Here is a 72,089-nt window from a genome sequence, read left to right as displayed (position 1 = left end):
TCTGGCATATAGTAGGCATCAATCTACATTTGTGTCTACCTGCCCCTCGTGGATTCTGGGGAACCCAAACCATGGGAGTGTTGAGAAGGGAGAAGGTATTCTTACCCAAGTGATTCAGTATTTGAAGGGGCTGGGTGGCAGGGCTCATGCGAAAGGGGTGGGTAGCATGTAGGACTGCCAGATTTAGCAAATTAAAATATAGGATGCCCAGTTAAATTTTAATTTAATTTTAATTTCAGATGAACAACAGATAATTTATTAGGTAAGTATGTCCCAACTGGCACACCTATATTTTATATTGAAAAAAAAAAAAAAAGTGGGCTGCAAACCAGATTGGGACGGATAAACTGGTCTCCTAGAGCCAGCTGCTTGGTTTCGGGTGCCTAAGGTGGGATGCTGGAGGAACAGGGCAGGACCTGCAGGCCCCATCCCCTCAAGGTGCTGTGTTGGGCCTGAGGGCTTCACAAAAGAGTAATTGACTAGTAATTATCATCAGTTAGAAGCTCTGCTGCAGGCCTTTTTAGCATAGAAGTGATTCTAGTTCTTAAAAGGATTTGCAGACTTGAACAAATGCCTTCCCTAATCAGTACAAATTGTTCCTTTAAGCAGGAGAGAGCTGTGAGTCTGTACTTTCTCCTTCCAGTTAATGAGTAGTCAGCATCATTTCTGGGCATTTGGACTCTCGCTCTTCCCTCTGGGGTGCATGGTGATGGTGGAGAAGGTGGGGCTGGCATTAGGCTGGTTGAGAGGGCCTCTGGAGGGCCCTGGCCCATTGGTAGGCTCAGGACTAGAGGCAGCTGACTCCAGCAGAGGTCCTGCCTTTATAAACGGTGTGCCAAAGGACAAGTTCTTGATTCCTTTGGACACAACTTTCTCCCCTGTAAATGTGAATCATGATCAGTACTGCCCTACTTCACAGAACTGACCTGACTGTCCAAAAGGAGAATATGGGGATGCCTGGGTGGCTCGGTGGGTTAACGCCTCTGCTTTCAGTTCAAGTCATGATCCCAGGGTCCTGGGATGGAGCTCCGCATCGGGCTCTCTGCTCAGCGGGGAGCCTGCTTCCCTTCCTCTCTCTCGCTCTGTCTGCTCTCTGCCTACTTGTGATCTCTGTCTGTCAAATAAATAAATAAAATCTTTTTTTTTTTTTTTTAAAGGAGAATGTGTGTGATCATGGCCTCTCTGGTGGAGAAGCCGCCATCCTCGCCACAATCCTGAGTCCCCACTCCCTCATCGTCTTCATTCCCAGAACTTAGAGAAGCAGACTTGCACCCAGAATGGAACACCAACCCCCAACCAGCGAAAGCTGACCCAGCTGATCGTGTATTTACATTCTTCCTGCCCTTCCCCTGTGTTGTGCTCAAGTGTCCATGGCTCACTGGGGTTTGTCCCTTTGGGTCCCATCTCAGTATAGGGGCAGAAATACATGATAATTGTCTTGGAGCTGTTCTGACTTTCTCCAGTTTCCAGCTTTGTCATCAGGATGTGCTTTTCCATCCTTTTGCCCCAGGCCGAGCTCAGCCTTGCCCACTGCTTGCAGCCCCTCACTCCTGCCTGATTTCGGCCATGCCTTTTTTTTTTTTTAAATCTGCATCCCTTTACTTAGGCAAATGGCAGAGGCAAGGGAGGCTAAAGTTTCTGAAACAATCCTGAGCCTAAGAGGATCCCTTCTCATCGGAGAGGCTGGAATCCTTGCAACACTGATAGGCTTGCTTTGAAGCTTGCTGACCACGGTTGTTATGTTATGGGACCCCAGTGAGACTCCTGGGTGGCCCAGAGTGACAGCCAGTTCTCTTGGATCTGTTTCAGCAAAAAGGAGAAAGGGGAGGGTGTGCAGGAAGCTTCTGCATTAGGATAGATACCCTTGTTCTCTCAAAGAGAGAGGACATTTGACCAAGGACTTAAAGTTGTTCTGAATCTGATAGAGTGTAAATTACCGAGCATCCTAAGAAAATTCATAAATTAACTCCTTTAATTCCAGTTGAGAACAGGACAAAGGGAATTCCAGAAGGGGATGGCTGCTCGCTCCTGCAACTCAAGCACTGCTTCAGACCTATTCAGAGGTCTGTCCACCTACAGAGACGGCAAGTGAAGCAAAGGAGTCCAGGAGGCTAGCTTCACCTGGGCAGAGCCCTCCTGGTTCACACCCAGTGTTGTACCAGAGCCCTTGGCCAGATTATGATGCTAAGTATCCCTGTTTTCCAGATTTGGAAACCCAGGCCCCGGAGATCATTCGGTTAGTGAACAGCAGAGCTGGCTCCAGAACTGGGTGCTTACCCAACTACACCGAGGCTGCCTCCCCAGGATCCATTAATATCTTCAGGCTCTTCTTGATGCATGATCACTGGCTTGACTTCATTTTAAATAATAAGCTTTTACTGAAAAGAAGGCTTCCCCAGAGGCTCAGCAGGCCCCTGGGGTTATTGGGATGAAGAGTCAACTGAAAATTATCCAGTGCCTACGGAGCAAGGACACTGGGTAGGGCATTTTCACAAACATTTCATATTCGGTGTGGCTGTAGTTACTCCCACTTTACAGACGGGGTTTGGAGAGGCCAGGGAAACTTCTCTCAACGGTTGTGCGAAAGGTAAGTGACTAAGCCAGAACTCAGAGCTACTTTTTGTTCCCCCTTCTTCCCACCCAAGTAACTCTGAGTGCCAGAAAGCCAGACATTATCTTAAGAAATACTTACTTACCTATTAGAGGAACAACGAGATTTTGCACATCCAGAAAAATCTAAAATCTTATTGTGGCCCATGAGGCTCTGCTGTACCGTTCCAGATGCATCTCTCTCTCTCTTTTTTTTTTTTTTTTTTAAAGATTTTATTTATTTATTTGAGAGAGAGACAGTGAGAGAGAGCATGAGTGAGGAGAAGGTCAGAGAGCGAAGCAGACTCCCCATGGAGCTGGGAGCCCGATGCGGGACTCGATTCCGGGACTCCGGGATCATGACCCGAGCCGAAGGCAGTCGTCCAACCAACTGAGCCACCCAGGCGTCCCTCCAGGTGCATCTCTTATCCCCCCCCCCTTTTTTTTTTCTCATGCAGGATATTCTGGTGGCTCCAAATTTCTTCCTGTCCTCCCTTAAGTATTGGACACTTGCAATACAGGCTTTCCCTGGGATTCCCTTTCCCTGAAATATTTGTACGGGTGGCTCCTTCTCATAGTTGTCAATTCACATGACAGCTTCTGCAGGGAGTCGTCCCCCCCACCCCCCGCATCTATATTGGTGCACCTATCCTAAATTGTCACTTAGGCTATTACCCAGTCTTATTTTTTAATATTTTCTTATTATCTGAAATCATCTTACTAATTTTTCACTTGCTCACTGTGTGTCTCCCTTACTAGGATTTCCTTGTCTACCTTGACACCTGCTCTGTTCTGGCGCCTCAAATAGCACCTAACAGGCGGTAGGTGCCCGGAAACGATTTGTTGAAAAATGACTGAAGGCAAAGAGACTTTCTGTCTTGTAACAGTGTTATTCCTGATCTCCATCCTGACCAGTGCTATTCTTAGCGATGAAACTTTTTTTTTTTCTTTCTTAACAAATCTCATTAAAATCATCCCTACCTCCAAAGTAGCCATCGCTTTAAGAGGATGGTTTAAACAAGGCCAGAAGGTGAAGGTGCAGGGCAGCGTGGATTACCCACAATGCCGTCTTCCGCTGGCCTGGAAGCAGGGGGGAATGTGTACATAGGTGAGGGGGGGTAGGGGGAGCCTCAGCAAGATCCGTCCGGCTTTCCGCAATAATGTAAAAAGAAAACTTTCAAATACCACAATTTGCAAATGAAGACCTTTAAAATAATGGGACGGCAGCTCCGGAATGGGATTATTAGGATAATGCGATGTTTAAGTGGGCGCTTTCCCTCTCAAGGACCTGCCTGAATTCTGCTGAGCTCATTCCACGAGAGACCTCAGAGAGATCAGTTATGACTTTTATTAAAGTCAAACCAATACCTGTATTCGCAGCCGCCTGGAGGAAATTTCTTTCTGTAACTCTGATTGAAGTTTAATGGGAACTACACAAAGAAAATTTACTTAACCTCCTCACCCATCTCTTCCACGGTGGAAGTCTGTTCATCACGTGCTCTGCTCCCAGGAGACACTATCCAAGATAGCACTTCTCAATTTCATAATATTTTTCAGAGTAAAAGAGGGAAGACAGATGCAGACCCCAACTACGCCAGAGTACCATGTAGTCGACGTCTGATTTCACTTACAGGAACAATGCAAGGCGTTTTCTCAAGGGTTTGCTCATTCGTATTTTACAGATGACAGAATAAAAGGCATATGAACTACTAAGAAATTATGTAACATGCATCATGCATGTGGAAGTATATGGATATGGAGCTCTGGCTGATATGCTCCTGATTGGTTCATGCTGCTGGTCAACCTCTGCTCCAAGCACTTGGGGCAACACAGGCACCTGTTCTTACACTGGAAATAAAATCTGTGAGTGGCACCTATCATTCCAGAGAGACCCAGACATCATATTATTAACATCTGTGGGTCTGTAGCATTTTATAGATGGAAAGTACTGAAAAGCTCCCCTTTTCTTACGAAATTTACACATGTACAAAACACAGGTTTAAGTTTGTATAAAAACCTAAATGTTCAATTTGTATCAAATATTAAATAGTGAATTATCTATGTGAACATCATTTAAGTCAAGGGATAGGATGTTTTAAGCACCCAAAACCCACTATGAACCCATCCCTGGTCACTGTTGCTTCTTGCTTTCTGACTTTTAACATAATTGCCTATTTGCTTGATTTGACAGCATTTCTATAGATGATATAGTTAAGTTTTACCAAATCAAACATCATACAAGATGCACTCCTTTGCATCTGGTTTCTTTGGCTCAACATTTTGTTTTTAAGGTTTACTCATAAATCTTAAAAGAATGTTCTGTAGACAGAGATGATTTGACTTGCTGGCTTGGTATTCGACTGGTACATATACCACAATTAACTTTTTGAGTTTCCTGTTAATGGACATTTGGGTTTGGGTTCGTGTTGGTTCCGGTTTGGGGCTATTGCAAATAATAGGCAACAATATTCTTGTATCCACATTTTGGTGCACACCTGTATGAGTTTCTCTAGCGAGGTGTCAAGCTGTGATCCTTGGGCTAGTTCTGGCCTGTCACTTGTTTTTATAAAGCTTTATTGGAATACAGACATGCCCATTTGTCTACATACTGTCTATGGCTCTTTTTATGCTCTGAATGCAGAGTTGGGTAGTTACAGCACAGACCACAGGGCCTGCAGAGCTGATGGTATTTACTATCTGGCCCTTTTCAGAAAAACTTTGTAGACCCCTGCTCTAGGACATAGGCTTATGAGGAAATTGTATGATTATAGGGTTTGTCAGACTTTCAACCATACCAGATACTGCCAGGTTGTCTCCCCCACCCCCAGCAAACTTCTTTTTCTAATTTTTAGTATCTTATTATGAAAATAATATTTCAAAGTTTACTACTGCATATTCAAGATGCAGTATTACTGCACAGCTTCAGAGTTTTATCAAAAAGGATGAAAAACTTCTAATTATTCTAACTACACTCCGTGCTAAATCTCAAACATGGCTGAAGACTGAATGAAAAATAAGACTTATTTATGTAACCATTCATGGTCCACTGGTTGTTTCAAATCCTGCAGTAGAACGTCCTTATCATCTGACCCCTTGTTTGGAGGGACTGCAAACCCCTTTCTATTCTAGAGTACTTTCTGTATTTCAGATGACTGCTATTACATTTTGTCATGTCTTCGAGGGGCCTATATAAACTTATTTACAACTATGCAAGCCATTTGACCCAGCGGCCATCCAGTTTGAATGCACAAGTCTTCAGTTATAAAGGATTAAAGAAATACCATGTGTTTTTAGGATTTGAGTCAAAGAGCCTCCTTTGTTCACTGATCTTTTTCTGGCCATCTTTAGAAGTCTCTGCTTTGTCATCAATGGCAGCTTCTTCAGTCTGCTGGTATTCCAACACCTGTCACTTTCTACTTTTGTGAATTCTACCCCACCCATCTCTTCTCCTATAAATCAGTGAAGGAAGGCCTGGTGACCATCACAGGAAACTGCTCCCTATGAGTATTTTTTAAATTCATGAATAATGACGCTGTTACCCATAAGCATGAATGCCAGCTCAAGGCCCCAAGAAGGGATTTCTCACATGACCACTGATGCCACCTTGATGCTATTGGGTAACCATTCCACAAACTAGCTTCGTTCTTGTTCTATGTGATCAGCATCTGCTCTTCTACCTCTTCTGTGGACACAGGGCCCTGGAAGATAGTGATCACGGTGAGGCAGGCCTCATGTCTCTGCTCATGTGCTACTGACATATACTTAATGTGGAATATTTCCTGAGTGAATTCTGGCTCTGTGAGGGTCTGGTACTGCCAACTGCCTTTAGCTCTCAACAATGCAATGTTGGCATGAAGTGTTGGTCTTCTTTCATTAAAAGAAATGGAGAGGCAGGCAAGCTCAAGCTAGCATGGCAGCTTGATCATCATTAGGGACTCAGACCTCTTTCATCTTTCTGCTTCTCCATCCTCAGCCAAGGAATCCACCTTAAATTGGGGCTTTAGCCATCAACTGCACTCCAAGTGGCAGTTAAGGGTGTAGGGAGGGCGAACAAGAGTATCCTGGCTGCCTTCCCCCTTTTAAAGTGTTTTCTGGGAAGTTCTACCCCAAAACCTCCACTTACATCTCTTAGGTCAGGACTTAAGTTGAGGCTATTCCCACTGTAAAGGGAGGTGGGGAAATGTAGTCTCTTTGTTATGCATATTATGATATTGAATATGACCAAGAAGTGGGGAGCAGAGTTTGGATGGGAAGATCACAGTTTCCACCAAACGGAGGGATGTCTCAGCATCCAGGGCAAGAGCCCAGCTGGACCCACAGCTTGGATCACTGACGTTAGGAGTCTCCTCTCCAGGGGACACATAGTACTTGCTTTGTGCTCCTTTTCTACTCACCTGCTTTCTGTGATGCCTGTGGTTTCTGTTTGCTATAACTTCAGCATGCATGGTATATTTATTACATGTAGAACCAACTCTAAGTTCACCTGTTCATTTCAACTGGAGTTCCCACAACTGCAGACCAGGTGCTGACTCTTACTTAAATTCTGGAGTAAGATGGTTTAGTTGGCCCATGGCTGGCCTTGGGGCAAGGCCAGCTCTGGTCTAAATATGTGTTTGGGAAAGGGAAAGGAGAGAACATGCAGAACATGGAGCAGCTCTTTGGAGGTCAAGAGGACTCTCTCAAAGGGGCTTGGGGCAAGGCAAATGATGACACATTCTTGTTGTGTATGTTTGGTGGCAGTGATTGTTAGAGGTTTGATAGTATTCTGCCTGACTCCTCCACACAGTGGAGACACACAGTCATTTTAGGATCGCCAGCAGGAAGTTTACCTAGAGTTAATTTTAGATTTTAAAATTGGTGGGACTTGGAAACTTCCACTCGGAGGATCATGAAAATATCTGTTTCTAGAGGGGAACAAGAATTTTTTTTTTTGAGAAGACCCTTATTTCATACTGTAAAGAGCCAGTAAGGGCAATCCTTGCAGTCTATACTCAAAACCACAAAACCACCTTGCAGATGTAAGGTTAGTAGGTGTGCCCCACTGTTCTTAGGTAAGCTCAGAACCAGGGACATGGTCCAAAGGTACTCTGAGATGTTGACTGTTCCATATGGTGTTATAGATCAGCAGGTCTTTAGCAGGACCAGGCCCTTGTGGAGAGATCATTTCTTCTAGAAATAAATTTTAAAAGGACTACCCAGTTATGTCTTCACTCATTTCCTGGGAGATGTCTGTGTGTCTTTTTCAAATATATGTTTTGAAATTATATATGTTTGAGATTATAAGCCTATATTCAACAAGGGGGTATGCCTGATATTCTTTTCATCTCATACCAGAAGTGAAAGACTGTGAAGTAGAACTGGAGTGGATTTGGTGTAATCTTTGAGAAACATACTGTTGACTGTGTGATGGCCTGACATTGACCTGGGGATGGAGGTGGGGTATTTGGTCTGTAAGAGACAGATGTTCTCACTGTCAGTCTTCCAGGAAGGAAATGAAGTGTACCTTGGAATATGGTAAGAAGGACCTCATAGTCTTTCCAGGACTTGCTGTCCATGGAGAGGGACACAGTCAATAGGGCCTCTTCTCTGACCCAGCAACACGTGGTAGTTCTGAAGGGAGAAGCAAAGGTGGCCAGGAATGACCTCAGGGTAGAGCACAATGGATGGAATGTAGAAATAGATCTATCTGATATCCAGATCTTATTTCCTCTTTTCTTCTGTTAGCTTTATACACCCCCACATCTGCCTACTGCCACACCCCCTTACTGTGCAGAATGTTCTTTGGGGGAATGAATGGAAGATTTTGTAACCAGGCTTGGAGCAAAACAGTAACAAACAACCCAGAGCAGCATAGAGAAAGAGCTACAGAACAGAAAAGATGACCAGAGAGAAACCTCCAGTAAAAGGTAACAATCAATAACTACTATTATTTAAATATCTTTAGGGGTGCCTGGGTGGCTCCGTGGGTTGAGCCTCTGCCTTCAGCTCAGATCATGGTCTCGGGGTCCTGGGATCAAGCCCCGAATCGGGCTCTTTGCTCGGCGGGAAGCCTGCTTCACCAACCCCTCTCTGCCTGCCTCTCTGCCCACTTGTGATCTCTGTCCATCAAATAAATAAATAAAATATTTTTAAAAAATATATCTTTAAAAGATAATTAACTAAAGGAAAAATAATAATGATGCACCATGAGGTATGGTGTTGAAGCTGGATCTCTGACTAGAGTAGTACAAAAGCTGGAGTAGAGACATAGAAGTGTGTTGCAAGGTTCTTATACTATGTGTGTAGCAGTATCCTTATTGAAGGTTGAATGTACTGAGTTAATGATGTATACCATAAATTCAAAAGCAACTACTAATATAGCACAACAAAGAGCTATAGCTAATAATCCAACAAGAGATAATCAGAAAAATAAACCCAATTAATTCAAAAGAAGACAGAAAAAAAAAAAAACAAAGAAACAAAGAACAGCTGGGACAAAAAGAAAGCAAAATAGAAGGTTGATTTAAACCCAATCATGTAAATAAATACGACAAATTTATAAATAATCTATATAATCCAATTAAAAGGCATGGATTATCAAACTATAGTATAAAACAAGTCTGCCCATAAGAAACCCACTTTATACATAGACACAAGTGGGTTAAAAGTAAAAGGATAGAAATAGATACACAATGTTAACACAAAAGAAAGTTGGAGTGCCTATATTAATATCAAAGTAGATTTCAGGGTAGAAAATATGACCAGAAATAAAGAGTATTATTTCATAATCACAAAAGGCAATTTATCAAGAAGACAACATCCTAAATGTTTACGCACCTAATAACAGAGCAACAAAATATATGAAGGGAAAACTGATAGAACTTAAAGAGAAATAAATAAATCCACAATGATAGTCAAAGATTTCAGTACTCCTCTCTCAAAAGTTGTTAGAACAATAGGTGGAAAATCAATACAAATATAGAAGGCTTGAGCAGCACTATCAACCAACTTACTGACATTTATAGAACATTCCATCCAATAACAGAGGAATATATATTCTTTTTTTTTTTAAATTTATTTTTATTTTTTTTATTTATTTGACAGAGAGAGATCACAAGTAGGCAGAGAGGCAGGCAGAGAGGCAGGCAGAGAGAGGAGGAAGCAGGCTCCCCGGTGAGCAGAGAGCCCGATGCGGGACTCGATCCCAGGACCCTGAGATCATGACCTGAGCCGAAGGCAGCGGCTTAACCCACTGAGCCACCGAGGGGCCCCGGAATATATATTCTTTTTAAGTATACATGGAACATTTGCCACGAAAGACCATATTCTAGACCATAAAACAAGTCTCAATACTTTCAAAGAATGCATGTCATCAAAGTATGTTTTCAGATCACAAATGTATTAAATTAGAAATCAGTAACAGAAAGATACATAGAAAATCTCTAAATATTTGGAAGTTAACACAATTTAAATAACCTATATCTCAAAGGAAAAACAACAACAACAACAAAGAAGTTAGAAAGTGTTTTGGCCTAAATATAAGTGAAAACATACCATACCACAATTATGGGATGCCCCTAAAGCTTGAGGGAAATTTATAACATTAAATTCCTATCTTAAAAAGAAGAATAGTCTCAAATCAATGGCCTCAGCTTACACCTTAAGAAACTAGATAACAGGAAACTAGGGGCTCAGTTGGTTAAGTGGCTGCTTTCAGCTCAGGTCATGATCTCTGTTCTGGGATCAAGCCCTGAGACAGGTTCCTTGCTCAGCAGGGAGTCTGCTTCTCCTTCTCCCTCTACCCACCCTCCTCACTCTCATACTCTCTCTCTCTCTCTCTCTCTCAAATAAATAAATAAATAAAATATATTTTTTTAAAAAAGGAAACTAGATAATAAACAGGAGAAAATAAATAATAAAAACCAGAGTGGAATTCAATAAAAGCCAGAAAACAATAAAGAATAACAATCAAACCGAGAGCTGGTTTCTTGAGATCTTAAAATTGATAAATCTCTAGCCAGACTGATCAGAGAGAGAGAGAAGACACACCCTCACTGATTATTAGGGAAATGCAAATTTAAACTGTAATAAGATACTCTATACATCTATTGGACTGTCTAAAAAGAATAACTATTACTGGCAAAGTGGTAGAACAACTGAACCTCTTACGCTGTTGAGGGGAAAGTAATAAAATGGTAGAACCATTTTGAAAACAGTTGGCAGTTTCTTAAAGGTTAAACATTCATCTACCATATAACCTGCCCATTCCATTGTAGGCACTAAACAGAAACGAAAGCATATGTCCATACAAAGAATTATGTATAAATGTTCACAACACCTTTATTTGTAATAGCTAAAACCTGGAAACAACCCAAATGTCCATCAACAGGTGAATGAATAGACAAATTGTTGTATAGTCATAGAGCAGAATACAGTCAGTAATAAAGCATAAAATTTTGATACATGCAAGACTAGAAATGAATCTCACAATGATTTTATTGAATGAAAGCATCCAGACAACAAAAACAGTATACATATTTATATAAAATTCTAAAAATGAAAACCAAATTATAGTGACAGAAAGCAGATCAATGATTGCCTGGGCAAGGAGAGACAGATAAAGGAGTTCTGGAGGGGAACGGGGAAAGTTTGGGGTGTGGCAGATATGTTTATTTTCAGGACTGTGGTGATAATTTTACAGGTGTATGCATGGGGCAAAACTTACCAAATCATGTATTATAAACACGTGTCATTTATTGTATGACAGGGATACCTCAATAAAGCTGCTAAATGCATGAAACTATAAGAAAAGATCAAGATTTGAAGAACCAAAGAGAACCTAAAAATAAAATACAAGAATCAGTGAACAAGAAGACAGAACTGAAGATATCATCTGGATGGCAACAGAAATAATCAATGGAAGAACCGGATATAAAGATAGAATATATTAAAGAAAATGTAGATGAAATGAGCATATTCTTAGAAAACATAACTTTTCAAGAGGTAGAAAACCCAAAGAGTCCCATAATCATCAAAAGAAATTTGAATAGTTAGAAGTCTTCCCATAAAGGAAACTTCAGATCCGTAGGGTTTTATCATGAGTTCTACAAAACATTCAAGGGAACAAATATTCCAATCTTACATACATATTCCAAAGCACCAAAAATGGAGTAGTTTCTACCTGCTTTATGAAGTTAACATCCTGATGATACCCATACGTAACAAAGACAGTATGAGAAAGTAAACTATAGATCATTCTCTTTCATGAACCACAGCTGCAAAAATCTTAGAGCATCAGCCAGTGGCATCCAGCAATGTGTCTAAATAATAATACATCTGACAAACTGAGTTGATTCCAGGAATTCAAGGTTAGTTTAACACATGGAAACTTGAGTAGCTAGGAAAATCCATTTTTGTCCTCCTTCTTCTGGTTGTCATGTGGACGTATGTGCTAAACCATGAAGTGACCTTGGGAGGAAAGCCATGCTCTAAGGATTGCAAAGCAGAAAGACAGGAACCTAAATTCCTGATGGCATCAAGGAACCTCCATACCAGCCTGGACTACCAACCTTCTGACTTCTTACTTACAAAAGAGAAATAAAGTCCTATCTTGTTTAAAGTATTGTCATGCTTTTAAATAATATAAATATAAATACATATGTGTGTGCATGTGTGTGTGCACGTGCACACACATACACACACACACACATCATTTACATTAGCAGAAGCAAATTCTAGTGAATTCTGACACCTGTAGCAGATTAGCGGAGGTGAGAGATGTCAGGAAAGGCTTCACACAGGGCATAATATTTGAGCTGGGACTTGAAGAATGAGTAAAATCTTACCAGATAGAAAGAATTATAAACAGGAAAGCATTCTAGACATAATAACAGTGTGGAAAAGTACAAGGAGTGAAAAAGCATGGCTTGCTCGGAAAAATAGCAAGATGAGTGTAATGTGTGTATTTGTTGAATATTCAGTTTGGGACTTAGGCCTGGGCTAGGTCTGGGACTGAATTCAACTGGAGGAGAGAAGGGTCACTTTGTAGCTCCATTACATGCAAACCAGCACCTCTGGGGGAAGGCAGTGACCTTTTGCAGGAGCTGTGTGAGTAAACACATATTAGCCAGGCAGGACACAACCCAATGAGGGGCAGTGAGACCTTGACTCACAAGAAGGTTATTTGAGCTCAAGTCTTTGCCTTTAGAGTAGAGAATGTGCTTCAGACAAAAGTGGCCACATAATCCTTTTCTCAGTGGCTCTGCACAGGTGATCATGACTAAGCTCCCTGAACCTTCCATCAGTGGAGCACAATCCCCAAACAATACAGTTGCTGAAAAAGGAATTCTCTGTAGAGGAACGGGAAAAAGGGTCTTTGCCTGTACATCTGGTGATTCCGTCACCTGACATTTTTTTTTTTCCTTGAAAATCAGAAGCTTTAGAGGAAGTTAGACCCTATGGCATATAATAGCACAATGCCATACACATTCCCATTTTCCTGCGTTGGTTGTGGTATATTATTAATAGTGCCCCCTATTACTCCCAAAAGGATTCTACTTTTTTTTTCTTGTTTTCTTGTTTTTGTTTTTGTTTTTGTTTTTGTTTTTTAGAGAGACAGAGAGAAAGGGCACATGTGGAGGGGGAGGGCCAGAGGGAGGGGGAAAGAGACTCTCAAGCAGGCTCCATGCACAGAACCTGTCCCAGGGCTTTATCTCATGAACCTGAGATCATGGACCTGAACCAAAATCGAGTCAGACATTTAACTGACTGAGCCACCTGGACATCCCAAGATATCCTACTCTGGATAAAAAGTTTTATGATCATCCTACTCACTTGTGTAAGGACCGTGTAGTTTATAAAGGAACTGTTACACCTTTGCTATTGCTTTCAGTCATTTGGAGAAAAAAACCCATTACCTATTCCTTTTTTCCCAAATAAATTTGGGGATCAGAAAGAGACTTTTGGGGATGTTTTCATTGATCCTGTTGTTTCAGACAGAGACTATCAAGAGGGAGGAAAATGCTTCTACGGCATACTAAGACAAGTGTTAATTTCATAAAGAATAGGGTCAAGGTTGTAACAGGAGGAACATGCATTTCTCAGATGAGACTGGGCTGTGTGGTCTTTGGAAGAAAAGTGAAACTTGCTACATGAAGATGTGACTGCCTTTGGTGATTCAAACTAAAACTAGCCACTAGAAATGGAATTATGGTTGCAATATCCCTTTTCCCCTGTGCTTTTCCATCACCCAGACAATCAGAGGACAGGAGCCCCAGTCCTTCCATTGGTACCAGAAGGAACCCAAATGGGGGACACCACTCTTTTGGACTCTCCCACCAATAGTGGCTTAAGTTGAAGGGGTCTGAGTCTGGAAACACAAGCTGTACAGGGATTATTAACCCATTTTCTAGCTGGAGATATTGGCACTGAGGAAATAAGTTGACTTGCTTGAATTACAGAACTTATAAATGACAGAAGTGGAGTTTGAACTTAGGAGATTCTTTAATGAAAAAAGAGCTAAAGGCGCTCCTCGTTCCTGGGAGGAAACCCATGGCCTGAGATGCAGCAGGAAGAACTAGGAATTTTAGCCTGAATATAAAGGAGCCTTGGAGGCACAGGATATGATCTCTGTCATCAAACCCCTGATGGGTTGCCACATGGGAAAGAAATTATCCTATATAGGTTGGACCCAGAGAGTGAAGCAAGGACTAATGAAGGAAGATAAAAGGAAGCAAATGCCAATTCAACATCAGTTCAACAAGAGAAGGAAACTAACATTTCCTGAATATCTATCTATGCCAGGCATTTTACATGTGTACTCTTGTTTAATTCTCACACAGAGGGAAAAGAACCTGTGAAGTAGATATTATCCTCATTTAAAAAATGAGGAACCAGGAGACTTCCAAGTTAGGGTAATGGTAGGGTAGTTCGTATTGTGCTAATTATCTTACCCATACTAATTATAAACTCTGGACAAAATAGAAAGAAAGTTAACTGTTTGAAGGTACTGGAAAATGGCTAAAGTCAGGCAGAAACTAGAGACAATTTGACTCTTGAAAAAAGGGAACCACACTGGGTAATACCCATTTATCCAGCGTCTCATTTGAGGGCAGTCCCCAGTCTATGCAGTGCACTGGGGCACTTCTGAGAAAGCTCACGCGGAAAGTTCCTGTTGTATTAGCTCAAGGAGTCAGAAAATGAACCTTGAGCCTGCCAGGGCAGTTGGAAATTGAAGGGGGGAGATTCTAGAAAGAAAGGAGCCATAGTGAGAGGAACCCCCAGAGCTGCATATACATACCATTCTAATCCTTGGCTGACACCCTAGGGCATGTAGGGCATGTGGGTAAGTGGGTAAATAGAGACTCAGTAAGTACCTCAAGCTTTCCACTGAAACCTCAGAAGGGCTACCTCCTGGGATTAAATACTACATCCCAGGATTAAGGCACTTATCCTAGTACCAAGGGAAAAACCCAAACAGACTTGCTCTAAAGACTGAAACCAAGCTTTCACAAGACCAAGGAAATGCAGTGGTAATTTTTCTACTTACTAGGACAAAACTCAATGTTCTTCAGAGAAAAATAACAGAATGCAGAGTTCTGTATACATAATTATATTTTTAAAAACTGCTATATATGTGAAGAAGCAGAAAAATATAACCCAATGAAGAGAAGAATCAGATGACAAAAACAAAGTGACAAATGAGGCAGATACTGAAATTAGCCAAAGAGAATATTAAAATAACTGTGAGAAATATGATAAGCAATCTATAAGAAAAGGTGTGTCAATGTGCGAAAAGAGGGGGGATTTGAGAAGACATACGAATACTGTGAAAAAGAATGAGAAGGAAATTCTAGAACTGAAAAATACAGTACCTGAAGTCTAAAAATCTTTTATTAGAAAATATTACAGTAGCTTGGATAAAGAAGAAGACAGAATCAATGAACTGGAAGGTAGTTCAATAGAAATCATCCAAACTGAAGCACAGAGGGCGAAAAGGGTTGGAAAACAAGGAACAGAACCTCATTGATTTGTGAGATAGCATCAAGTGGATGGACAGATGAGAAGCGGCAATCCCAGAAGGAGAGGAATGAAGGAAGAGGGCAGAAAAAGTTTATGAAGAAATATTGGTCAAATATTTTCCAAATCTGATCAAAAAAGAAACCCACAGATCCAGAAAGTTCATCACCTCTCAAGCAAAATAAATACAAAGAAATCACACATGGGGACATCAAAGTTAAATACCTGAAAAACACAAATAGACAGAAAAATCTTAAAAGCAGCCAGAGGTAGCTGATTTCTCATCATAAACCAATAAAGCCAGAAGACATCATCAAAACGCTAAAATAAAAACAAAACAAAACAAAACAACAACAACAAAAAACCCCTACCAATGTAAAATTCTATATCAAGTGAAAATACCTTACAAAAATGAAGGTAAAATAATTTCAGATAAATGAAAGGCAAGATAATATATCATTAGAAGACCGAACTGCGAGAAATGCTAAAGAATGTTCTTGAAACTGAAGAAAAATGACAAATTTTATATGGAAATTCAGATCTACAGGAAAGAATAAAGGGCACTGGAGATGGTAACTATGTGGAAAAATAGAAAAGAAAAATGTGCGTTCTTTGTTTAGATATTGAAAAAGTGAACTGACGAGACTTCCAGTTCTGGCCAAGATGGAATAACAAGGCTGCATTTAGCCTCCCATCTGAAACAAACAAACAAACACACAAACAAACACACACACAACACTGAACAAAATAAATGAAACGATGACTCTGAAGACATTGGACATTATTCAATGAAGAATAGTGATCCCTAAGTGACAGGAAACAAATACTTCCCTATTATTGATACCTATTTACTGCCTGAAGTTTCTAGGCAATGGTGCAGGAAGACAGAAACAGGAAATAGCCTCACCACTTTCCTGAGTTGAGGAGGCTGAAATGGACGTCCAGGGAAACAAAGGCATCTAGAATTCTCCACTCAGGGTATTGAAGACTTAAGCTGCACACAGAGAGAACTTCAGAAATCTTCAGACATTCCCCTTGAGCATTTCATTAAATAATCATCAGCATATGTATGTGAAAAGTTGTCTGAAACCAAGAAAAGAATTACCCAAAAAGGTGAGATGGAACAGTGATTGCAATGCACATTGGTTGGAAATAGTGCCCATTCCCAACACTCAGAGAGAAACGCTTCATTAAGTCCTGACATCAGTTAGAGTACAAGTAAAGTCTTGCCTCAGTAGTGGGAAATATTAATTGTAAGCTAAATGCTGGCTGCTCTGGTCCCACCTAACTGAGCTTAAAAGTAAGAACCGAAAGGATTAAGCTGTTTCCAAGTAATTTAACCACATTCTAAAACAAAGCTTAAGAATACCTTTAGGACTATAAAAATATTCAGCACAATTCAGAATACCTCATGTCCAGTAAAATAATTGTCAGGTACACAAGAACCAGGAAAATAAAATTCATAATGAAGAAGAAAACCAATCAAGAATAACTCAGAAATGATACAAATTATAGAATTAACAGACACGTTCTTTAATACACTTATTAGGACTGTATTCCACTAATCAAAAAGAAAAAAAAAAGCTAAGCAACTGCATTCATTTCCAAGTAAATTTCACCACACACACACACACACACACATTATAAGGGATAAAGATGGCCATTTCATAATGATAAAAAGGTTAATTCATAAGGACATAAAAATCTGAAATGTTTATAACCTATCATCTTCAAAATAAAAAAGGAGAAATAGATAAATCCACAATTATAGTTAATGATTTCAATTCTTCTCTGTCAATAACTGATAGAACAAGTAGACAAAAATTTAGTAAAGATATAAAAGACTTGAACAACACTATCACCAGATTTGATTCATTTAACATTTTTAGAACACTTCACTCAACAACAGCAAAATGCACATTTTTTTTTCAAGCACACATAAAACATTTACCAAGACAGAACATAAAATGTCTATGTCTGGGCCATAAATTATGTTTCAGTACATTAAAAATGATTCAGGTCATACAAAGTATGATCTGTGACCATAAATAGAATTATGTTAGGAATCAATACCAGAAAGATATCTAGAAAATTTCCCAATATTTGGAAACCCTATGTATCACAGTTCTAAACAACTTTTGGGTCATAAAAGTAATCAAAAAACAAATTAGAAAGCATTTTGAACTGAATTAAAATGAAAACACAGAATTTTGAAATAATGTGGAATACAGCTAAAGTAGTACTGAGAGGAAAATTTATACTATAAGAGAAAAGAGGAAAGATATCATATTAATAATTCTAAGAAACTATAATAAAAAGAGCATGTGAAACTCAAAGTAAGCAGTAAATACAGAAATGATAAATATCTGGGTTGAAATTAATAAAATAGAAAAAAGAAAACAATAGAGAAAATTGATGTAACCAAGAACAAGGTCTTTGAGAACATCACTAAGACTGTGAACCCTCTTACAGGCTACTCAGGAGAAAAGAGAGACAGAAAGAGACAGAGAGAGAGGATACAAATTACCCACATTAGGAATTAGAGAGGTGCTATCACTATGGAGGCTACAGATTTCAAAAGTGTAGTAAAATAATATTAAGAATAAATTTTTGCCAATAAATTCTAAAATTGGGGAGATGGACAAATTTCTTAAATGGCTCAATCTATCAAATTTCATGCAAGAAGAAACTGGTAATGTTAATTGACCTGTATTTACTAGAGAAATTGAATTTATAACTAAAAACCTTCTCACAAAGAAAACTCCTGGCCCAGATAATTTCACTGGTGAATTACAATAAACAACTTAGAAAGAAAAAAACCCCAATTCTCTGTAAACTTTTCCTGAAAGGTAAAAGCACTCCCCACTCATTCTATGAGGCCAGTGTTATTCTGATACCAAAATAGACCAATATTAAGGAAAGAACACTAGAGATCAAATTCCACCACGAGTATAGATACAAAAATATTTATTTTTAAATATTTTATTTATTTGGGGGGAGGGGAGGGCAGAGGGAAAGGGAGAAAGAGTCTAAAGCTGAGTGTGGAGTCCGACGTGGGACTGGACCCACATCCCTGAGATCACAACCTGAGCCCAAACCAAGATTTGGGTGCTTAACCAACTGCACCACCCAGTCCTCCCAATGCAAAAATTTTTAACAAAATTTTGACAAATCAAATGCAGAAAGATATAAAAGTGATAATAAATCATGATGAAGTAGAAATTAATCCCTAGAATACAAATTTTAGTTTGACATTATCAAATCAATAGATGTAATTCACCATAATAGATTAAAGATGCTATGATTTTTCTCAGTAGTTACAGAAAAAGCATTTTATAAAATTTAGCCTCCATTTTAGATAAAAACTGTCACAGACTAAGAATATAAGGGAACTTTCCCAACCTGATGAAGGGCTTCTGAGAATATACAAAAGTTAACATCATACTTCATGATGAAAAACTGAATATCTTCTAAGATCATGAAAAAAGCAAGGATGTCTACTCTCACTACCTCTGTTTAACATTGCAGTAGTACCAGCTAGTGCAATTAGGCAAGAAAAAGATATGAAAGCATCCAGAATGAAAAGGAAGAAATAAAAATGTCTTTATTCATAGAAGACATAATTGACTGTGTGCAAAATTCTATGGAATATAAAAACAAAGACCTAGAACTAATGAGTAGCAGGATTGCAAGTTACAATATATTTCATACAATATAATTACCCAATATACAATAATCGTATACAATTATACAACATATAATCAATATATCAGCATATCAGCATAATCAGTATAATTCAATATATCAGCAACACAAAATTGGAAATTGACGTTTAAAGCACTTACATTACTTTAAAAATAAGAAACAGGGATAAATCTGACAGAGTATGATCTGTATACTTGAAAATCACAAATCACATTTGAGAAAAATTAAAGAAGATATAAATAACTGGATAGATATGCCATGTTCACATACTAGAAAATTTTATATTATTAAGAGTTAAGATCTCCCCAAATGGATTTATAGATTCAACTGAGTCCTTATCAAAATTCTATCAGCCTTTGTTTTTTCTGTGGAAATCGACAGAGTCCATAATTCGTATGGAACTGCAAAAGACATAGAATCGCCAAAAGAACTTTCGAAATGAAAAACAATGTAGAAGGACTGATGACCTCATTGCAAAACTTATTATAAAGGTATTATAATAAAGATAATGTGGTGTTTGCTTCAAGACAGATAAATAAATAAATGGGACAGAATAGAGAGTTCAGAAATAAACCCTTGCATAATTTAGCCAATTGATTTCCAATAGAAGTACAAAAGCAATTTAGTGGAGAAAGGATAGCTTTTTAATAAGTGACGCTTGGACAACTGGATAGCGATATGCAAATAAAAAAATCTTTTAGGGGGTCAAAGTCAGTCTAAGAGAGGCAGTGACAGGGCAGTCTAACTGTATTACGATGTAGGAAACAAACCCCACTGAGGACAGGAGAGGTTCTGTCCTAAGTAACTTTTTGAATTGAGTCTGTACAGACTAAAGGTAACACAAACAAACAACCTGTAAATAAACACTGTACTCTAGTTGATAAAGTTGTTTCCCATGGGGCTATGCATTCACAATGCTGTATGAGCACACAATGCTCTAAGCTTGCAGGATGGAACTGAACAATTAGTGAATGAATGGGAGATGGTAGGAGTCAAGTTTCTCCTTGTGGGAATGAGAGGTTACAAGTAAGCAAAGGGAGAGAAGGCTAACATGGATTATAGTAGATACATGAAGTAATTAATCATTAATAAGTAAGTAAAACATGAATTCATGCTTTGATGAATATAGGTATAAATGCTTACATACAGAAATATATAGAGAACCTGGAAACAAGGAATCACTGGTAGCAATGACCACATCTAATGACCCAATTTTACTTTCTAATATCATTCTCCAATAAAAGGAACAAGGGCTCTTTAGGGAAATGGTTGATTTTAGGACTGGAGCAGAAAATATATAAGATGATCCTAGAGTGAGGCACCTGGGTGGCTCAGTAGGTTAAGTGTCTGCCTTCGGCTCAGGTCGGGATCCCAGGGTCCTGGCATCGAGTCCTACATCAGGCTCTTTGTTCAGCGGGGAGCCTGCTTCTCCTTCTGCCTCTCCCCGACTCATGTGCATTAGCATGCATGCACTCTTGCTCTTTCTGACAAATAAATAAAATCTTAAAAAAACAAAAAAAAGGTGATCCTAGAGTATCTCATAGTGTTACAAAGGAAGGGAGAGCTCAAGAAAGCAAAAGTGAAAACACAGTGATAGGGGTATGTCAAAGGGGCACTGGAGTTCCAGTGGCCAAAACGGGAGTTAGGCAAGCAATCAAATAAAGTAGTACTGGATTATAACCCAGAGTGTACAGCAAATATCCTTGAGTCCATACTGACTTGAAGAAATGGTCAAATAAATTAATAGATGGAGCAGAAGAAACAAATCTCCCATGCAAAAGAATTCCAAATAAATTGTGCAGTTACTCTGTTTTCCAAAGTTGCTGGAGCATGACTCCCCACAGATAGGCCCTGGGGAGTGGTTGAAAGAATCTGGGCTTTTAACATCAAATAATTATGAGTGGGAGACCCACCTCTGATCCTGGTTGGCTGTGTGATCCCAGACATTACCTTTTCTAAACCTAGGTTTTTTATTTGCAAAATGGGGATAATAGGGCCGCCTGGGTGGCTCAGAGGGTTAAGCCTCTGCCTTCGGCTCAGGTCATGATCTCTGCTGCCTCTCTGCCTACTTGTGATCTCTGTCTATCAAATAAATAAATAAAATCTTAAAAAAAAAAAAAAGGGAATAATAGTACCACTTTAGCTCCCTGTCAGAGTCACTGTGTAGACTGAATGTCTCTACGGTTTTCAGAATGGTGCTTGGAACATAGTACTCTATAAATTACAGTATTGTTCTTTTTTTAAGTTTGTGTGTTCATCTGTTCCAGCTGCTATAACAAGATTACAGAGACTGGGTGGCTTGAACAACCGAAATTTATTTTCTCACCATTTTGAAGGCTGGAAAAGTGCAAATCATGGCCCAGCCGGGTTCTGTTTCTGGTGAGAGTACTCTTCCGGCCTTGCAGATGGCTGCTTTGTCCTCAGGTGGCCCTTCCTTGGTCTGGGCATGGATCTCTTTCTATTCTAAAAGGCCACCAATCCCATCTGACTCTAAGGCCCCACCCTTATAATCTCATTTAAACTTAATTACCTCCTAAAGGCCCCATCTCCAAATATAGTCACATTGGGGGTTAGCCCTTAGACTTAGGAATTTTAGTGGGTGTGGGGGGGACACAATTCAGTCCATAGTAGGTAGTTTGAGATACAGAATAGGATGACTTAAATTCTCATTCTAGCTTTGCCGCTTGCTAGCTGTGCTGGGAAAATCTCTGAAGTTCCTCAGGTTTTTTTTTTTTTTTCCCATTTAAAAAAAATTAAGGTATTATTTTTATCCAATAAAATTCACACATTTAAAAATACCGTTAAGTGAGCTTTTTTTAAGCAAAAAAAAAAGGGGGGTTTTATTTTAGAACAGTTTCGGATTTACAGAAAAATTATAAGATAGTACAGAGAGTTCCCAGATACTCTGCACCCAGTCTCCCTATTATTAACATCTTAAATTAGTATGGTACATTTGTTATCATTAATGAAGGCATACTGACATATCACTAGTTAAAGCTCATACTTTATGTGGATTTCCTCCACTTTTTACATGACATCCTTTTTCTGCTCCAGGGCCCCATCCAGGACACCACATTATATTTTAGTCATCTGTTTCCTTGGGCTCCTGTTAGCTATGACAGTTTCTCAGATTCCCCTTGTTTTTGATTGATCTTGACAGTTTGGGGGGCACTAGTTGGGTACAATGTCCTTCACTGGGATTTTTCTGATGTTTTCCTCATAATTTCACTGTGCTTATGGGTCTGAGGGCTGAAGACCACAAAAGAGAAGTGCCATTCTCATCACACCACATCAAGGGTACGTACTATCAACATGACCGATCACTGGTGCTGTTGACCTTGGTCACTTGGCTGTGTTGGCCAGTTTCTCCAAGTTACCCTTCCCTCCCCCTTTCCACACTGCATTCTTTGGAAGGAAATCACTATGCACGGCCCATACTTAAGGGGTCTACCTCCTTGAGAAAAAGGGTCTCCATAAATTATTGGGAATCCTGCATGCAGAATTTGTCTCTTCTGCCCTATTTATTTATTCATTCAATATTTGTTTATATCAGCACAGACAGAAATGTATTTTATTTGGGGGGGTTATAGTCCAATATTATTGTAATGTATTCTGTTGCTCTAATTGTCCCAGCTTTGGTCATTGGGAGCTCATTCAGATTGGCTCCTGTTTCCTTTTGACATGGTCCCATCATTCTTCTTACCTTTGTTTCTCTCTCTCTCTCTCTTTTAGATCTTCTTCACTTGCTATTACTATAAGGTGTCCTACGCTTATCTTGCATTTTCCTAGAATCAGCAATTTGTCTAAGGAACCCTAGTTCTCTTTAATGGAGAGTGGTATTTAGAAACCAAGATCTGGACACCAAATGTCATTTCTGTTACTGGAACGTCACTACTTCAAGGCTTTGAGTAAGTGGGGAGAAGAGACGGTGCACTTTGAACTGAGGCCTGGAGGATGAGAAGCAGCCGTCACTTTAGACCCTACCAGAGAGCTCCAGGCAGAAGAATTACTAGTAGAAAAGATATAAGGAACAAGCGTGGCTCATCAGAGAGAGAAAAAGAGGGCCAGAGAGGCTGGAGCAGATTGGAAGAAGAGAGGCGGGGGAGGTGAAGGTGGGGAATGGCCTGAACATAGTGGGGTTTGCAAACTAGAGGAGGCATCTGCATTTTCCTCATAGAGAAATGGAAGCCACTGAATGTTTTAAAACAGACTTGATACTTGATTTGGTTAGGATAATATAGCATGGTCCAGCTGAGCAGCCTGAGGAGTTGAGTTGAGACATGGTGATCCTGAACGAGTCCCTAAGCATTTGACTAGCAAAGCCTTTATCCTGCCTTGGCTGAGACCAGCAGTTGGATGGATTCATGGGGTACTAGATTTCAAGGTGGACCCTGGTGTGGACAAGCTTATAAAAGCTTGGGCACGTTTCAGCACACTTGAGTTTTGCAACCATTATTTGCAGCACTTGAATGTTTATAATAATATTTTATTTGGGGGCACCTGGGTGGCTCAGTCAGTTAAGCGTCTGCCCTGGGATCAGGTCATGATCCCGGGGTCCTGGGATCGAACCCTGTGTGAGACTGGGAGCCTGCTTCTCCGTCTCCCTCTGCCTGCCACTCCCCTTGCTTCTGTTCTCCCCCTTCTCTCTGTCAAATAAATAAATAAAATCTTTAAAAATAAAAATAATATTTTATTTATTATGTTTCTCTTTATACATGAGGAAGTAAGGCTTTTGAAATAAGAATTAAGTAGTAAGAGACTTACCCTAGGCCATATATAATGGGCAAGTACAATACCGGATCTTGAACCCAGAACTTTAATCACCTAGTCTGAGTTCTTTTCACTGTACCAAAGCCATTCAGTAAGTAAGTATATGTATATATATGTGTGTGTGTGAGTGTGTGTGTAATTTATATATATTTATACATATATATTTATATATATTTTTAATAACTGAACTTATCACCTTATGCTGGAGAAGAGAAGGGGACTTACAACTGGCACTTGGAGTGATTTCACACTTAGAATCTGATTAAAGGACAAAAGAGGGCAAAGGATTCTGTGAAGTCATGCTGAGTGAAGCAGGAGGAAAAACGGGGGAGTGTAATAACACAGTCCTCTAGAGAAGAGAGTGATACTAAAAGGAGACAGGGCACCTGGGTGGCTCAGTGAGTTAAGCCTCTACTTTCGGCTCAGGTCATGACCTCAGGGTCCTGGGATCGAGCCCTGCATCGCATCGGGCTGTCTGCTCAGCAGGGAGCCTGCTTCCCACTCTCTCTCTCTCTGCCTGCCTCTCTGCCTACTTGTGACCATTCTCTTTGCTCAAATAAATAAATAAAATCTTTTAAAAAAATAAATAAAATAAAAGGAAACAGTGATCCCAGGAAAAATGGGCACAAGCAGTGACCAGATCTTGGTTTCTAAATATCAGTCTCCCAGTTGATGGCAGGGCTGGGGCAGGGAGAGTACAAGGTGAACCTGGAACTTACTGTGCCAAAGAGCAAAGAGGTACTCCATTAACACAATGATGGGGCCGTTACGGAAGTAAACCAAGACCACCCAAGTGAGACCAAGCAAAGTCTAGTTATGCAGAGCTTACAATAGCATGGGAGTCAGCCATCCCACATGTGTTTTGGTAGAGGCTCAAAGGCAGGCCCAAGAATGGAAAAAAACTTCATAGTAGGGGGAAAGGGAAGCCTTCAGGTATGCCCTGATTGGAGGCTGTTGGCATGGGAGGAACTGTAGGTGGACTAAATAGAAACAGGACATCCTGTGTAATTGGTTAGTGGGCATATTTTGTTCTCTGGTAGGTCCTAAATTGGCAGCAGGGAAAAAAATTAGGGAAACTGGCAGTTATTAGTCAAGTCCTGGTCACTTGGGGCTGATTGTTGCAGAGGATAATGATTGGTTTCCTAGATGCTTGCTAGAGATAGTAATCTGACTTTTTAAGGATCTTATAGTTCTAGAGATAACAGATTAGCTTTCTGGGCTAGAAGCTGCAGATCATGGGTCAGAGTTCTATTTTTAATCATAGTCTGGCCATTGTTCTTTTATCTCTTCATCTCTCAGTAAGGTAAAAGAGACACAGGAGCCAACCTACGAGAGTCCCCACTGGTCAATTTTAGGATAATTTAGGTATTAAAATGATTAATAACAGTAATGGAATATAAAACTCATTGAATGAAAAAAAATCAACAAATTCACAGATACAAAACAAGAAAGCAAAGATAAATAAAGTGGTGGGGGGAGGGGAGGGAAATTTTTCCTTACAGTGGAATGCCAACTACAAAGTATACAGGGGATGAAAGAGCAACAATTCAACATTCTGCAATAACTAGTTCAGGTAAAAATCATTAATGGATGTAAGTCTTTCATTGGGTATGGGGGGGGGTCTAGATCAGAGTACCTTACCACAGCCCACCTGCTAAATACAAAAGAAAAGAAATCCCTTTACAGTGGGGGAGCCTACGGGGTTTCACCCTAACTGAATGATTGAAGTGGACATCACCAATGGTGGGTCCAGATGAAGGATGTGTGTGTGTGTGTTCATCAGAATTATTCTTGGAAATTTTCTGTGGGTTCGAAAATTTCCAAAATAAAATGGTAAAAATATGCAAAAGAAAAATAAAAGGAAGTGGTGGTCAACCGTGCTGAAGATTGCGGACAAGTCACAGAAGACGCAAGGACTGGGTTTAGCAATATGGCGCACCCTGGTAACCAGCAGGAAGTCCTGGAGGAGGGGTGGGGCAGGGGTTCAGTCAGCCGGGACTGAAGGGAACTCGCACTGAGGGAGTGGAGAAAGCAGCTTGAAACATGCCTTTTTAAGACTTTTTTTTTTTTTTTTTTTCAGCACATCTAGGTTAGAACTGAAGGAAACTAGTGGACGGCTTCTGTTACGCTCTTTTCATTCTATTGTAATCATTAACTAGCATTGAGGACTCTTTAAACCAGTCCGGCTCAGATTTAGTCCTGGAACTGAGTAAAAAGTACTTTCTTCCTGAATAATTCACTCCTTCCATGAACACTGGATTTGAAGTCAATTTTGTGTCAGAAGCTCATATGATCTTCTCCCACAGCTGACCGGGAGTTCTCTAAAGCCCCTAGCAGTTTCTTGCCACCCAGTTTCTGGCCTCTCCCTCTCTTAGTTCACAAAGAAACCAATAAAGCACCTGTAGCCCCAAGGCACCTGGACCACAGCCCCGAGATCCCCCAGGAGTGCCCGCCAATTCGACGAAGTTCTGTCTGGTTAAACACTTCTTCACCTCTTCTATATTCCTCTTCATCGGCATGAATTAATTTAAGATTTTGTCTTTCTTATTCATTGTCGAAATCTGCATCCTCTGCCAAACCATTAAGTACCACCTCCTTTTGATACAGAGCCTAGAATTTCAAGCCATTAAATTATAAGTTCATACATACCTATTGCATGTAAGGAACAGAGTCTTCCAAACAGATCATTTAAAATATGCCTACTGACCCACATGAACCATAACAGGGTGCTATCATGATTTCTTCACATGTCAGTTCAACAAGTTTTTCTTTAAGCTAATTCCAGGAATTGATGATGTTCTTCCGATAGGATTTACTGCAAAGAACCATGGCTTTCTTAATTAAATCCAGTCTCCAAATCTGTATGGTTTTGCTATATATGATCAGAAAATGTTAAGAAAGACTCCAGATACACACGCTCCTCAAATCTCAAGTAATACTACCTGCTTTGAAGGTCATGAGTTTGAAATATCAACTCATTCTTAACTCTCAACGGACCTGCCACATCATTTTATTCTACCCACTTTTCAGATGAGAAGACAGAGACTCAGAGAGATGAAGCCTTTCTGGTCCCAGAGGATTAAAGACCCAGGATTTAAAATCTGTGCTTTTCTCACTATGTCAAGCTGCCTTTGCAAAAAGATTTACTTCCTTTGGTTGCCCAAAGGAACAAGAACTCAGTAAGGCTTTCAAACATCTTGCTGATTTTTTTTTTTTTAAAGTAAAGACTCAGATATGAACTCACCATACATAAGAGGGATGTTACAGAGAGGGTGCATGTGAAGCTAATCTTTGTAAATTGAATCACACTGTAAATGCACTGGCTATTTAAATAATTCCTGAAGCAAATCATTTTGTATTTGTGAATCTGGATTTTCATCTGTGTATCCTGTTTGCCTGCTGCAGAAATTACCTGTTCTCAACTATCCCGAAATGGATGCAGAGACCATCACTCAGAAGCAGGGAATAGAATTGTATTTCAAGGGAGGGTCACTGCCCCACAGAAAGCACTCAAGATAACAGACAAAGGAAGTCCAGCTCACAAGTAGCTTCAGTTGAGCGTGGCTTGTGTATATGATATATTCTCTTTGAATATAGAGGGTGAGGCTTCCAGAAACAGTGATGGAGGCGGAGAGGGCAGGAAAGGGGAGAGAACTGCCAGGACAGAAAGAAAGGGAGCGAGACGGAAGGAATAGGAAGCGAGGACGAGAGATTCCGAGAGGGAGTGCCAGGCAAAGCTTACGAGGATTAGGAGGAGGTAGAAAAGAGCAGGGAGAAAGGAGAGGACAAGGATGGGGAAGTGGAGCGGGGGGGCGGGGTGGTGGGAAGAGAGCCTCTGTGGCACGGCTCCTCTGCTGTGCCGCCTGTGCTCAATCTGGTACTCTGTCCAGAGCCCCCGTGCTCCCTACTTCAGCTGTTCCCCTCCCCCATGAACCTGGTTTCAGGGCACAGCTAGCCTTAGAAAGATTCAGGACCTAGGACCCCTCCCACCTCCCAGTTCTTTTCTGCCCTAACTAAGGCTTCTTGCTATCATGGAGGATAGCGGCTGCTACTCACTCCCATCCCTGGGGAGGCTGCTGCTAAGCCATCTCTCCCAGAAAGTCCCCAGTCTCTCCCTGAGACTTGAGACCTCAAGGCAGATTCCTGTGTGTATGACCAGTAAGGACAAAGCTTGGAGAGCTTGTCTTCAGGCCTCTGATGAGCAGCCTTGAGGCACAAACCCCTTCTGTACAGCTCTAGAGGCCAGAAATAGGACCAATGATTAGGGGCCCTAAAGATTTGGGTATAAGAAAGACCTTTCCAATCAGCCTGCTTTAAGATGGAATCCACAGTCTCCAGAAGGGGTGAGTTCCCCGTCACGGGATGTATGTAATCATGCCAACAGAAGCTGGATACCAAACCTACCTTCAATTGAGCTGAATGACTCAAGATTTCTCCTGCGACTCTGATTTCTCCTAAAGCCCTTGAAAAATAGCTTTTAAATCCATCATTACCCATGAAACCTTGCCCTATTTATGTGATTAGAAGAGTCTTCCCTTCACATCAAGTTCAAGGAGCAAGTTAATCCAAGTCCTAGTCACATGATCACAAATTCTGAGTCACTGGGTTTTGAATTAGTGGGGTTTCCCAGGGGAATTCAAATGTTCTACCCAGGAGACACAGAAAAGAAGGTTCGCGCCTTCTGTGGGAACACAGCCCAGAGAAAGACGAGGAGATGGCAGGCAGCTGCCTCCTGTGCATTCCAATAGGCCCGCTGCTGCACAGAATCTCAATGTTCCAGCCCCAAACAGTTGGAGCAGACGGAATTTCAGGAAAGGGATGAAGCAGAACTGCCAGTCACCCAGACAATCCGACATTGGTGGGGGCGGTTTCTCTGGGGCATGTGCCAAGATCAGGGTTGCCCTGACCCTTCCAGGAGCTTTCTGTCAAAGTCATTGTTTCCATAAGACCTGTCCTGATGCTTCCTCTTCTGCCCCTGGCAACATTCAGGGCTCATGGCTCACACCACACTTCAAGCCTAAGTGATTCGAGGCACAGAAGCCATGTGATGGGCATTAATACCTGGGTTGGAAACACTGCATGAAGTTCCAGGGGACCAAAGTCAGCAGGGCTTTTCTCCTGGTTCCTAGGATGTTCTCAGTACTTTCCGATCTGGCCAGTTTGGGATTATTTTTAGGTCTTTGCTTTCTCCCCCTCGACATCCATAAACAGCCCTACTTACCCTGTTGCTGGGTTGCCTGATTCTTGTTCTCAGTGCTGCCATATGTCCCACTCTTATCCACTGGGTTGGATAACCCTCCCACTGGGGTTCCAGCCCCTTTGGGTTTCACCCTTCCCTGTGCCTCCAAAAGGAGCTCTCTGCCCATCTGGGTCCTGAGCTCTGCCTTTTGTGCAGTCCTTTTCCAGTGTCAGACCCTGCACCAACCCTCTGTTTCTGTCCCCAAGCACACTGAGAACTCCGTGACCACAGACACTGCGTTTCATCCATCTTTGGATCCCTGGCCTCTATAGCAGTAACTAGCAGTTAAGAGGTGCTCAGTAAAAAAAAAAAAAAAAAAAAAAAAAAAAAAAAATTGTCAAATTAAAATCGAATTGAAAGTCAAGGGAAAATGAATGCTTTATTCCACAATGGGAGATTTTAGCAGAGAAGGCTTGGGAAAATCAGGGGACCTGAGAAATTTATTGGTTACCATCTCTCTCTCCCTCTCCTACACAATAATTGATTAGATCTTATCATTACTTCTTAAAATGGCCTTTGGGAATGGCCCAGCAGAGGCCAATGCCCTGGTCCAGCTGGACGCAGCAGCTGCGGCTTAGGGCAGAACAATCATCCTACTGCATCTACTTCGGAGTCTCCTCTGGGATTGCCCAGAATTACCCTCCTGGATGTGGGCACTATTGGCTGGCAATATCCAACCACCATCTTGCCTTTGGGACCCCTCACTGCATCCAGGTGTTAGGGGAGCAGGGTGGAGGGAGCCTGATGCTCTGTTATTTATTTGTCCTGTAAACATGATTTCATTCTAATTCTGATTTCCACCTGCTGGGTGACCCCCACAAATGAGCAGGAGATTGCTATGTTGCTGCATATCACACTGAATTTGGCCAACTTCCGAAATACCCTCCAGTAGATGCCTTCTTGCAAGTCACCAGGTCTTTTGTCATTACATCCCTTCCAGTGAGCAGCCCTGGGTTTCTTCTATTCAGTAGTCCTCTCACTTCCCCACATAAAACAAAATCCATACAATCCCTGTGGAGACTGGTGTGGATGCAGTTAAATAGCCTTTCATCATTGACTTCCAACCCCTTTTCAATGCACAAATCTGACTTAGGACAGAATAATATATTGCAAGCCACGCCAGCTTGAGAAATGTTCGTTGGGTGCCTACAATGTGCTGAGGATCTGGAGACAGCTGATTTAGGGCCTGACTTTCTGTTGCGTGTATCTCAGAGTCCAGGAGCTAGATTAAAGCAGCATTAAGCATAGGGAGAACATGAGTGCTATTCATCTAGGACTTGGAGTAAGCTCATCACTCTAAGTTTTTCATTCAGTAAAAACTCTTCCTACTAGCCTGGCATGAGGTACTAGAGAAATAAAGATGAATAAGATAATTCCTGTTCCCAAGGAGGTCACCATCTCGGGGTAGAAGAGACAGACAAATAAAGAGGGGACTGCAGTAGCCTATGATATATGCTATGACAGAGAAAAATGTGAGGTCTAAGGGACCCCACCTGACACAGACCAGGGGAGAGGAGGCAGATGTGAGAGAAAGCTTCCCAGTGTGTGCGATGTTTGAGCCGAATCTTGAGGAATGAATTAGAGCTCGCCAAGGGGTATAGGCAAGCAACATACAAGCAGCACATGCAAAATCACAAGGAGAGGAACCTGGTCAGTCAGGAATGCTAATTAATGGAACATCTGAGAGAAGGAATAGGAGAGATGCATCTTGTGAGGGAGACAAGGGTGAAATTATAAGGAGTTTCTTAGGTTAGCTAAGGAATCAGTCTATTGTCCTAAAGTGCTGGCATCCAGGAGATCAGCTTGAAGGCTTTTGTTACAAGCCTGAAGAGAAATGATGAGGAACCAAACAAAAGGAGTAGCTGGGAGAATAGAGGCAAGGTGGTTCCAAGACACCTTTTGAAGGTTAAATCTACAGGACTTGATGAGGCATTGAAAATAGGAGGTAAAGAGAGAAGGATGGAATCAAAGATTGCACCCATGTCTCTGGCTCAAGTGAAAGGCAGATTACAAAAGATTATAGAATAGTACCGATAATATGACAAGTATAATAATAGCAGTAACAATAATAAAATAGTATTTAAAAGAATCACTAATGTGGGGGACTTGGGAGTAGAGCTATAAAACTTCTAAAAAAAAAAAAAGGCAGGAAAAAGCAATGGAGGAAAAATGTCATATGGAGGACAAAAAGGAAAAAAAGGAAATGAAATGAAAAATCAAAGATATTTCCAAAGGTGCATATAGAATATAACAGAAGCAATAATCAAATACATAATTTTTTAAAATGAAAAGAAGAATAAAAGCCCAAGCTTTCTGAGCCAAAATCAAATCGAATATGTAGATCAAAAAGATTCACCAAGTTATAAATAAAACTAAACAAAAGGAAGAATAGTAAAATCTCTCAGCACAGTTGTATTTTTGATTATTTATTCCTGTCTTTCTAATAGCTTCTTGCTCTATATTTTTGGATGTAAAGTTATCTTGTGCCTTTATCTTGAAATTATACTTCCATGGTAAAGTGTACATTTTGTCAATAAAATGCAAGTTTTCCAGCTCTTACTAGCATGTGGAAACAAATGACACCATAATTTTACCAGCTCTTATTCCTAACCACATGAAGGATCTATAGACTTCCTTGGTTCCTCTCTGTTTTATTTAGGAGTCCCTGGGGGACTGGCACTCACATTTGCTTATTAACAAGTTCTCTCCTGCAGAATATCCTCTTTGTACCACCCAGCACCCATTTAAGAGCTCCATATCCTCCAGGGCCATAATTTCCCATCAGAATTCTATTGAATTCTAATTCTATTCTATCTATTCTATTCTATTAGAATTAATTCTAATTCTATTCTATCAGAATTCATCAGAAATCTATCCTTAATAGAATTCATGTCCACCTAGTGACTCTGCCCTTCTTCTAGGCTCATGAGTGATATTGGTCTAGGGTCTACTTTTCTTATAACACTTTTACCTGTTTGTGGTGTCAAGGTAATGCTGATCTTATAAAATGAGTTGGGAGGTGCTACCCTACCTCATTTTTTTTAGTTGGTGGAGGATTGTGTTTGGTTAAAAAAAAAAAAAATCCATCATTAAAGCTATCCAGGACTGGAGTTTTCTTTGTGGGAAGATTTTGAAATTATGTATTCTATTTCTTGAGTATATGGGGCAATGCAGATTTTCCCTTTATTCTTCAGTCAGTTTTCAATTTCTGTCTTTCAAAGAATTGTCCATTTCAGCTAGGTTGTTGAATGTATAGGTATAACATTGTTGCAATATCTTCTTCTCCCTTAAGTTCTGTAGGATCTGTAGGGATGTACTCTTTCTCGATCATTTGTGTCCTCCCTCTTTTATTCTTGATTAGTCTAGCTAAAGGCTTGTCAATTTTTTTAAAGATTCTGTTTATTTATTTGACAGATAGAGATCACAAGTAGGCAGAGAGGCAGGCAGAGAGAGAGAGAGAAAGAGAGAGAGAGGAGGAAGCAGGCTCCCCGCTGAGTAGAGAGAGCCCCATGTGGGGCTCGATCCCAGACCCTGGGATCATGACCTGAGCTGAAGGTAGAGGCTTGAAACCCACTGAGCCACCCAAGCACCCAGAGTTTTGTCAATTTTGTTGACCTTTTGAAATAACCAGCTATTGGTTTCACTGATTCTCTCTACTGTTTATTTTCTATTTTACTGAACTCCACTCTTTAGTTTCCCTACTTCTGCTTATCTTAGATTCAATTTGTTTTTCTTTTTCTAGCTTCTAGCTTTTCATGGAACCATGATCTACAAGACACATCCAGACAGAAATCTGGAATAACTGTAGGGCTTACCTTGCTTGTTCCCCTTCTCTAAAGAATCACAGCATGGCAGTACCATTGTCCAATGCTTGAAAAGAATTATTTCATATCCTTTGTCTAGATCCCTATACAGTGAGAAGGAAGGTGGGAGTTGACCTCAGTTGCTCTATTATGGCTACAAGTGGAAGTTCCACAGCCCCTCTTCCAGGCATGTATGGTATACAACCATGAATTTATTTGTTAAGCACCCCCTGTTTTATGCTGTGCACCAATGACAACATGCTGGAGCCCTTGTGATGCCAGATTGCACTTCTCTCTTAGATTGCTGTAACAGCTTTTTAAATACCTATTTTCTCTGCAGACTTACTCATTCCATGCTATCAGAATACTACTTTGGAAACACCAATCATATTGCATGGTATTCAATGCAAAGTTGAAGTGAATGGATGGCCCTCTCCACTTTTTATGTTACACTCTGTTATAAGGATCTCAAGGACACACTGATGGCTTTTTATTTTTTTAAGCTATGTTTTAGGAAAGTAATCATTTAAGTTTTTAATTGTAGTTTCCATGCTTTGCATAAGACTTAGATTAGAAAAATAACAAGAGAGTGGACCAAAAGGCAAATCCCAATAATAGATACCACATTGTCCTAAGAAATGTTTCTTCTGGGGCTCCTAGGTGGCTCAGTGGGTTAAGCCGCTGCCTTCGACTCAGGTCATGATCTCAGGGTCCTGGGATTGAGTCCTGCATTGGGCTCTCTGCTCAGCAGGCAGCCTGCTTCCCCCTCTGTCTCTGCCTGCTTCTCTGCCTACTTGTGATCTCTCTCTCTGTCAAATAAATAAATAAAGTCTTTTTTTTTTTTTTTTTTTTAATAAAGAAATGCTTCTTCTGATAAGTATGATTTCCTTCCCAGGTCACATTCATTGTACTTGGTTTCTTTACCCCCAGTCATGAGGCCCCTAGAATCTTAGGCAAAAAGAATTTTGGTACAGAAAGGCCTATCATCTCCTAAGATATGTGTAGCTGTATCTCACCTGTTACAGTGTACACAGCTTGAGTTCTCTCCTGGGAGACCCTCAGCCTTAGTTCATATCTCAAAAGAAATGGTCAGAAATTTCTGAGTCCTACTCAGGCTAAAGCTGGGATTCCCTCTCGATGAAATAAGACTCTCATATCTTTATTGCTTTGAATTAAACTTTGCCCAGCTAATGCTGTAGTCCTTGATTTCTGTTTGTCTGAAGCATCTGCCCACCCCTTTTTAAAAAAAATTTTTTTCCCCAGACTTTTAGTTTATTGTCTTATAGATATAGTTGATTTTTTTTTTTTGAGAGAGAGAGAGAGAGCAGCAAAGAGGGGCAGAGAGAGACTCTTAAGTCTAACACAAGGTTCAGTCTCACCACCTTAAGATCATGACCCGAACCATAATCAAGAGTTGGACACTTAAGTGACTGAGCTACCCAGGTGCCCTGAGTATAAATGAATTTTATTTTTATAAAATCTGAAAGTCTTTGTATTTAATAGGGGAATTTGATACATTTCTACACATTGTTATAACTAGCCATTTTGTTTTCTCTTGTCATCTTGTAGTAACTGTCTTGTTTCCTTTTTTACCTGTCTACTGGTAGATGAATTCTATTTTCTTTGCATTTATTTCTCCAGCGTATTAGAAGATAAATGTTGGTGCCAACCCCACTATTTATAACCTTGACATTTTTCAAAAATAATTCCTAATTTACATTCTTTTAATTATCAGAATCAAGTGTGGATTGGAATCCTCCGAGATCTTTTCATTGAAGATAAATAGTTAAGCATACTTTTACTCTCTTCTTTCAACTCCATGCTGCATCTTTTTTTTTTTTTTAAACTTGGGTTTTCATGGTGGATTACCATATCCTATTATTCTCATTTCATATCATATAAAACTTTTTTTTTTCAAGATAAATGTTAGAAATTTGGGGGATAGCTAAGCTTTTGCAGTTGTTTAGATTTATCCTCATTATTCTGGTTTCATTGTTCTCTCCTAGACCTTTTACCTTTTAGAGCATGACTCCTCCATCTTTGAGCCCTTAATTTCATTTATATCTGTTTCTTCTGTGGCACACATATGGATGCTTTTTGCTTAACATTTATGGCAGAGATTGTTAGTTGCTTACTCATTCTCTGCTTCTTCCTTCTTAATAGAAACCTGATTTTTTTTGGAGGGATAGAATGAATACTGCCAAACAACAGCAACAACAACAAAAACCCACCACATTCTTTTTCTTTTGCATACAGGAGGACTAATGAAATAAAAGCAGAAGTTTAAGGCAAGGCTACTAGAAAAGCTTGAAGTAGCTGGCTTAGTTGAAATGTGCATTCTTTTAGCCTTTGTCTCCTTTTTCCTGGAATGAAAACATAACGGCTGCAGCTCTAGCATCCATCTTGTGACCATGAGGTGATTTTGAGGATGCAAGCCACACTGAGGATGACAGAACAGAAGAATAGAAGGAGACTGGGTCTCTATGATACTATTATGCCACTGCTGACCCTGAATCGCTTATCACTAATCTTCATGTTACATGAAACACACAAACAAACAAACAAGCAAAAACAAAACAAAAAAATCTCCTCCATCTTGCTTTAGCCATTCTTATTTGGGGCTTCTCTTTTTAGCAGCTAGCACACAATTCCTAGCTTTATAGCAAAGAATGGGAGGAGAACATTTCAGATTGAAAAAACAAAAGCAAAAACATGGAAGTGTGGAAATACAGTGAGGTCAGAGAATAACAAAAAGTCCAGTGTGACTGGAATCCAGGATATGTGTTAAGATTCAGAGGGCATCAAAAACCTAAGTAGGAGGGCATGTCCCAAATGTATTCCCCTCAAAGAAGCAGGATAAAATCGAAATCACATTATCCTGGCATTCAAAACCCTTCATCACTTGGTTGCCAGTTTTCCAGGCTTAATGACCACTTCTCCCATACCTGGCATTGCAGACACATGGAATTGCTGGAATTCAGGAATTTTTCATCTTCATGTCCTGGTACTTGCTTTTCCCTTTCCCCCCTCTGTCTGACTAGTGTGTGATCAGAGCTTTAGACAAAGCCCAAGATTATCCCTGCCCCTGTCCCATGGATCAGCTGCAGCACTCCTTCTCTGACTTCCCACAGCTTTCCATTACTACCTCTATGAGACATCTTACACCCTACTTAGGGACTTGCTTATCTGCCTCTACTCTGAGATCACCAGCTTCTAAAGGTAAGAACGCTCTCATATTTAATTACTGTGCTCACCAGATAGCAGACAGCCTACTACATACCAAGTCCTCAATAGGTCATTGTTGATTGGATAAATGATTGAATGAACCAATGGGATGGAGAGCTTTGATGGCAGGTTAAGGAATTCAGACTTTATCCTTCAAGCCATGGGGGCAGCGGAATGAAATGGGAGGCATATGTGTGGTTTTGGAATTCTGCTCCAGGGGCCAGGACGAGGGAGGGACAGGAAGCCAGGAAACCCTAGGAGTGGGAAGACTTGTCAGGAGGCTTAGCTCAGGCAGCTCCCAGCGAGGGTCCGTGCCCTGTCCTGAAATGGTTAAGGTGGTCAAGGCACACGCCTCTGCAGAGGAGAAATTTCCCTGTCCTTGCCTAAGTGAATGGCTGGGATTAAAGTGACAGCCCACCTTAGTGATGGCGGCATAATTGGTTGTTCAGCTCTGTCCTTGTCAGAGCGCTGACAGTTCTGCAGATGTCCTGCTCGGCTCTCCAAAGGTTAGCCTCAGCTGGTGCGGCTGTTCATTAATCATTCCTCCCTGACAGGCCTCGGTGCAGCCCACAGCTGCCACACCAGCCCCCGCAGTCCCCGCCCCACCCAGCCAGGCTGGAGGCAGCCTGCACTCCTCTCCCCCAGGGGGCTGGTCCCCACATGGGGAGACAGGCGGTCTGTGTCCTCTCCACCCCGCCTGCTCCTCTGCTGAGCGAGAAACACTGATAACGGAATTTCCCTGGGTTCCTCCTTCCCAGAACTAGGGTCTGAATCACCTTACAAGCTATCCTGACATCCTTGACTTTATCTGTTCTTCTCTTCCACTCTCGCAGAAGCTTCTTACTGAGATGAGGGCAGTCCTAGCCCAAGAGTTCCAGAAAGACAAGAAGGCCAATGGATTTGGGCTGCTGGAAAGGTGCGGAGCCTGGCTTAGGACCTGTATCCTGGACAGGGTGTGCATTGCATCCATCCTGTGAAGCTTATGAACCACTATTTATGACTTAAAACAGAACATGTATATCTGCGCATATGCTGGTTCTAGCCCAGGGACATTAAGGAAAAGACTACCCTTTTGGTCCCTGGAGCAGAATAACCTGGCAGCAGGCTGAGGAATCTGATTTCCTGGGTTCCAAAGAGGCCAGTTCCTCTGGGGCTCTCTCCCTTACTCTTTCCCTACCAAAGTCAACATGGGGGACCATGCCAAGATGGTGGATGGGATTCTAGTCAGAGCAAAGAGGTTGATGATAGGGTTGGAGGTCCAGGTGTAGGGAAAAGAGAACAGGGGAGAGAAGGCTTGCTTGGGACTGAGCAGAAATTACAGTCTGGGTCAGGAAATGTGGTCAGCGTGGAGGGTGAGGTTGCTGTTGGGAGACCATGTGATAGGGCTGATTAGAAAAAAATCATTTCCCACCCCCAGAACAAGATTGTAGAATGCATCTCTAAGCATCCCCTTCCAGGCTCCAAAATGCCTCAAGACCTCCTCTCACTTTCCTTTCTTTTTTCCAGGCCCTAATTTTGGCACTGTACCTCAATTCTCCCTTCTCCCTCTGCTGCCCTGTTGGAGGTCCGGAATGGATCAGACCTTGCTCTCCAGGCAACCAGACCCAGGATTAGGAATTCTGCCGTGGTTCCCTGCCCAGCCTTCCTTCAAGAGTAAAAGCATGTTCCCAAGGCCTGGGTCTCAGCGACAGGCTGCCCGTCGGCATGTGCACAATGCAGGAGTCATCATTTCCCCCCATTGATTAGCTGTCCACCCGCAAAGTTTCCAGAGGAGCAAACAAGGACACTGGGAGATTAGCATTCAGCCAGTCTTTTGGACTCCAAACCACAAACACCTGCATTTTCACATCCAAAGACCCTACGGACCGTCGGCCCAGAAACCAAGAGAGTCCAAACTGAGCTTCCTGGAACTCACACCCAGATAAATAAAAGACCTTCCCCCAATGCTTCCAACGACAATGGCCACCTCCCACCTTACCTAGCACCTTTTTACCCCATCATTCTGCTTCATCTTCCCAGTAGCTTCTGGAGGGAGGTAAGACCATCCCCATTTTACACTAGAGAAAATGAAGGTTTTAAGAGGCTACATGTCTTGCCCAAGAACACACAGCTAGTATCCAGGCATAGATATGCTCAAAGCCAAGCCCTGTAACTTTGCAAGTTTTATCTCCTTCCTTTTCATCCTACCGCTATGGATGGGCTTGCTCTGACCCCACGCCAGGGTTCCTCGAGGGTGGCATTCTTGGCCTCCGGGGCCTCCTGCTTCTTTTTTGTGGGTACTGTCCTGCACATTCTAAGATGTTTAACAGCATCCCTGGCTTCAACTGACCAGATGCCAGTAGCATCTCCTGGACCAGCTGTGACACCAAAAATGTCTCCTGACATTGCTAGGTGTCCCCAGGACGACAATATCCCCTCCAGTGGAGAACTGCTGCTTACGTCTTCTCATTCTGTGGCACTCTCTACATGCTGTAGAATGCTGTCTACCTGAAGCCAGGAGCTGTCTTCCATGTGTGGCCAGAGATCCCCCACTACGTGAGGAGAAGTCAAGAAACATAGCAAGGTTGGACACCTCGGGAAGACCACTAGCCGTGATAATGCAAAATGAAAAGGGCATTTCTGGAGACAGGAATGGCAGCAGATCCTTGGATCAGGCAGCAGATCCAAGCCTCCAACTATCCAGTTGCCCACTAGTCCCTCCCTCTTCCATCCTCTCTATGTCCCTCCACTCATTCTGCCAGTATCCCCTGATATAGAGCCCACGGAGGCATCATGTGGGAGGAAAAGTCACCACGATGCCTTGCACAGCACTGTGTGGTGGTTGCCGGAGTCCCAGCCCGGCCACCATAGTACAGGTCTTCAACGGACCTCTGAGCTTTAGTTTCCTGAAACTAAAGATAATAATATAATAATACAGTCCTTGCAGGACCTCCATGAGGACATAATGAGCTCCTGTACGTGGAAAGTGTTTTGTATGCTATACAAATGTTAACTATTAGAATAGGGGAATGTTGGACAAGTGCAAAAATAACTATAATATCAGGCAGTAAGTGTTAAAAGATACAATCAAATGTGAGCAAAGGAGTTGAACAAGGAATTCCCAGAAAAAGTGCAAATGGCCAATAAATAGAAAAAGATGTTCAAATTCACCAGTATTTAGGAAAATGCAAGTTAAAACGATAAAACACCATTTGTCACACAGATAGGCAGAAACGTAAAATCCTTATGTTTAACATCTAAAACGTGGTGGCAGGGTAAGGGCGCAGGCAGCCCCTTACTTCACGGTTGAGCCAAACCACCACCTCCTTTCTGGTAGAAACTACAAGAATTACACATGACATATCTTTTGACCCAGAAGCCACATGTTTGTGACCCTTTCCCGCAGAAACATAAGCACCAATGTAAACAAAGATAGGTATAGGATGAATGAAGCCATAGAATGAATTTATGTTTATTCAGATAGAAGTGAACTGGCCTGATGGAATGTCCGCAATATGTTGTTGGGGTTGGTTTTTTTTTTTTTCCCCCTAAGGTGATAGTGTATTTATATATGGGATGATCCCATTCAAAAGTTAGAAGAAAAACCCTTTCCGTATGTGAGTATATGAATGAATATGTTAGTGTGGGCACATCTGGAAGGCCCTGGAAGTTGCAGGCAAAACAAAGCATCGGTTACCCAAAGGAATACAAGGGTTAGGGAGACACAGGGGAGGAGAACAGGAAAAATACTAACTTTTCCCCTTCTATGTTTCTGTCTTGTTTGGCTTGTTAGAGTGAGCATTTCCCTTTTGTAATGTGAAAGAAAGCTCCCAGGGTTCTAATGAAGGGAGAGAGAAGGGATATGAGAGCCCAGAACAGGAGAGCTCTTCCGCCATGGGGAAGGCGGCTGGGGGCGGCGGGGGGCTGGACTTGAAAGGATGAGTCTGCTGAGCACCTTCCAGAATGGGGGAAGTAGAGAATCAGGACTGAGTTGAGGAAGGAGAATGGTTCCAAACGTTAAGCCATGGATGAGCTCGCACTAGTGCTCGGGAACTGGGTGAACCATCGGTCCGGCTGGGCTGGGCTTAGTCACAGACGGCAACCCCGAATGGCTGGCCAGCAACCAGCCGTGGGGGCTGCAGAGTCAAGGACAAGGCAAAGCTATGGTCATCCTGAGCTCCATCGAGCCCACACAGTGAATGAACAGCTGATTTCTCCACCCAGCAGCCCCTCCGAGGAAGCTTTTCCTGCATCCCCCACTGGTGCTGAAGGAGAGGAGAAAAGAATTGCAAAGCCAGTTGGAAAACCTTCCCACTTTGTCTTTACTATTAAAGAAATGCAAAGGTGATGAATTAGGCAAATTGGTTGATGTCAAGTTGTATCCATCAGAATGATTCAGAGCCGGGAATGAGTAATAGTAATGGAGAATAGCTGTTACTAAGAGTAACCAAATTAGCATTATCGAAAAAGACAAAGGAGAAGCAGGCGGCCAGCAGGCCCCCCATCTCTGAGCCTGCCCCTGCATCTGCATATCCCAGCTTCTGCACAGAGGCCCACCCTGACCTGGGAGGCTGCTCCCCGCCTGCAGGGTTCCCTGTGGGGATGGGGCTTCAGCAAGATCAAAGGATGTTCACAGCTATTTTCTGATTTGATCGAACTCTGAGTAGGCCAGGGACACTAACTCCATGTCGTAGGAGGGACATGGAAGCTCAGCAAACTGGGAAGGTCTGCCCCGCGCCATGGTCATGTGGCTGGAGGTGCCAAAAATCTAGCTTTTAAACTCAGGACTCAGGAATCTGAATTTAGGACCCAAGTCCCTGTATTTGTTATGGGAACTCCATTAAAAAAATTCTCTACTTTTCTGCAGAGGCATTAGCAATGACACGTAGGAAGTAGATGGTGAGTGGGAAGGTGGAAGAGGATGATGAGAAAGGCCTCTAGGTCCTGCCCACGGTCAGAAGGGCTCTGCCCAGGTACTTGCTTAGCAGTTTTGACCTCTCTGGTCTTTTGAGCTTGAGGAGTCCTGCTCTGTTCTATGTGATCCCAGCACAACCAGTTACAGTTGACTGGCCCAGGGATAGCCACCAAAGATGACCAAAGCCAGATTCCTTTCGTATCAGGAACTTAAACAGGGAACAAGGAGGGCGCCCGTTGTTAGCCCAGCCATGGTGGGTAGCTAGATTTATTCCTTTCCTAGGGCAGCTGCAGCAAAGGACTGCAAACTGGGTGGCTTAAAACAATGAAAACGTGGGATGCCTGCGTGGCTTGGTCGGTTAAGTGCCTGCTTTAAGCTCAAGTCATGATCCCAGGGTCCTGGGTTCGAGTCCCGCATCAGATGCCCTGCTCATCGCAGAGCTTGCTTCTCCCTCTGCCTGCCCCACCCTCTGCCTGTGCTCTCTCTCTCTGACAACTAAATAAATAAATCTTTAAAAAACAAAACGCTAAAAACTTCTTTTCTTGGGGTGTCTGGGTGGCTTAGTCGGTAAGCATCTGCCTTCGGCTCCAGTCATGATCCCAGAGTCCTGGGATGGAGCCCAACATTGAGCTCCCTGCTTGGCAGAGAGCCTGCTTCTCTCTCTCCCACTCTCCCTGCTTGCGTTCTCTCTCTTGCTGTGTCTCTCTCTCTGTCAAATAAATAAATAAAATCTTTAAAAAACAACAGCAAAAGAAGAAACTTTTCTCCCACAGGTCTGGAGGCTCGAAGTTGAAAATCAAGATGTCAGCAGAGCCAGCCTCCCTTAGAAGGCTGGAGAGACGCATCCCTCCGTGTCTCCGAGCGGCTGGTGGTTGCTGGCAAGCCTTAGCATTCTTTGGCTTCGGACTACATTACTTCAATTTCTGCCGCTGTCCTCACATGTTCATCTTCCCTCCAAGGGTTCTGTGTGTGTCTCTGACTTTTTTTTACGAGGACACCCATGACTGAACGGAGGGCCCGCCCCAGTCCAGCGTGACTCATTGTCCTTGATCATATCAGCAAAGACTCTACTTACAAAGAGGGCACATCCGCGGACATCGGGGCTTAGAACTACAACCTATCTATAGGGAGGCAGGGCACAGCGTATCCCACAACATTCATCGCACAACACTGGGCCACGATAATAAGATCGACCAGGCCCAGGGACAGATGTCTCCACGGCCCCCAGAGACCCCTTCACCTTACAACTCCCTCCCACTCCAGCCCCAGGGAGGCTGACGGTCGCCATATGGGTTCCTGTGAGAACCTACTTTTGAGTTCAAATATTCCACTGCCAGTCTCCTCCACAACTTCTCCCTGTGTTTGTGTGATGACGTGATAAAAGTTATTCCTTACCACCAAAATGCACCATAAATAAAACTGACTTTCATGTTTATTTTGCTTCCACAAAGGGGCTCAATTTTGTCATTTAAAACTCTAAAAGAAGTAAGATGCTTCAGAGAATCTTTTCATTGGAAAATGGAACATTGCTCCAATGGGCAGGCCCAGCCTAGTCATGGTGATAAGTTTTTTTGTTTCCTGGGTTTGTTTTGTTTTGTTTTTGTTTTGGGGGTCTTTTTTGTTTTTGGTTTTATTTTATTTTTTTTTTTTTCTGAAACAGCCACATCTTGTCCCTGGGATAAATTGAGTATACCCAAGATACCCTGAGGAGACCTGAATTAGAAACACTGAAGCATCCTTAAGAGGACTTAGGTTAGACCCTAAAGAAATCAGACCAGGAAACACGGCGTTCTTTTAGCAAGCCATGGAAAAAAAAAAGCTGCCTCCAGTGGGGCTGGCCTGCCTGAGTCATCGCTGTGTGGGAAGGCCTGGGGTCAGCTGTCCCAGCCGGCTGGGGTTTTGAATTTCTCTGCAAAGACACACTTCATGCAAGTCACACAGCCCCCAAAGGGACCGCTGGGGTCAGAATGGCAGCTCTGTTCCTTCTCCCTTCTCTCTCCTTCCTAGTCATCCTCTCAGGCAGAGACCTCTCACGCACCCCTCTGTTCTCCCAAGGGGCAGAGACCCTGGGGGATGGTGCTAGTGTAAATGGGCTGACTGAGTGTGACAAGATGGAGGGGCAGGAGGCCCTTGCTCTCTGCAATGATCAGCCCTTATGAATGTGCAAATTATATCAGTCCCAGAGCGTGGCATGTGTCTACTGAAAAGACCCAGGTGTGTGTGTGTGTGTGTGTGTGTGTGTGTGTGTGTATGGTGTGGAGACGAAGGGCTGTCAAGAATTACACAGCTTGGAGGCCCACAAAACCTTCTCTATGAGGTCCTTCCCCAACGTCATGAGGCTCTCCCAGCCCCGCGAGCACCCCAAGGTACCCAGCCCCCACCCCACTTCCCGGAAAAATCCCAAATCCAGCAGGAGCGTCCACCCCCCACGCACTCGCCTTACATGAGCTCTGTGCTTTGGTGGACAAGACAGGTGCCAATGACAGCACTTACCCCTTTACAGCATACAACAGCAAAGTACAGACAACAGCCTGGGTAAGGAGGAAATCAGAGACGCAAGTGGAGGACTGTCACACCTCCTGTGTGTTTTTAAGGCACTGGCCATCCTTACTTGTCCCTCAGCCTGTCTGCCTCTACTCAAAGAGGACTAATCCTGAGCTCAGGCAGAAGGAACTTCAGAAGCTCTAGTCAATGCTTGGGACTCAGCACTAGTGTGGTTGTGTGAGTCAGACCTTGACTTTATTTCCCTGTTTTCAGCCACTTCCGTAGTCCACCATAGTCCAGTCTTTTAGAACTGTGATCTAACTTGTTTTTCTCTCTCTCCCAGAGAGTGTGGTCCTGGCGAAATTCAGATCAGAAGCCACCTGACAACAAACCTTCCTTCTACCCACAGAGGGGTAATAGTTTGGAAAATCCCAAACTATTCAAATCAAAACCACCTAAATTGAAACTTCAATCTTACCTATGACTCAAAGTTTCTACCCCTCACCATGCTCAAGTTCACTCCTGGGTCTGAGAAAGGATACTGACCGTGGAGAAGGGGGTGTGGTCTGCTGGTCATGGAAGGGGTGTGGTCTAGTCTTCCACTTCTTCCTCTTTCTTTTCTCATGATACTCTTGGCAATTCTAGATTCAGGGCAGAAGGTGGGGATTAGAAAGAAAGAGCCAAAGTCTTTTTTTTTTTTTTTAATGGTTTTAAAAATTTATTTATTTATTTATTTATTCATCAGAATGGGGGGGAGAGAGCGAGCACACAAGCCAGGGGGAGTGGCAGGCAGAAGGAGAAGCAGGCTCCCAGATGAGCAAGGAGTTTGATGCGGGACTTGATTGCAGGACTCTGGGATCATGACCGGAACCGAAGGCAAACGCTTGACTGAGCCACCCAGGCATCCTGGAAAGAGCAGAAGTGTTATCCTTAACTTAACTGGTGCTATCTTCTCTCTCAGTGAAGGCCGTTGACACTGATGCCCTTGATGTGATAGGCCTTCAAGTACTGGCTCTCTCATTGGGAGGTTCCTTCTGGGATCTCTATCCTGAATAGTCTCCTGACATGAGTAAGGGGCCCTCTGGCTGACCTCTTATAATCCCCCTTCTGCCCCAGGACCTCTACTGATGGAGTCCCCTTGCCTAGCCCATAGAGTGTCTCCATCACCTAAGAAGACCTAAGCCCCCTATCCGCCCTAGCATTCACTTCCCTCGTGAGATATTTGCGTGTCCTCGCCATGCGACCACAAAATGTGCAGGCTGACCGTCCTTTGACCTACCTTTGGCCTCACACATGACTCCAACGACCACTTTCAGAATCTTCCAGGCAGCAGTTTCTGCATTCGTGTACATTCCAGGGGATGCGTGCCAAGCCCTCCAAGAGCTCTCCCACGGCGCTCCTCTCCCGGGCATCACCGGGTAGGCTTGGAAGTTTCTGCAGCTTGGCAGTCATCCGGCTGGAGAGTGAAATGCCTGTTTGCACTTTTGCTGGCACCTCAGGCTCTGAGTAATTCTCTTGGAATTACTGTCACTTGGCTTTGGGTAAGGGGAACACTTGCGCTTCTCATCTTTACCGAGGGGCAGGGAAGGGAATGGCGCGGCTCTTCTCACAAAGCCAGCCGCTCGATATTCCTCCAAATTCCTTCCTTCAAGGAGCTCCAGTTCTTCCATCTACATGGCTGGAGATGGACAATAGGGAAAAGACTGGGGACCAGCTCAGCTCTCTTTCAGGAAACTGCGGGCAGGGCACGTGGCAGCTGCGGTTCCCATCTTCAGTGCTTTGGTCAGCATTTCGAGACAGCTGGAAGGTAAGTTCCGCACCCTAGGTCAGTTACGTTATTGCTTTCATTGATGAGAGTCATCAGTTTAATCCCTAGACTTGAGAATTCGTTCATCCCATTTCCCTCATGTCACAGACGACTGCCTGAGGTCCAGAAAGAGGAAGAAGTTGACCAAACATGGGTCAGGACAGATCTAGGACTACCCCAAGACCCTGACCTGTGTTCTACCAGCTTCTTTTCCCTGCTCATTGCCACTAGACCAGTGAGTCACCTCTCTGTGGAAGGGGTGTCCAGAATGATCTTCGGTTTACTCAAAGTCAAGACTTCTGGAAAAGCCCAAGGCCTGGAGCTATGGAGCCGACTGTGGGGAGACTGGGGGCCAGGGAGTGGATCTCTGGCTCCAGGAAAGGGAGCAAAAAGCTAATGCCAGGCAGGTCAAGAGCCCTGAAGGAAAAATGTGACAGTAATTAAGGAGGAAGCTGGCCTTCTCGTCCTGGGTCATGACCACTCCCTACAGTCTCTGTCGAGGTCACTTGAAGCGGAAGATTGCATCCGGCCAGAGACTGGAGGCACAAGCCCAGTAAAGTGTTCAGGACAGCTTTATTTAATTCCCCGTCCATATGGAAATGCCCTCCACTGAATGGTTTGGAAGCCACAATTGCATTAGCCGTCTGGAGCTCCCATAAGCTCAATCAAGCCATAATCAAGGATCTTCTGTGATTGTCCATTATCTGCCTCTCAGCCAGAGAGGCACGTTCTTGGGGGAAAGTGATCAGAGAGCTGCGTTCCTAGTACTAATTACATGCTAGCCTGCATCTGTGTCCCTCCCGTGGCTGTCAGGAGTCATTGTGGATGGCCCGGGGACATCACACCCGCTTCTGTGCAGGTGACCCTGAGCAGGATCGGAGCCCAGAATAGAGTCTACACAGCAGCTCAGTCTGAATATGGTTTACCAGGCAGACAAGGTCTCGCTGGTTTAAATGTGGCTGTATGTTCTACATTTGAAAGCACTCCCGGTGCTCAGGAAGGGGCTACTGCTGGGTCAGCAGATAATTCACAGCAGGAGCCCAGAGAACATCTGGAGACACAGCAAAAACAACCAGATGGGCACCTCGTGGGAAAGTCAAGGATGGAGAGGAGGCAGAAACACCAGCCGCCCTGGGCAAACAAAAGGCCATCCTTTGGGGGTAGGGACAGGGGCCAATGGAGACTAAGCCCCGACGCCATCTGACTTCAGCTGACTTCTAGCAACATTCTCACACTCGCCGCATCATCCAAATGGGCTCCTTTGGTCCTGCACTTTCCCACCTCTCTGCCTGGTTGCTCTCTTGGCCTCTACTCAGCAATCCTTTATTCGGATTCACTTGAAGGTCTAGCTTCTAAAGCCAGGCTGCTATAAAGCCTTCCATGTTCACCCAAGCTCGTGTGGTCTTTCCCTCTGCTTCACTTTTTTTTTTTTTTAAGACACAAAGTGTTACAGACACGGCTGATATCCTCTTAGCATAGCTATTAGGAGAACATAAAGCTAATAAGTGACCCTGGAGCTAGATTCTCTGGGTTTAAATCCCAGTTCTGCCACTAATTAGCCAGGTGTTCATGACCAAGTTGCTTAACGCTTCTGTGCCTCAGTTTCCAAATCTGTAACATGGATGTGGAATGTGGTCATGAAAATTTAGCAAGTTAACAGATGTAAGGGTCTTAGGAAATGCTTGATGGCCACAGTCAATATTCAATAAACACCAGCTGTTCCCTGTCTTCCATCCCTAGACCTATTTCTCAATGCTCCTTTCCCGCCCCTAATGTAGTCAACCGTATCATGGATTGAGTAGACACGCTCTTAGTCCCTGCTTGATACTTCTTCTTCTGTATGTATATATCCATGAAAATATATAGTGTTTTTTTGTGTGTGTGCTCTTTTAATTCATATAATAGCATATTGGTTAGTATCCTGTGAGTCGCACATAGAGAAAGCCCAGCTCTAACTGAGGATTTCCTAGCTCCTGTAACTGAAATGTTTAGCTGCAAGGAGGGTTTCAAGGTTGATTTGATTTAGCAATTCAACAGTGTCATCAAGGACCCAATCTCTTTTGTCTCCTGGCTCTTCTTGCTCTAGCTTCAGGTTCATCCCAGGGCCGACTCCTCCTCCTCCTCCTCCTCACAATGAGATGACTGCCATCCACTCTGGGATGGTCTGCCTCCTTGTCGGCATCCAGGGAGAGAGGGGGTCAGTCAGGAAGTGCTTTCAGATGAGGAAGCTTCTTCCCCAGGAGCCCCAACAAACTTCTGCTCATTTCTCATGGCCGAAAATGGTCCATGCCACTCACTGGCCCTGTACAAGATGTTATAGCCACGGGGTGGGATTATATCCATCAGCCTTGGCCCAGGACATATCCTGCACTGTAAGAGGAGGATAGAGTCAGTCTCTTTCAAAGCACACAGGCTGCACAGTTGCCGTGGATATCTATACAAAAATATATCAAGAGAAGGGAAAGGTGCAGGGGCGGCAACAAGGCCCTCTACAAATGGTATCTGACACTTGCTAGCCAAGTGTATGTGGTACCACATCTTCCTTTTCTCACTCAGGGTTTTGTTTTTGAGATGCACCCATTTGATACAAAGAGATCTAGTTCATTCTTTAATGCTATCATATGAGTAAGCCACAAGTACTTGGCCATTTTCCCATTGATGGATTTTTTAGTGGTTGCCACTGCAAACACGAGCATGCGTTTTCTTATGGACCATCCCAATCATCTCTGTGTCTGCCTCTGGCTCCTTCTCTGGTGGTCGAGCCCACGGGAGAGCTCAACCAGCATTTATGAAATGGATGAACACATGAATGTATGCATGAATGAGTGAATACTTACTTCTCGTTTCCCCAACTGTCAGCTATTGAAATAGTCAATACAGGTTGTGGTCATGGAACCCTGCAATGCTAGAGTTCAAACGGGAACTTTAATTTCCAGAGGAGAAACAAAAGTTCAGAGAGGGGAAATGGCTGGCCTGAAGATACCCTGCACGGTCTGGGTCAGAACTGGGACTCGAACCCTAGGCCACGGACTCCGACCAGGCTCTTCACTCCAGTCTATCCCCTTCTCCCTCCCCAGGCCGCTCAGTTGCCCCTTTATCCAGCTTCTTCTACTCTTTATGATCTGTTCCACAATATCACCTGTGAATTAAGTGTAGCTGTGTGTGTGTGTTTCTCTCCCTGACAAGTGTGGAAGCTCTCACAGGCAAGGCTCAGTCTGATAGATCTGTATCAGCCAAAAACAAGGCAGAGTCTAAATATACCCCAGGCTTTCCTCAACAAAACCCCTCCTGAAGAACAATGGCACAGAGTCACAGAACCTCTGGCAAGAGGAGCCACCAAAGATGTTCTAGTCCAATTCCCTGTTAAGGATTACAGCACATGCCTTCTAGCTCCTTCTTGGCCTCTTCAGCAATAAGGCACTTATAACCTCCCCCAGTGACCACTGTGTTTTTAGATAGATCTGTTCAAAACTTCACCTGCCTCTAACAGCTACCTAGGACTGTCACCCAGCCTTTTGGAGCCATTGGGAATAAAGCCAAATCCATTTCCTCTGTGTCAGTCTTTCAGATACTGGAGGGAGCCCGAACCTGCTCTTCCTCAGGGGAAGAAAATCCCCAGTTCCAAAATCCAGCCCACATAGAATGGGTTCTACACACACACACACACACACACACACACACACACGCACACACAACCACTTTGGTTTGATGGTGTTCTTGATAGATGAGTGTCCAGGCACCAGGACAGGACCCCCTCCCAGTGACCTGAATAACTTGTACTCATCCTTGTGTATCCCCAGCCATCACATCCGCTGGGGAATCTTTTTTGAATTCCCAAGTCTGGGTTAGGTGCTCTTATAGGTACCCTCCCAGGATCCTGCAATGAATCATTCCTATCCTAGTAATCATCACCCCACATTCCACAGTCTGTGTTCTTGTGTATGCCCCTCATGATTGGGATCTCCATGATGGTGAGAATAAAGTCTATTGTGTCTACCACTTCATCCCCAGAACCCAGCACATTGCTTGGCAACCTGAATTCACTCAATGCATATTTATTAAATAAATTAATGAGAGAGATCATTTTAAAATGGAAGAGAGAGTGAAAGAAAAAAATAAACAAAGAAATCATTTGCAAAGGGGAGTAGGAAAAAAAATTAAAAAGGAAAAGAAAAAAATATGATTTGATTTGTGAAAAAGCAAGGAATCATCCCTTCCCTGCCTCCAACCTCAGTCTGCCTAGCCATGAAGTCTGAAATTCATTTGGCTTGAAGGCATTCCACAGTCTCTCATACTGTCAGCTGCTCCTGAACTTACAGACAACTCACTCCCGGAGGCCTTTCCCTGGAACAGCTGGTCTCTTCACTTGCTGCTGGGAAAGCCAGAGCAAGAGTAAGACAAAGAGTGGTAGGAGGTGTGTTGATATGCTAGGTGTATAGGAAGCCATAAGATAACAGGGAGCATTGACCCAGAGCACTGATTTTACTTGAAAATTTGGATGGAGAGGAGGGGGAACAATATGAAACAATTTTAATATTAAAATAAAATTGTATATATAGAGAGTAGAATACAAAATCGGTATTCCTTTTAAAGTTAAAACATAAAACCTCAAGGAAATTTCATGGTACAAGATGAAACCCCAATTCATTCATTCATTCATTCATTCATTCATTCATTCAATTTTCTGTAAAATTCCTCTATGCCAGACACTGGAGATTTAGCAGTGAGCAAAGCAAATAAAAGTCATTGCTTCATGGAGCTTACATTTTAGCGATGGGAGATAGACAACAAAAAAATTCAAAAAATATATGGTATGTTAGATGCTAAGAGGTATGAAGAAAAATAAACCATGGAAGGAAAGGGAATGGGAACATTGGCCGAAATGTGTGAATGAGTGTGCATGGGAGATGACATTTGGGGAATACACAAGGAAGGGAGGAAAGCACCGGAGGTGTATAAGGGAGGAGCAAGTCTGGGGAGGAGTGAAGAGGAGGTCAGCTTAAACCTGGTAAGTTTCAGGGAATGGGGAAAGTCCAGGTGGGATCCAGAAAATGTGGGAAAATATGGAGGTCAGGAAACAAGTGAAGGTTGAGTTTGAGATAGAAATTTGGGGGTGCCTGAGTGGCTCAGGTCATGATCTCAGGGTCCTGGGATCGAGTTCTCTGCTTAGCGGGGAGCCTGCCTCCCTCTCTCTCTCTGCCTGTTTCTCCATCTATTTGTGATTTCTCTCTCCTTGTCAAATAAATAAATAAATAAAATCTTTTTTTTTTTTTTTTAAAGAAATTTGAAGTTGTCAGCAGAGAGGATATAGCTAAACCACAAGAGTAAGTGAGCTTTTTAAAATAATCAATCTCTATTGGGTGCTTGGGTGGCTCAGTCAGTGAAGCATTGCTCTTTGGCTCAGGTCATGATCCCAGGGCCCTGGGATCAAGTCCTGTGTTGGACTCTGTGCTCTGTGGGGAGTTGGCTTGAGGATTATCTCTCTCCCTCTGCTCTGTCCCCCTTCTCACATTTTCTCTCTCAAATTGATAAATAAATCTATATAATAAATATATAAACTACCTACCTATCCACTGGGTCTGGCACATGCCTATTATTTTTGGTCTAATAACTGGCTGGAATATTAGGTTTAAGAGCTTAGGTTCTGGCATCAGACTACCTGGATCCAAGATCCTGCTCAGCCTTTACTAACGAGATGAATTTGAGCACGTTAACTTCACTCCTCTGTGCCTCCATTCACCTATCTATAATAATTATACATGTTATATAGAGTTGTTTTAAGGATTTGATTAGTAAATTCATTTTAGGTAATTAGAAAAGTATCTGGGTCTGCAAATGTTAGTGTTGCTATCATGGTTATGATTGTGATTGTGATTATTGGGTGTTTACCTGGGAGCAAATGTTTTCCAGGTTGCCCAGTCCCTGCAGAACCATTTGGTTTATTTAAATGGCTTGCCCGGTCCTTGTGACAGCTGATGTGGAAAGAGGAAAAGGACAGAGATTGAGGGTTGATTTTAATTGGTGGGGGCCAAAACAAGAACCTATTCTCAACCTTGAGACTTCATCCATTTAGGAATGTGTTGGTATATGGTGTGAGGCAGGGAACCAACTTAATGTGTTTCCCAAAGGGCATGGCAGTCATCACAACATCACACATGGAATCATCCATATTTCTTCACTGTTTTTAAATGTCACTTTTGTAATACCTGCATATTTTTTATATACTTAAGCTCATAACTGGATTGTCTGCTCATTTCTATTGATCCGTTTATGGACTCCTGCAACAGTAGTACAACTCCATGAGGAAAGGATGTTATTTGATACCATCACTGTATTCACAGAGTAGGTATTCAAATATTCATTGAGATAAATACATTATTATTAATATACTATTATACTTCTAGAATTTTAAAATACATTTGCTTGGGAAAGTCCCACCTTTTTAATTCTACTTTTACAAAACACTCTGGGCTAGATTTGTGCTTTTATTCCCCTGAAAGGAACCAAGAGTGAGGAAGGGGAATCAGCAGAAGATGAGGCCAGAGAGGTAGCAGGGGAAAAGTTATAAAGGGTCTTGTACCCAAGTCAAGAAGGTTAGATTCCACTCTCTAAGGCATCAAACAGTTGTAGGCAGAATAGAAATGGTCAGATAGATGAGTTCAGTAGATCCCTCTGTGGGCCCTGGGATGGGTGAATTTCAGGAGGCAAGACTGGAGATAGAGTGCAGGAAGTGTTGCTAAATGGACTTGAGAGTCACTTAGAAGGTAGAATCAACAGGCTACAAAATCTGAGATGGAGGAAAGGTGGAAGGAAATGAGGATGATCTTCAGTTGTTTGGCTTGGGTGACTGGGTGAAGAGTGTCACCCCTTATGCACTAGGGACTGGAGAAGGACTGGGCTGGGTAAGTGCACAGTTCTGCTGTGAACGTGGTAAGTTCAAGGCATCCATGGGTCTTGTTCAGAATGCAGTTTAGAATATAGACAAGAAAGCTGGAGATAAGGTGTTTTCAGGTCATTAGAAGTTGAAAACCTACATGAGATGACACAGCCAGGACCATGTGCTGTCCAAAGATTAACGGTGTGGAGACCATTTAAAAAAATGTTTTTTGAGTGCTCACTAGCAACAGAACTAAGTGCTTCATATTTATCCTATTAATTATCATAGGCACTGTTGTTACTTTTGTTTTGGTAATGAAGAAACTGAAGTTGAGTTTAAATAACTTTCCTGGTGTCACACAGCTAATAAGAGACAGGTCTGTTTCAACATAAAGTTCATGCTCTCAACCACTAGAGCTAGTCTTTTACTGAAGACAGCATCCCACAGACCTATTCTCACCCCAGCTCTTGGCCTCCAGCTGCTGTTTCACTGGGTCTGCAGCAGTGGATTTATTTCATAGGTGTGGAGATGAACTCCCAGCCCAAGGGGGAACTACTCCTACCCCTTATTTAAGCAGTCATAGACCCAAAGTCTTGAAGTCTCCAGAAAGTTGCTGTGTGATCCAAACCAATTCACTGGGCTCTGGGGAGGAAGCGGTTTCCTTACCAGCTAGCTCTCTGCCTCATCACCCTTAAGCAGCTTGGGCCTCTTGGAGCTCTTCAGAAACAAGAGCTGGTCAGAAGGGGACAGACAGTCTAGAGAGTCACCCTCTTCTCCCACTGACCCTCAGCCACCTGCCTCACAAATGTTAGAGAATCAGCCCCAAGCATCCAACCTATTCTCTCTTGCATTATATTTAATAAATGCAAATGCATGATTAATATTTTCCTCTACTGATTCTGATTTCATTCTGTTAGTGATTATACTGATGGCAACAGTTGAGGGGATTAAAAATCCCATTTAATTCGTGTTAGATTTTTTTTTTAACTTTGCTGATAAATTTTAAATGTCAAGTGCTTTGGCGTCTTCCACAAGCTGCAGAGGCCAAATGAGGAGGGCAACAGTAGCAGGGAGCTTGGAAATAGCTCAGAGAAAGTAGGAACTCAACCAGATGACCCATCTCCCACCCAATCCATGACCACAGAGCACAGAGCTTGACTTGGGACACTGCTCAGCTAGCCATGGCTCCCGAAGCCTTTATGTTAACCATATCTTTTCCACTTAATGATTCACAATAATGAAGGCACTAGGGAGACTTTGCAATATAAAGAAACTCCCTAGAGAACCCTCTTGTAAGGCAAATAGTCACCCCTTGGTTGATCTTTTTTATGAGTTTAGTGTGCTTTTTTACAACTGAGTAAAGCAGTGCAGGTAGATAAAACCCCACAATTTTCTCAGTCACTTCCACACCCTTCCCTTTCCACCCCAAATTCTACCTGTTTCTCACCATATGATGAAAATTCTTTGAGATGAGCTCAGACCCTCCACATACTTCCCAAATGGCCCCACTCTGGAGTTCTACTATTGAGGGTCAATATAACAAGTGAGTACCTGTGAAATTAGTTTTGTTTTCTTTTTTTACTTGCACACAGATCCAGAGCGCAGCCCCTGTTCATGGTACTGATGATGGATCCACCCAGAGAAAAGGTGATTTGCCAAAACACATGCTAATTCAGACTCATTCAGCCCCAAGGTGGGCCCCCCCCCAGAAAGAGTGGGTCTGAATTAGTGAAGTCCCACCTCAGAGCTTCCCCTGCTTCCTAGTATCATCTTCCTTCTTCAGCCACTGGGATAGCCCTGCTTGTTTCCTGAGGCTTTTTGCTGCCCACTCTCAGTGTCCATGGCTTATGGGCTGTGGGCTGCCAGTCACTCGGGACACAGCCCATTGAGAGGGTGAAGTGGTTCCATCAATTGTCACTAACAATGCTCTGGGGCTAAAATTACCATAATCAGACCTTGACCCTCCTCCCAATTAAAGACCTCCCACTCCCCTGAATACCAGGAGCCTTTTGTAGTAGGTCTTCTTCCACCAGCATCATCTCCGATTTTGTCATATTTCATACCGCGATTAATTGCTCACGGGGTCTGGTCCCCAGTATTGTACTGAGAGTTCCTTGGGGCGAAAGTATGTTTTCTCCTCTCTTCCCTACTTTCTATACAGCACCCCTCCTATCACCACATTTTGCTGTTTGGGACTTCAGCGCACAACACAGTCACCTGTATAGATTAAACAAACAAATATGATCAGACTTCGTTCCAGACCACTAAGCTAGAATTTCCCCAGGTAAGACAGGCACCCTTCTTACAGAGAGCTCCCCAGGTGATTCTGATGCAACCTTTAGGTTAAGAAACTGCCCTGGAGCATGACGGGCTCAGAAAGAAGGAAAAAAGAGGAAGATGAAGAGAAAAAGAAGATACACAAAATAACCTAGACGAAATGAGTCTTAATCTCCGCATGCTCCCGACTTTATTTCACATGCCTGTCCTTGATCAGGTGTAGGATCTGCTTCTTCTCTTGTCCCTTGACCACTCATTCTCTACAAAAATCCAAGAATCTCTGCTGGACACAAACTGGAGCATGTCATTGCTCCCCTTAAGCCCACTCAATGGTGGCCATTGCATTCAGAATGAAATATTCCTTTCCACGACCTTACCAAGTTCTTACCATGGTCTTACCACTTAAATGGCCCCCACCCATGGCATCAACGTCATCATATACCATTCTCCCCCTTTCTTACTATGCTCCAGCCACAGCAGCCCAGGTAGTCCTTGAACCTGCTGTTCTTCGTAGTGTGCCTTGTGCTTCCTATGCAGTCTTAGAGCACTTGCTTTGGAATTTTCTGTCCCTAGTTATTCACACCATCAGTTCCTTCTCGTATTCCAGTAGCAGCTTTAATTCCATCTTCTCAGGTAGGGTCTCCGCCACCTACTAGAGTAGCAAGCCTCCCACTAGCTATCACAATACCCTGTTCTACTGCCTCCGTAACACTTCTCACTTTCTGAAACTATCTTACTCATTGAGTTGTTTGTTATTTGTCTGTAACTATCTGTCTCCCATCAACAAGGGGTAAGTTCTAGGAGAGCAGATAGCTTACCTGTCACATGCATTGTTATATTCCATTGGATGCCTTGCACAATGCCAGGCACATGGGTAGGGGCTTGATAAAATGCTTCTTGGATGAATGATTTATGTAGTTCTTATTGTCAAATATGACCTACTTTACAATATTTCATTCAATAATGCTTCCAGGGACTTATGGTGAAAAGTGGAATTTTTTTCATATTTAAATTGCAAGGGAAAAAACACATAATTTTGCTAATTTCAACTGTATATGTTGTTAACCAATATTTCTAAGTAGAAGTCCTAACTTTAATTAGTAGACAAACCTGTCTATAATTAGGATATCAATTATATGCAAATTAAACTGCCAATATCCTTGAATACATTTCGTCCCCTTCAGCAACTGAAACTTTCTGGCCCCACCATGTAATTTTATTTATGGGACTATTTTGTTTAACAGCCTCTTAATTCATAAACAGTGTAAAAATAAATATCAGCCTTGCACCAGATAAATTATCACACACCCCAAATCACTGAAAACCCAGTTATTAAGTGGTAGAATCACCTCTGTACATGCAACAAGTGAGGGACAGATTAGCCACGAGGCCAAATCACACATCAGAACATAAAGTTGTTTTGAGGCCATCATTTTATTCTTGAAAACTTCTAGCACCTTCTTGAGATATTGGTGGTAGCATTGAGAATGACTTCTTAAAGAATGACATCAAATCATGAGGAGGGAGATAACCTGAATTTAAGTTCAGCTCTCACCAACTGGAACAAACCTCCTAGCTCTGGAGGGCCAGGTATTAACCAAAGATAATCCTTGGAGCTTGCAGACTTCCAAACCTGGAGGAGTGAGCAATGGGCAAAGAGAAGAATGTGATTTCCCAAAGAGAGTCCAAATCAGAGGGCATCATGACATAACTTTATGTCAAAGGGATACTTGATGTTTATAGCAATATTATTCACATTAGCCAAGAAGTGGAAGCAACCCAGATGTCCATCAGCGGATAAATGGACAAGCAACATTTTGGTATACATACAATGGAATATTATTTGGCTTTAAAAAGGAAGGAAATTCTGGAACGTGCTATGATATGGGTGAATCTTGAGGACATTATGCTAAATGAAATATGCTAGTCACAAAAATACTGCATAATTCCTCTTATATGAGGTATCTAAAATTGTCAAATTCATAGAAACAGAAAGTACAATGGTAGTTGCCAAGAGCTGAGGAGTTAGGAAAATGAGGAGCTACTGTTTAATGGGTATAGAGTTTCAATTCTTCAAGATGAAAAAGTTCTGGAGATCTGTTGCATTCACAACAGTGTGAATGTCCTTAACGCTGGTGAACTGTACACTTAAAAAAGTAGAGACAGTAAATTTTATATTATGGGTTTTTTTTTAACCACGATTAAATAAAATAATAATTATATGTTGCGAGTAACTTTAAATATAAGGAAAACCAGGGGCACCGGGGTGGGTCAGTGGGTTAAAGCCTCTGCCTTCGGCTCTGGTCATGATCCCAAGGTCCTGGGGTGGAGCCCCACATCGGGGTCTCTGCTCAGCAGGGAGCCTGCTTCCTCCTCTCTCTCTCTGCCTGCCTGTGATCTCTGTCAAATAAATAAATAAAATCTTAAAAAAAAATAAGGAAAACCAACCATAACAAATCAGTACACTGGGCACTATCGTAAAACTATTTAGATTTTTCAACTTCCAGGAGAAATATTTGCTCTTTTGATTCCTACCAATACTTTAGTTATGACAGCTTTTCTCAACCTAATGGTTTGGTCACATAGTTGGCAGAAGTTGTTCTCATCTGGGGTCCCAAAATCCTATTGGAAAAGCTTAGAGACATTGTGTTTGTACTTATTTTGTGTGTGTCCAAGAAAATTCTTGATTTTAAAAAGCCTACTAGGGGTGCCTGGGTGGCTCAGTGGGTTAAAGCCTCTGCCTCCGGCATAGGTCATGATCCCAGGGTTCTGGGATCGAGCCACACACCGGGCTCTCTGCTCAGCAGGGAGCCTGCTTTCTCCTCTCTCTCTCTGCCTGCCTCTCTGCCTACTGGTGATCTCTGTCTGCCAAATAAATAAATAAATAAATAAATAAATAAATACCTACTAGTTTTTAAAAATGAAAAGAAAATGTAATAGCGTTAAAATTATGAAAACAAAACCTTACACACTCTCTCTCCCCCTATATAACAACTATTCCCAATTTGCGTATTAACCCTTCTGATCCTCATCCAAATGCAGACATCTTTTTATGTCATTGTGGTCATGGTGTGCATATCATTTTGCATGTGCGCTATTATGCTGGAGACAGTTTTCTAACTTTTACATTTTCACTGAAACTGTCATTTTTAATTGCTGTGTGATACTCCATTGAGTTAATGTCCATAATGAACTTGGCTATTACACTATTTTTGAGCACTTGTTTCTGTTCTACTAATACAGGTAAAACAGCCTGGATATTTAAGCTACTTTTAATGTGCTCAGTGTTTTATTTTTTTTATTTTTATTTATTTATTTTTTTTTTTTAAAGATTTTTTTTTTTTTTTTTATTTGACAGAGAGAAATCACAAGTAGATGGAGAGGCAGGCACAGAGAGAGAGAGAGGGAAGCAGGTTCCCTGCCAAGCAGAGAGCCCGATGCGGGACTCGATCCCAGGACCCTGAGATCATGACCTGAGCCGAAGGCAGCGGCTTAACCCACTGAGCCACCCAGGCACCCTGTGCTCAGTGTTTTAAATGATCATTGTCAGAGAACAAAATTACCATGTACACAGAGCTGAAAGGGCCAAGGGGGTAAAAACCCTGTTCCTCACTGAGGAAGACTGAACCTATATACTGAGCACCTCTTCATGCCCCAACTGTATCTTTCAGCAAGTTCATGACCCCACATCGTTCCAAGTAGGCTTTTCTGTGGCATTTATCCAAATGGCAGGAGCAACATGCTTCTGTTTAAATCACACATACAGGAATGTTTCAGTGTTCAATTAGTAAATTACTCAACTATGCTAGATTCTGGCTAACTCTGGGGACCAGAGGTTCCATTTGTAGTGCTTACTTAGCTATTTATTCCTTTTGGTACAAAGAGTCAATTTTCTTCAATCACAATGAGGCTTTAGCATATGATGTTCCCCTCTGCCATGAAGCCTCCCTTACTGGGTTGACTCCTAATCATCTTTCACATCTCAGGACAAAATATCACTGCCTTAGGAAAGGCTCGTCTGGCACTTCTTCTCCCAACCAGGTCAGTCTTCTCTCCCCCACTCCTGGTGACATGTTCTCATTATTTCCTGAACTGTCCCTTCCTTACACTGCTTGTAACCACATATACTACTGAAAGTATTTAATGTCTGTCTCCCCCTTGAGATGTAAGCTCTAGGAGGTCAGGGACTGTATCCGTTTTGCTTCCTGTATCCCAGTGTCTAGCTAGTGGATAGTAGGTGTTCAGTAATATTTGTTGAGTGGATTAAATGTCATCAGGGACAGCCATGAGCCATTAGGTTAAGAAAGAAGGAGAAAGGAGGAACAAGAGTCAAGGTTTAGCAATCTGAACATGATCCACTTCTCCACATTCAGGAAAAACTTTGGAATGATTTTAACAACCAATAAACCAAAAACTTCACCAAAACTTTTTTTTTCCCCCTAAAAGTAGTCTGGAGTGTTATTGCTCAGGTTTTCCTCCCTTCTCTACTTTTTCATGATGCAGAGATGCTAAAGATGCAAGATGCTGAAGGCACATGTCCACTTCTGTTTAACATTTATTTGTTAAATCTTCTTAAAGGATGGTACTCTCTCAGAAGGCAAGGTTTACTTCTTCCCTACCTCTTATTTCCACTACCAACAATGTTGAAGAGGTAATACATACTCAATAATCATTGCTTCTTTTATCCTAAAATTCATATGGAATCCCAGGAGACACCAAATAGCCAAAATAATGTTGAAAAAGAACAAAATTGGAGGTCTCACATTTCCTGATTTTAAAACTGACTACCAAGCTACAGTAATCAAAACAGTGTGGTACTGGCATAAAACAGACATACAGAATATTGGAATGGAATTGAAAGCCCAGAAATAAACCCTGGCATGAATGGTCAAATGATTTTCAACAAGGGTACTGAGACTAGTCAATGGAGAAAGCATCATCTCTTCAACCAGTGGTGTTGAAAAGGTTGGATACCCCCAAGCAAAGGAATGAAGTTGGGCTTTTACCTGTGGCCATATTATGCAGAAAGTAACTCAAAATGGATTGAAGACCTAAACACAAGAACTAACACTGTAGAATTCCTAGAAGGGGAAAAGTTTCATGACATTGGATCTGGCCATGACACCAAAACACAGTCAACAAAAGAAAAACAAATAAATTGAACTTCATCAAAATCAAACACTTCCATTCCCTCAAAAGATACAAGCAATGAAAGAAAAAGGGAACCCATGAAATGGAAGAAAATATTTGTAAGTCATATATCTGAAAAGGGTTAAAGTCCATAATATAAGGAACCCCTGCAACTCAACAACAATAAAATAAACAATCTTTCTAAAGGTTGTTTTTAAAATGTGTTTTTAAAATGATTTTAAAATGTGCAAAGGACTTCAACAGATATTTCTCCCAAGATCTATAATCGGCCCACAAGCACATGAAAGGATGTTCAACAACACTAATCAAGAGGGAAATGCAAATCAAAACCACAAGGAGATACCACTTAACATCCGTTAAGATGGCTACTATTAAAGACGAAACAAAACCCCAAAAAACAGAAAAACAAAAACCAAACAAACACCCAGAAGCTATCAAGTGTTGGAAAAGATGTGGAGAAACTAGAACACTTGGGTACTACTGGTGGGACTGTAAGAGAGTATGGCCACCGTGGAAAACATTAGGGCAGGCACGCAAAAACTTAAAAGTAGAATTAGCATATGATCCTGCAATCCTGTTTCTGGGCGTACACTTCAAAGGATTGAAAGCAGGGACACAAACATGTATTTATACGCTCATGTTCACAGCAGCATCATTCACAAAAACGGAAAGTGGAAGCAAGACAACATCCATCGACAGATGCCTGGATAAACTAAACACAGTACACAGAGGCAATGCAATATTCTTGTCGTAGAGAGGAAAGAAATTAACACCACCACAGCTGTCACTTTTGAGGGGACACTACTCAAGGACCTTTGGTCTCACACCCAGCTCACCCCAGACTTATTTCTTCTTGCTGAGCTGCAGCCCCCAGTTCTAACCTGGCACCTCCCATGGCTGGGATCCTCTGACCTTTCATGTCCTGACAATGACTTCTCCACATTTGGGCAGTGCCCGCCTGAATTTCTGACTCAACCCTCGTCTCAGCCTCTCAGGCAATTCTCTCTCCTTCAACTCCATGGCCAAGGCTTCTGCTGCCCCTTCCCCATCCCAAGGAGCAACCCTCGCTTTTGAACAATGACCATGCCGAAGGGGAACTAACCCTTGCAGCTCCCCAGCAGGCCCTGTCAATCTGATTTTGAAACGACAGAGGAGGCTGGTGGACGTGGCCCAGGGTGGCACTGGCCCTCCCAGGGAGGATGCCAAAATCAAGGGAGGAGGAGGAAAGGATCTTCTGAATGTGAGCACATTCACAGACCCAGAGGACAGAGAGGTATTTAAAGTAAACTGGAACAAACCCGCAACATCAGGTGCGTTCTGCCTTCAAAAATAGCTGGCAGTTAGAAAGGGTTATTTACATACTGATTTCATGCTAACTTTGTAATGGAATGTGCTGCCTGCTTGCCTGAGACCTAACAACTGTCATCATAATTTTTTCTAAAAATACAGTCAGAGAAAAACACTCAGTGAACCCTCCACTGGAAAGTGGCTGCGAAAGGCCCCAGATCCCAGACCTACTTGATAGACCACCGCCAAGGGTAGGCTTACTGAACAGCCGAAGTGGAGGGAACATTTCTCAGGCACAGCTGGCCCTTCGTCCTTCCAGCCAGCTTGCACTACCTATTATTTTATTATTTTTTTAAAATGTCATTCTAGAAAACCCTTCTTGTTCTAGGGTAAGGGAGATGCCTTCCCCTATAGAGCAGCCTTGATGGAAACTCCAGCTGGCCCCTGATCAGAAATACTGGATGACAGACACGTTGCCCGAGTCAGTCCACCAGCGCCAGTGAGTGCCCCATTTTGGGGGCATTCCTCGCTCAGACTCAGCAACCCCCCGCCACCCTCTCCCTGCGCCCCCCCCCCCCGCCCTGTGAACCACCCCCCACAAGTCCTTGTCTATGGAGGCTACAGGACTAATGCTCAGCTGGGCTGTCATCACTCTCTAATGCAATATTAGCAATTTAAATGCCTCTTTGCCAGGCCTGGTGGATCCGATTTGGTTGTGATCCCCGGCATATGGATGGCATATTTGCTGCGAGCTGGGTGAGACAAGTCCCTGAAGGCCCGCCACCGGTCCCCACAGCCCCGTCCCGTCCCCAGCCTCTCCCCGGCAGGCAGGCAGTCGTGTGAGCAGTTACATCGGCCAGAGCCAGCCGTCACTGCTGCCCACTTTGTCTCCAGCCGGGCCCCCACGGCTGGGGACAAATCTTTCATTCATGAAGAGTAGCTTGTTAGGCCAACTCCGGGACTCTAAAGCCACTTAATTAAATTGTGGAAAGTCGCTTGGCCCTGGTGGGAAATTTGCACACAAAGGCAGGGTGTCTGGCATTCCCTTTGCCAACAGGCTCCACAACAAAACCATGACCTTACCCGCTCCCCCCCGCCCCCCCTTCCCCTCCACTCTCAGCACCCCCTCATTAGAGGGCGTTTGTTAAGGGATGTTTTCCCAGCGATTCCCTGACAGGCCTTTCATTCCTCCCTCGGCAATCAAGGGCGGCAAGTACAGGCTGAGAGCCCTCCAAGGCCTGATTGCTGAAAGAATTTCCAAAAGTAAAGAGTGTAAACAGGTACATTGAAAAAGCCTCTTTTGAACAATTATGTAAACATTCCAAACACTATTTGAAAACTTTCACAGTGGAATTGTCAGATCGGAGCATTCTTGTTTAATGGTGAGAGCACAATGGCTGCTCTGGGGGGCCATCCCAGCTCCCGGCAGACACCCCGCCAACCCCCCTTGCCCAGAGAGATGGCTCAGGGGGCCATGCAGGCGCTGCAGAGAAAGAAGTCATGAGTTTCACTGTTGGGCCAACAGCATCTTTCTGCGTGTGTTCTCGCTCCCTTGGCTCCCAGAGGAATCTCCTGGGAAGGGGGTGGGTGCGGTCTTTCTTCTCATTAGGTTTCTCCAGGACCTGGGCCAGTGCTCTGCACTCAGGCTTGATAATCCCAGGAGCAAAATACATTCCTAGATTCACTTCTGTCTCATTTAAGGTTTTCTTCAACGCACCAAGTGATCATTCGTGATACCAGCCAGAGCTGGTGGCCACGTTCCCTTCACCATAGGATTGGTTCCTCTGGGCTTGCCTTTCTTGCCTGCCCACGCTAGCGTGCTGTCCTCTTTTCTGCGCAGCCCAGATTCTCACAATTCATGAACAGCAGCACCAATGACCCTGACTGTGTTATAAGGGGCTTGGAAGAGTTTAGACCACATGAGCGAAACACCCTATTTCCTATTTCCTGGAGACCCTGAGATTTCAGATGACTGTTCATACACATCCTTCCTGGAAACAGCAGAGCCGGTCTCCAATCATTCGGTCCATCCAGCCCGAGATCTCCAAGCCTTTCAGGGTTTACCTGAATAAGAGCTGTGGCCCTGGAGACTGGGGCATGGCTTATTTTTATTTTTGTATTTTAAAATTTGTTTAATAGCCTAACTGTTCAATAAAGGGGATGGAATCTCAGCACAGTGAAGTCTTACAAATGTGTCATATGAAGGCCAGGTGAAGTCACAGGAACTATTATGAAAATAAAGTAACAAATCAGGCTACAAAATCATATTTGTACTATATTGGGAAAAAAGAAAAAAACTGTGTCTGCGTGCAGCAAGGGACTGGAAAGGGGCACGGCAGAATGAAAACCCTTATTCTGGGGAGTGAGAGTACCAGCATGTTTTACTTTGCAAGCCTATCTTTAATGTCATCACATTGTGTTGTCAAGGTAGGGTCTGGGAATGCTGGAAAGCACCTGTGTACATATAAGGTTGAACATAAAAGGCCACCCCAGTAACCCACAGAGAGATGTACACACCAGCCCGCAGCACTGTGCATCCTTACCAAGGATGTGGATCAGAGCTTCAGAGTACATTCTTCAGGTCTAAAGAAGGAGCTAAAGCTTGCCTGCTTGCTGAGTCCCCAGGAGGCAGAAACAGAATCACAACTACAAGATAAATCAGAAATGTAGTTGGTAGAATTGGTGATGCTCAACAGGGTCAGTTGCAGAGCAGGAACCAGAGAAAAAAATCACCTCTCTCCATTTTTATGGAGCTCCCTGGATACAGAAGGGCTCAAAGAATGTGACTAGGCCTGCCTCCAGGTTTCTTCCATTTGACTAACGTCAACATTTATTATGCATCTACTCTGTGCCAGGGCCGGTGTTATGTGCTAGGCATACAAAGTCGCAGGATAATTTTGATCCCCAAAAGTTAATTCACAAATCAGGTGAGGAACCAGTATCTTTAAACACATGCACGAGTAAGTGGGATTTGGCCAAGGGTGCCAAGACAATTCGATGGGCAAAAAATAGTTTTTTAACAAATGATGCTGGGAAGCTAGATATCCACATGCAAAAGAGTGAATCTGGACCCCTACCTCACATCATATACAAAAATTACCTTGAAATAAATCAGACATAAACATAAGAGCTAAACCTACAAAACTCGTAGAAGAAACCATAAATGTAAATCTCTATGACCTTGGATGAGGCAATGGCTTCTTAGCTACAACAGTAAAAATTACAAACAACAAAAGGAAAAGATAAATTGGACTTGATCAGAATCAGAAACTTTTGTGCTGCAAAGGATACCATCAACAAAGTAAAAAAACAACCCACAGAATGGATGGAAATATTTGTAAATCTTATAACTGATAAAGGTCTAGTACCTAGAATATATAAAGAGCCCTTACAACTCAACAACAAGAAGACAAATAACCCGATTTCAAAAAACATTTCTACAAAGATCTACAAATGACCAGTAAGCAAAGGAAAAGATGCTCAACATCATTAGTCATTAAGGAAATGCAAATCAAAACCACAGTGAGATGGCACTTCACAACCTTCAGGATGGTTATCATCAAAAAGTCGGATGATGAAAAGTGCTAGAGAAATTAGAACCCTCATCCATTGCTGGTAGAAATGTAAAACGGCACAGCTGTTACAGAACAGTTTGGTGGTTCCTCAAAAAAGTTAGAGCTTACCATATGATCTAGCGATTGTGCCCAGGAGAATTAAAAACATCTCCACACAAAAACTTGTACATAAATGTCTCCAGCACCATTAATTATAATAGCCAAAAAAGTGTAAAACAACCCAAATATCCAACAGCTGATGATGAACAGATAAACTCAATGTGGTCTAGCCATTCAATGGAACGTTATTCAACCATAAACACGAATGAAATAGTGATGCGGGCTCTGAGCCAGACACAAAAGGCCGCGTATGGTATCTTCTAGTTCTACGAAATGCACAGAACAGGCAAATCCATAGAAACAAAATAGATAGCAGTTGCCTGGTGCAGGGGAGGGGGTGACCGCTGAAGGATACAAGGGTTCTCTTTAGGGTGAGGGAAAAGTGCTTTGTCCTTAGAAAGCAGTGCCAGTTACACAACTTTGTGATTACACTAAACACTACTGAATTTTTTACTTTCAAAGAATGAATTTTATGGTATGTGAATTATACCTCAAGGTTGGTTTTTTTTTTTTTCTGTTTTTTGTTTTTTGTTTTCTTAAGTGCATATGAAAGGTTCTGTAAACTCTACAACCCCGCACACAATAAAATTTCTGTAGCAGGAGCAAGAGGTCCTAGGTATTTCATGGAACTCCAGAATGCCCATCTGCCTAACTCTCCAGGCCCCTCTCAGGGTTCCTGCTGGCAGTTCCCCAGGATGGGCTGACTGCAGGTGCCGGCCCAAGGGCTCAGGATGCCTAACCAGGGCGTCTATGTGTCCCTTGTTTTTCCTGTATTTGCTGGGACATGTCAGTTCTAGATCCGCTGAGCCCCTTCAGGGTGGGAGGATGGGGAAACTACAAATAAGCCTGCCTGGAAAGCCAGCACAGACAAGGAGGTCAAATGCACTGAGTCAGAAGCATAGGGCTCAGTCCAGAATTCCAGGAACCGGGTAATGACCAGGGACCGCCCCTTCCTCCCCTCCCTTCCCGTCCCCCTGCAAGCGCGCATGTGCACATACACCACTGATTTCTTTCATCAGATTTGGCCAGATTGTACCTTGGGATTCCAAGGAAAGTTTCTTTCCCTCATTCTGTGGTCCCACAATAGCAACCAGAGTGTGCAAGAGCCCTATACCCCAAGCACAGCCCTGCTAGAGACAACTCTGTTTCCTGGGACATACCTGTTGCTTGACTGTCTTGGGGTCACAGGAGCTGGATCTGGTGTCAGATTGCTTCTAGGACATGGGGCCACCAATGTCCCACTGGCTTCCTGAACCATATCCCTGAATCCTACTTGGAAGTGGACCCTGGTTCTCTGTATGGACTACTGCTGTGGCTAGATCCAGGACCCAACCTAGGTTTCAGATCAGCCCGAGGATCCCAACTGTCTTTAGACACAGTCTTCTGAGTTTTAGCTTGGGGTGGTCAGAGTGGCTGGGACCCGGTGTTCAAGGAGTGACCTGGGCTTCAGACCATTCCTACATTCCGATATTCTGCTTGAGGTCTACAAGTCTATACGATCAGGCCTCAGGCTGCCTCTGACATCACCCCCACCTCTCCCACCTTCCTTCATTCCATTTGGGTCACACTGACCTCTTGCAGGTCCTTGAGCAGATCAAGCGTGCTCCTGTTTTGGGACCTTTGCACCTGCTCTTCTCTGGTTTGAACCATTTTCTCCCAGGTCACCTGGCTGGCTGCCTCACTTCATTTAGCTCTTTGCTCAAAGGAGACCTCCTTATAGGAATCTCCTTAGGCTGTCTTTTACAAAGTAGCAGTCCTGTCCCACTGTATCCCTATACCCTGCTTTATTTTTCTTTCTCTCCGTGCTTTGTGTCTGCAAGATCCCTCCAGAGTGGAAACACCATGAAGACTGGACTTTGTTTAGTTTACTGGTGTATCCTCACACCTCAGAGCACCTGGCACCCAGCTGACACCGTACCTCTGTGTTAAATAAACAAATGAATGAACAAATGAATATATTATCCCCTTCAGACCCCCTGGCAGCTCTGTGAGAAAGGCAAACTATGAACTTTGTTTTAGCTCTGAGAAATTCAAGGTACAAAGGTCATAAATGATTTGTCTGTGTTCACAGAGATTTGGGGGTAAGAGAGGGCCTTGGGCATCTCTTCCTGACTCCAGACATCCCTCCTGCTGTGAGGGGAATCCTCCGTGTGGAGGCCTTCTGTAGGTTTAGGGAAGAGCAGCATAGCCCATGAGGCCAGCCTAGGGTCGGGGCAGGGGGAGCAGGTCTAAAGGGCCAGGAGGACAGGCAATCGTGGGAGGAACTCAGAAATCTCTTCAGGAGACCCTGGGTGTGCCTTCCACCCTGGCAAAGCCCTTTCTAGAGACTTCTCTGGATGCTGCCTGGAGCCTGCTCTGTCTTGCTGGTTCTCAGGTAGGCCGGTCTTCAGAAATTCCTGGGCTGGAAGCTGGAAGAAAGCCTGTGTTCTAGACCTGGCTTCTGTACCACATTACACTTAGGACAGCTGGGCAGGGTGTCTGTCCTACTGCCTTAGAAAGGGGAGGAACTGCAGGTGTGCAGCAAGTTGCAAATGACCATGTTGTATGATGTCGCCCGCTTTCATTTGAGGGGGGTGACAGAGACAAAGAGCACTGGGTCGGGAGTTTTGAATTCTCACTGGAGTTCTGGTGTTTGGAAGCTCCATGATGGACTGTCCTCATGGCTCTGAGCCTTGATTTTCTCATCCATTCAATGGAGCTAATAAACCCCGCCTTACAGCGATGCTGTGGGGATCTGGGGACCTGCTCATTGTCCACTGAAGGTCAATACAGTCTGTGAGAGCGGGATACATTTTGTGCACGTGGCAAACCCAGGAAATCACATGAATGAGGAGCAAGAAACAACTACCCCGTCAAGCTTGAGAACATTTCCTTTGTGTTCCCCCGTTTTCTCATCTGTGAAGTGGAGGTAATATTAGGACCTATTGCCTAGGATTACTGAAAAATAAACTCAATGGAAAGTGCCCTGTCTGGCCTCAGGAGAGCTCTTAGTGGAGGTCGGTTAGTATTGTTGTTGCTATTATTATGAATGTCACGTATCAGCATTATATCCTAGAAATAATGAAGTATTAACTAGGAGGTGTTGAGTAATGTTGATTTTCTTTTCTTTCTTTCTTTTTTTTTTTTTAAGATTTTATTTACGTATTTGACAGAGAGACAGCGAGAGAGGGAACACAAGCAGCGGGAGTAGGAGAGGGAGAAGCAGGTTTCTGCTGAGCAGGGACCCTGATGCGGGGCTCGATCCCAGGACCCTGGGACCATGACCTGAGCCAACGGCAGACGCTAAATGACTGAGCCACCCAGGTGTCCCTGCAATGTTGATTTTCCATTCCACATCTACTCTCCATCGCAGGGTCCCTGTCAAGGGGGAATGACTCCCTTGTCATTTCAACTCCCTCCCTGAACATGCATCTCAGGCAAAAAAAAAAAAAAAAGAGAAAAAAAGAAAGAAAGAAAGAAAAAGCTTCAGCTCTCATACACAAAAACCATTAAAGAGGTAAAATATTATACTGCCTTTCCATGACAAGGAAAGTTAGCTAATTTACATCTCTGTGTGAATTAGTAAGGAAGTAGGAAGCTGTGAAATAATTGGTTTAATAAAAATTACTAACCTATGAGGTGCCCAACCTAGAAATTCCAGTGGTCCTTGCAGGAAGAGACCAATTTCTGCACCCACAGTTTGCTTTTAACTATAGAAGAGGGACAGATATAATCTTCGTGCATCAAGAGGTAGAGCGGGGGGGTCGGGGATGCAGATATGAGGAGACAGTCTGTGGTTCAATATTAAAAAAGCACTTTCCAGGGTGCCTGGGTGGCTCAGTGGGTTAAAGCCTCTGCCTTTGGCTCAGGTCATGATCCTGGAGTCGTGGGATCGAGGGAGCCTGCTTCCTCTCTCTGCCTGCCTCTCTGCCTACTTGTGATCTCTGTCAAATAAATAAATAAAATCTTAAAAAAAAAAGCACTTTCCACCAAAAGAGCTGCCTGGAGATGAAATAGGCTCACTGGGGAGGAAGGGTGTTTCCTGTTCCTGGATGGGATCACAGGGAGGCCCCCGCTGCAGAGGAGAGTAATTCGTGGGGAAAGATCCTAGTTACATTACTTTTAAGGCCCCTTCTGAGTCTAAGACTCCAAGACTCTCTAAGCATATGAATTGCTGAGATAGGAGATGGGAAGGCATGCTGGTCTGACCCTCAGACCATGATTCTGCGCGCAGAAAACCCAAAGGGCTCCACAGTTGCCCTTGGCCATCTCCACTGCACCAGCCAAGGGACTACAAAGACCTCTTTCCTTCCACCTCCACTCCTGGGATAACAGCCCCGTCAGTCTCTTCCAGCCACCACCATAACCAGCACGCACTCCCACCAGTGAACTGGCCACAGGTGAGGACGACTAAGAAGACCACAGTCTTGCTGCTCAGCTCCACCTGGCACAGTTTCATTCATTCAGCAAACGCCCCTCTTTTCTGCAGACACTGTGCTGGGTGCTGGGGATACTGAGGCAAGGAATAAGTATGGTCCCTGTCCCCAGGAAACCTATAGGACAGTGATGTGTTCATAGAAATCAATGAATATTATTATATACTGTAAGAAGCAGTGAAGGGTACGCCAAGAGAGGTGTCTAATCTAAGTTGGAGAGGCTCCCTAGAGGAGAGGACACAGGCTGAATTTCAGAGATTACAGAGAAGTAGCCAGATTAGTGCTGTCCAACAGAATTTTCTCCAGTGATGGCGATGTTCTACAACCTACCAAAATAGTAGTAGTCCCTCGCTTCATGGGTCTATGGAGCTCTTGAAATGCAGCTGGTGTGACCAAGGGACTGAATTTTTTTTAGTCTTATTAATATTAAAATGTGGCAAGATTGGACAGGACATATAGGCAAACAGTACGAGAAGGTTATAGATGCCATGATAATGGAATTTCAAGGGAGTGAGGTTAGGGACAAGGCCATGGAGAGCAGGTGTATAGGGTCAACAGGAGAGAAGGCAAAGGAGCCCTAGAGAAGGCTGACATTTAAAGGGTGAACCAAGAAAATCAGAGATGCAAAAAGAAATCTAGATTTGTGTCACCAAAACAGGCAAGGGAGAGTTTCTAAGGAGGAATAGTCAAGAATGTCAAATGCCATAAGCACTAAAAAGATGACAGTGAATCTGGCAATTAGGAGACCGGAGGTAGGGCGAGGGGGAGATTTAATGAGGGGTGTGTGTGGGGGGGGCTTTACACCCATCTGGATTTGGCAACTCAGGCCTGTTCCTCCTGGAGATAGCCTGCTCCCCAGAGACCTGGGACCCTGTGGTTTTTTAAAACTGACTCGTGTTTTTCAGCCTTTTGGAGTCACAAATGCCTTTGACAATCTAATGAAAAGTAGGCTTCTCTGCTCCAGAAAAAATTCACCCGCATGTAAAATGTTGCATCTCATTTCAGGGACCTCCTAAAGCTCAGCTGTGAACCCCCTGGTTGGAAAAAGTCTAAATTAGTTCTTATTTGCTGAGTTCCGGCTGCAGATAACTGAGTTATGACCAAATCATCTGCTTTGCGGGAATGTAAACTTAGCAACCTAGTTCCTCCATCCCCAGGGGCCCCCCAGCCTCCGCTCAAGCCCGGTCCATTCACATTTCCGGGTTTATTGTCCTGCTGCCTGTCAATCAACTCCAAACCCTCACGCATATTAGCATGTCTAAAGCCCCCCTCGGCAGCTTCGGCCTTGAGATGTGTAACTAGTGTTTCCCAGGGTCCTCAGCCTTGGAGACAAAGGGGTCACAAATGCAGTTATAAAACCCCTGCCACTCCCCCACAATGCCAGTGGGGCTGAGTGGGCTGTGTTCCTGCCTCTCAATCTTGCCCCAGCCCCAGTGTTGGCGCCTTCCCTTCCCATCACAAGTCTTGGCTCACAGATCCTTTATGGCCCACTCTTCTAGTTCTTGAACATACCTAGGAATAGCTGAATTAGCTGAAGTTTCAAGCCTTGTCCCAGTTTAAAACCCAGATATGGTTTGGGCCTTTCCTAAAGAAGGAACATGACATAAATGTGGTTTTTTTTTTTTTTTCCAGGAGAAAGGAGAGAGAACAGGTGGACACAGGGAAGGGAAGGAAGGAAGAAAGGAAATCTCATCTTGCCTCTGTATCTCAGATTCTTAAATCAACGTTCGTTGTAAAACCGACCAGAGTATGATACAACAGTTGCTAACACTCACTTCCGCTAGGACCACTACAGCTAACCGTGACAATAATAATAGTAATAGTGATAAAACAATCGCTTCTCATGTCACTGTTCTTAAAATGATTTCTCCTAAGTGCCTCCTGGCTGGAGGATTGTCCCCTGGGAGAGCTCAAGCGAATGGGGATCCCAAGCAACCTTCTGCTTGGCTACTGTTCCCGAAAGCTGGGGAAAGCCAGCAAACTTTCCCACGAACCCACCCCAAACACGTTCTCATGTTAATTCCAGAATGCTGTCTGTTACAACTTACAGTACATCAATACAGGATGGAGCTCCCCAGACGGCGCTGGCTGTTCTGAGCGGCAATGAGTACGATATGGCCCTTTAGATTTCACAGACACCCTGTCCAAGTACAAACACACACTCACACACGCACAGACACACACGCGCACACCCATCAGCAGGCTGCGTCGTGCGTGCAGTCAGAAGCCGTGTGGGAAATGTGCAATCACACCTCGCTTTCAGAGGCAGTGAAATCTTTCTTGGTTTGGGAACTGCAACAGTTTGCATGTAGAAAGGGGCACAGGAGGTTTTCCAAGCACCCTGCGTGGAGTTTGGTACACTGGCACCGTTTACCTAATTTCCACTTTGCCAGATCCTTTCTGGAGCAACCCCCACCCCGCCCCCAGCACAGCCTGGAGAAGGTTCTCAACAGAGCATCACATACACGTGGTTCTTGTCAGTTTTCTCAAAGATAATGTATTGGTTCACTCAGTATTTGACAGTTTATACCGATTATTTATATTTCTCATCTCATTTGCTTCTCCCAGAGTCATGGGGAGGCTTCCCAAACAGGAATTATTGCCCCTCTTCTAAGGGGAAGGAATGTCAAGTGCAAAGAGGTCAAATGACTTGCTCAAGGTCAATGTGGCAATACGGGTTAACAGGGAAAATCATGCTAACACCTGTTGAAAACAAACAATAAAGCGGCCTTTATTCAATGCTATTGCAATAGGAGCGAGAGGTAGGACTTAACCCCAAACACAGCAAAGGTAGCTGGGGCTTTATAGCCAAGGAGCAGAGCCAGGGAGCCAGTGGGTGGGAAATCACTAAGAGGAATTAATGGTAGGGAATCTTTGGGAAAGACAGGCTGAGGGC

Source organism: Mustela erminea, chromosome 10 (assembly GCF_009829155.1).
Source record: "Mustela erminea isolate mMusErm1 chromosome 10, mMusErm1.Pri, whole genome shotgun sequence".
In the NCBI taxonomy this organism is placed as follows: domain Eukaryota; kingdom Metazoa; phylum Chordata; class Mammalia; order Carnivora; family Mustelidae; genus Mustela; species Mustela erminea.
The sequence above is the reverse complement of the archived record's forward strand: the minus strand, read 5'-3'. Positions refer to the sequence as shown.